Source organism: Sitodiplosis mosellana, unplaced genomic scaffold (assembly GCF_009176505.1).
Source record: "Sitodiplosis mosellana isolate CC-2019 unplaced genomic scaffold, AAFC_SMos_1.0 Smas_scaffold_11, whole genome shotgun sequence".
NCBI classification, from domain to species: domain Eukaryota; kingdom Metazoa; phylum Arthropoda; class Insecta; order Diptera; family Cecidomyiidae; genus Sitodiplosis; species Sitodiplosis mosellana.
Genome location: NW_022595253.1, coordinates 3,104,113 through 3,176,201, shown reverse-complemented (window position 1 = coordinate 3,176,201; position 72,089 = coordinate 3,104,113). Strand labels below are relative to the sequence as shown.

Sequence of the window (72,089 nt, the reverse complement as noted above, 5' to 3'; positions counted from 1 at the left end):
GTCCGAAGCGTCGGAACGATGATGTTATCTCGTCTGGAATGAACGAAATTGATAATAATTGTGATATAAATAACATTTGCATTGCATTTACCTTCATCGATATCAGGTGGCAAACCGCCGACGAAAACTTTCCGTGAGAAACGTTCATTCATGTCCGAGTTTTGTGATTGAGGCGAAGAACGTGCTGGCGATCCGATTGGCAGCGTCAAACCGTCATAGCCGCCGGATTCTTCGACAATATGATCCTCGATACGTGGATAGTATGGTTTTCCCTTGAAATCATGGTGCCCTCCGTCGTTGACACCCTTCATAATATCGTTCAAACAGTGTTCCAATGAGCGCATTTCATAGCCGTTTCCAAGTCGTTCCTACGGTAATTTAATCGATTCAATAATTTTTAATGCAAATGAAAATCTCTCCCTCTCCATCACAAGAATAAAATTCCAACTAAAAAAAAATAAAGGGTTACGCACTTGATATTGCATGAATTGATCACGAGGATCGTCCAATGCATTCATATCGATTGGGCCGCCGCCACCACCACCTTGCGAGAGATTGTTCGGTCCTTGTCCACTGATATCAACCACATTGGCGTGATGTGAATTTTGACCTTGTACTTTGCCAGGAAACGACGTGCTGCGTCTGTATTTCATCGGTGACGTAATGCCGCATTGTTGTGACGCTGCAAATGCGGACATCGACATGCCTGGATTCGGAGACGTTGGCTTTCGATTTGGTAGATTATTCGACATCGGATTCAAATTTGGAACCGAACGGCCGCGATTCCATGGCTGCTGATGTGTTTGTTGCTGCTGCAAGTAGAAGAAGGAGAAGAAAAAACAAACGCGTAGAAGAAAATGTGTAATGAGTAAGAAAAATCGAAATTGTCAAGGCCAACTTTGCCGCTGGCAAATGTGATTCATACCGGAATGGAGTTATTAATGGCGGCTTGTTGCTGTTGTGCTTGCCAAGGCATTGATGAAGAAGGATTCGACCATACGGGATAGTTTGAGTTGTACATGTTCGGTTTTTGTGGATGTCGATGTTGTTCGTGCATCGGATCGCGGTCGATTGTGTTGGGCGTTTGATGAAAGTTCAAATTTTGCTGATGTGGGTGCTGTTGCTGTTGTTGGTGCTGTTGCATAGCCAAATGATGAGATTGATGGTCTTGTGGGTTTGATTTATGCATATTGTGTGGGTGATGGTTTCCGTGCTGTTGAATCGAAGGAGGTGGCATCATGTTACGTGGTGCGCAGTTGTTTGTCGGAAGACCTGGCTGAAAACCTCCATGCGATGCAGTTATTGCCCGACGATTCTGGTGGTGCTGCTGTTGTTGTTGTTGTTGCTGTTGCTGCTGCTGCTGCATGTTCGACATATTCGTATTGTTCATTAACGTTGTGACCAGCGAATTGGAGTAGCTGGAGTTGCTTTTAAACCCATTCGAAACGGCATTATGATTGCTGCCATCGTCAATATTCGACCACATTGCAGCCACCGATGAATTTTCGTCCGTGATTTTCGTTGTAAAATCATATTGAGGCTGAGCGGCGCTCATTGACGGTGATACCGATGCAACACTGCTGCCGCCACCGGTTTGTGATGTGAGCACGGTCAACATATTCGTGCTGCCTTGCAATTCAACGCTTTCAACGTGTTTCTTCAGGTCTTTCGCATCGACCGTATTATTATTCACAATGGGATTTAACAGTGTACTCAATGATGATGATTCGTTTGATTCGTCCTTTAACGATTGGATGCTGGTGTGAATGATGCCCGACGATGCCGACGACGACGATGTCTCACCTGAACTGCTTACATTAAATGATAACGATGCCAATGACGGCAAAAGATCATCGGGTTGCTGTGTTATACTAGTTGCATGAACATTTGATGTTAACGCCGAATTCGTAGACGTATTTATTACATTAGTCATTGTTTACTTCGTTTTGTCGTCACAAAAGGATTTTCTTTCTCTCTTGTTTTTTTTCTGTATTTCTATCGTATGTGTGTTTGTGGATTTACTTTTTTTTACTTTACTTGTTGTTGTATTTTGTTTCCGTTGCGATTAATTTCAAATAAATACGAAGTTGGAAGAGAGATGTGAGATTTTTCTTTGTTTTTTTTATTAACTTTTTTTGTGTGTTCTCCTTCTATATTGCTGATATTGCACTAATATTCAAATCGAAACGATTTCACGTTGCTTAAATTAACTTGGTAACTTGGTTGTTTAGTTGACTTGAATTTGATTTAGATTTAGACTTAGCAGAAAAAAAATTATCATCATTCATATATAACACGATAAGAGAGAATAAATATATCGTCGTCGTCGTCGTCGTCGTTCTGCGCATAAGAGATTGATGTGTGAATATTTGTTTTTTTCTCGCCGTTGCTGCTTTTTTTGTTGTGTTGTTTATGCAGCCAAGCAAATGTAGCCAGTAATTTGCTTGATTTTCATAACGATTCTACGATTTGTTTTTCTTGTTATTTTCAATTGTGATTTGCATATATGTTATTATTGCACTAATTTTAATTGTGTTTCGGTTGTTTCGTTATGACATATTTTCACACATACAAGTCTTTGAATCGATCGGTTTCAGCTGTCTGTCGAGTCGCTAGGAACATCTAAGCTGAAAATGGAGAAGAGAAGAGAAAAAAATAAAATTTTTATTGTCGTTGATTTTGATCGAAACCACTTTTGGGTCATTGTCATACACCGGGTGATTAGCGAGGCTAGTTCAATTGAAAGAATCTTACAAAAGACGGCGCAGCGTTGTTTTTTTTTGTTGTGTACACTCAAAAATTAAAATCAATACTATATCTGCATTTCAACCGCACACGGTTCGTTTGTAATAAATCGGAAATTTGTGTGCGTTTTCCGCGTTTTGCTTTGCCAACGAGAATTAGAAATCATTCATCCAGTCAGTCAGTCAATACACACACACCAGTTAAGCGCGAAATAACCCGTTTGCTAACACACAATGCAAGTCAAAACCATAGATCAAGTTCCCTAATGAAGGTCGAACCTCTTTGAAAATAACACTCACGTTAAGGTTACGTTTTAACACAAACCCATCGAAATTGTACTGTTTTTCATCATCTCTCAATAAAGTTCACTTACTCAAGATAATAACTAGCAAGCAGAAAAAACACGAAGAAGAAAAAATAAATGAGTTCAAAAGTAACGTAAATTGCCTAATGCCGCCGACCCAAAATTTATAGTACACATCACTGTGTATATGTGTCATATGGCATATGATTCATGTCGAAAAATGTGTCAAAGGCAAAAAAAAAAAAAAAGAAATCGTCGCGAGAAATGAACTTGCATAATGTAAAGTGCGATACAGCAGCAACAAATCAGAGCTGTAATAGCCGACAGAATTAGCGAAAAAATTACATGAAAAAGAGATATGATAAATTCAAGAAATTCAAGTAAATACACCTGCTTCCATGTTATATGCTCACCGTTTTGAGAGGAGAGGCGCACAAAAAAATTACCAGTTAAAACAAAATAGATACATTTGAAACAAACGAAATATTCCGAATAACAACAGCAACAGTAGCAACAATGAAGAAAAAAATAACGTACAATTTCACAATGTGTGATTTCTAATACATGGCCGAGAGAGTCGTCCGTGTCTTGCGTGCGCTCTTTTATTATGGCATCTGATTAGTGTTTCAATTTGATATTATCTGCCGTTTATATTCTTTTTCTCTCTCTCTCTCGCCTCTCCTCATAACTTCTGACATCGTTTTTATCGCACATACAACTCGCAAAATATGCCCAACAACAAGACGTCGTCGAAGACAAGAGAAGAAGATTTTGTGTCCGTTTCGTGAGTTTTTCTCGATTTTTTGGTTTTTCAAAGGTGCTAATTTGCTGCTACCGTCGTCTTCGACCGAAACACGATTACTGCTCAATTTTTTCAGTTGTGCATTTCGAACGCTCGCACATATCGTATAATCATTTGTGATGTATCTATATGTATGTTCTCTTACACAATTATGTGGCGGTCCGTTTCGATGTGTTACTTATATTTATTCTACGTGTGTTTTTTCTCTCTCTTTCTCTGCAGATTTGCACACTAATCTTCATAATTTTTATCGTAATAATTTTTGCACACTCGTATAACCGCACCATACACACATTACCTCTTCACTGTTTTTTTTTTTTTGCATACGATAAAACCATTATCGGTATTGGTTGTCGTTTGGAATTCCAATGAGCGTTTCAATGTTTTTTTCGGGGGAATTTAGTGTGTTTTCAATATGTTCAACGACAATACGAACACACTCGCACTCACAAAAGGTAAATAAAAGCGGTAATTAATATTTATCGACAATTGGCAACGGCCACGACAAAATATAGCCTATATTCTTTTTGTTCGTTCGTTTTTTATCATCAAAACGACGCGCAAACTACAACAATCGAACGACTATTGTTTTCATTGTGCTTTTGATATTGTGTTTGTTGGCTTTTGGATTTCAACTATTATGCTGAATTATTTCGACGATTTTTTTTTTCTTGTTGCCATTTCTTCCTGTGCAAAAAAAAAAAAACGAAAAACCCAAAAATGTCTCCGGGGAAAAAAAGGGGGCAACGTGATTTAAATCGGAAAGAAACAAATAAAAAAAACATTGTACTTTACGCTCCGTACACAGTCGGCAGTTCATACGAATACTGCGCGAAACTATGAACCAAATGTATAAAGTGTATGCAAGTATGTGTATTGTTCGAACAATTGGTCATAACAAATGTGTGACACATATATGAAAACAAATGTGTGAAAAGCAAACGAATAAAGCGAAGAAAACCGCAACGACGAAAAATTGATGTTGTTTTTGTTGTAGTTACTGGTATGCGTACAACGGTGTCGAGTGAGAGCTAGAGAAAAAGAAATAGAGACACATACGGCATTACACGACCAAAAATATCATATTAAAATCACCACGTCAATCGGAATATGTACTGAATATTAGTCATTATAGAGAAAGAGACGTGGGCCATATCACATTTTGCCGAAAACAAATTTTCTTCAGAAGAACCGCTTTTCTGAGGTTTTAATGAATTCATCTTTTCTTACGAAAATCCCGTGTACACATGTACAAGGGGAAAACGGTCGACCAATGGCAAATAATAATGTAAACGAAAAATATGAAACGAGGAAATAAAAAATCACCAGCAGAGGACGAGAAAAAAACAGAACACACTGTGAACGAAAGAAGAGAGAAAAAAGTCGAGCGAGTGCATTGTATGCACAAGTTCACAATCTGGCACACATAATATATATAAATGTGTATGATTATGGATTTTATGTGCAGTGCAGTACAAACAATACGAAAACCAAACCGAACTGCGCTATCTCGATAGAACATAATTTGAAAATGGGCGTCCGTCCTATTTTTCGTTACCGTCGCCATACATTTTCGCCAATGCTTCGGCATTCTATCTCTTCTTCGGTTCATTTTTTTCCCTATAATTCTGTTCTGTTTGGTATAATCTCCACAATTTCGTGTGCTAGAACTAAATTCTCAGTGTGTCTCTCTCTCTGTGTGTGATGTTTCTAGTTCATTCTTCCCCATTTTTATGCCAGTTTTCCAAGCTTCGATATACCAGTATGCCGTTTTTTATGCCATAATTTGTGCACAATGCGCACGCTCTGATATAGAATATACATATGTGTATATTATATTATTGGTTTCTCTAGCGTATTCCTTTGACCAATCTATTTTGTTATTTTGTTGACAACAGCAGCATGTTACTACTAAACGTAATTCAAACGAAATGGTTCTGGTTTTTTTTTCTCTCTCTATCTCTTTGTCGTTGCGGAATCGATATCATATGATTAACACTCATCGAACAAATAAAGGTTTCTGGAATAATTGGAACGGCTCGGTGGAAATAAATAAAAACTCACTGGGATATCAACTCTCGCTTGCAAAATGCACATCACACTCATTGAAAAATGGAAAAACTATCACAGTAACATGGATGATTCGTTAAAAGTTGTGAATGAATTGTTCGACCTTTGTTTTGTTTGTTGAATGAAAAAATAAAGCACACAGATACACACTTCATTGTCGTCATACACCGAGAACTGTTTGCAGTCGAGCGAGATACAAAAATACAACAATGCACTCGCATCCGCACTTGAATGAAATAATGACCGAATGCAAATCAATTTTACCTTAAACCAAATAGAGACTGAAAAACTTAGCACTCATTAAAAGCGAAACGAACAAACGAAAAAAACATCAGTAATGATCAATCACTGTGCGAGTTGGATGTCGGTCGGTCGGTCGGTTGGTCGACGTAATCGTCGTTGTCGACGAAAAATCACATTTCAAATATGCACGAGGGCCAAATAGAGGCGTAAACATTCATATACACCGTGAACACGATAACTAGATATCAGAAAAGACTGAACAAAAATTATGAATATGAACACGAAATCAAAAAAAAACCAACGAACAACAACTAATATAATAAATGCAATTCGATGCGATTGAGAGATTTAGTTACTTCAGTTCAATTCACATGATCATGCAAGTAAATTTACTTTTAACATACTGCCAAATAAACCGAGAATGAAAATGAAATTTGACGGCGAGTGCGAGCGTGCGCGCACGCGTGAGCGGTGGCGAATGAAGACGAAACGACCGAAGAAGATTACGATAAAAACCTAACCGTGCAATATAGTAGCGCCGAACTAAAGTGTAGGCTCTTTCGCGCGATCTCTCTGGCTGTACACACCGACAAAGTGCGGCTAATAATGAGTTATGCAAATGTGCAAATGAGACAGAATGAAATCCAAATTCACTCGCAAAGAGCCACAGAATAAGGAATGAAATGAAAATAAATAAATAAACAAAACAGCACAAAATTTTTACGTTTATTCGTTGCGCTGTCTGTTTTTTTTTTTCTTTCTTTTTTCGGCAGAGTTGTATTTTTGTACGAAAAAATTGCGTGTAATTTTTCAAGGTTTGATCGGTCCGTTTGTCGTGTTGTATTTTTCCGTGTGTTTGAAATCTTCACATTGCCAACTAATAATAATGTTGGTTTGTGTGCATTGCGCACACTACTACTTCAGACAACATTCAACGCTATTGTTGTTCGGAAATTTGTGTAGTGAAAAAATAGAATTTATTATTTGTGTGATTGCTCGGTTTGGTTGTCGGTGTGTCCATATGGTTGTTCCATTTTTTCCTTCTCTCTCTCTCTCTCTCTCTCTCATTGCCTTGTTTACTCATTCTCTGTTACTTGCTGATTATTGCTTTTGGATCCGTGCCTATGTATCGAGTGATATCGTTATGGCGATATGCTGAGCCGATTCGATTGTCCATAGAGTGGCACATGGAGTCGTTAGAATGACTAAAATGCCAACCAACACATACACATACACGGGACCCGAACGTATGACAGAGACAATGAATGACCAAAAGACAGAGCAAAACACACAAATCAAACATACAAAATACTCTCTGTTCATGATATGATAACAACAAATTACTCGCTTCTTTTTTACAGTTTGTGATCTTCAATTGTTGTACATCATGACAACGATGATGACAATACATGCGCGCGCCCGCTCGTCAGCTCACTGAGTCGAGAAAACGAAACACACGTTTCGAGCGGCGGCGACTCTTTATTCACTCGGTGCGCTGGTTGTGTGTACTGAGTGTAATCGGATAGCATCGAAGCAACACACTAAATGCTTCTTTTTACACGCATTTCAAAGCTACTTGCATCACCAACGAACAGCATCCACACTGTGTGTCAGCACTGTCGTTCGTATCATAGAGAGGAAGATCTAATTGACAATTTTGTCGCCGAAATTAATTCGCTTATTTCACATTTCGACACGATCTATTTCGATTCGATTTGTTTTTTTTTTTTGCTGTTGAGCAAGCACATCAAACGCTTTTTTCGGTTTTGTGTTTTTGTTGATTGCAATTAAAACCGTGTACAGAGAAAAACAAAGTTAATGACAGTCGTTTCATACATAAATGATGCGACAAACAACTCTGCCGCTCTCAAAACGGCGCAACAAAGAACAGTAAACGGTTAAATTGGCGTTAGCATATTTGAGTAGATGAACGTGTCATGTGTACATTTATTGAAGCTAAAATTCAGTTTAATGCTGCTACTTTCTGTTCTCTCCTCTTCTAAATGCCATTAGAGTTTAGCATTGGATTTCAGTTATTATTTTTCCTCTGCTCCGGCTAGTGCTCGACTTTGTTTCTGGTGATCTGGTAAACCATTTCCTATCCGCCCCCTGATCAAGTCATTGTATTATTACACGTCAAAGCCACTTGGTTTTTTCTTTCTCGCATGTATTTGTCTAACTAATTGTGAGTTTTTCTCTTTCACCACGTTTCCAATTCGAAACGAATCGAAATTCTGACAATCAACAAGACTCTTCTCAAACTAAAACATTTATCGACGTAATTCTAGCGTAAAGCGTTCATTCGCAATACGCGCAAAAAATAGAAACAACAAAAACATCGCAGCAGCAGCAGTAGTAACACAATAACAACGGAATTCTCCGTCGCAATGTAATGTGGCACTAACATGTAAATGTAATTTTGTAACAAGTTTTTGTTTCTGCTTTAATGTCATGTTCAGAATTGAGTGTTGTCTTCTTCGTGGGGATTTTTATAGGCCATCACATAGAAATGAAAATGTTCTAATCTGCAGTGCACACAGTGTATTTCGTCATCACTAACGTCGTTGTCGTCGTCATCATCCGAACGGAACACAGTATCAATTGCTCATTGTTTTATAAACAGTTAATAATTGATAAATTGAAAAGTGCGCTCAGTTATAGCTCACGATTTGATTTACTCTCTTTCTCTCTCTCTCTCTCTCTCTCTCTCTCTCTCTCCCACTAATTCTGTGTCGACACTCATATTTTATTCATTTTGAAATGTTCTGATTGCGCTCTCGGCGTGTGTGTGTGTTTTGTCCACCGACAGGCTGCTGAGCGAATCGGCGAATCGAAAATGATCTGTTTTTATTTCGTTGTTGTTGTTTTGATTCTTTTTTGGCCCATTGTACATTGTTTACTATTCGGATTTTTCATCGTTCAATACGGTTTTCGTTCAAACAGCTATTTTACATTGTTGTTGTTGATGAAGCGAATAGAGCTCGACCTCTATTAACTTTGAATAGCGTAAAAATTCAGCAACAACAGTAGGAACGGCAGCAGTGGCAATAGAAATCTATAATACAAACAGAATGTTCTTTTTCTCTCGTCGCCAGTTGTTGTGTTTTTTTATAAATATCTAATTGATTGCTCTGATTGAAAGCATTACTATTCACCGTTAGGATTGAAAACGCGACCGTTTGTCGATTAAAACCGCAATCGATCGCACTGGAAAATAAAATTATTGGAAATTTCAATAACATCGCAACGAATAAAAAAAATCGTGTGGGTACTGTGAAAATTCCAAAAAAAAAACGAACATTTTGAAATTTTTGTTCAATGTATTTTGTGTATGTTTTTTTTTTTTGCTCTGGCGCGAGCCGATTTTTTACGGGCATCACCATTTACATGCAAATCGACAAATTGACGTGCATGCCACACGTCGCTGTGGAAATGCAGTATGGAAGCAATGGATTACTGCAAACAAACAACCGTATTTGAGAATATTTTATGTCGATCCGGAGCTATTTTCGTTACAAACGCGAGCGCTCAATACACGAAATGGAATCGCTTGATTGGATTTTCAATGCATAAGCTCCATGCAAATGGATAACGATGTTCAACTGATTTTGGTCGCTTTTTTCGCTCTCTCTCTCTCTCTATTCTTTTTTTTCTTTCTTTCTCTCTCTGGCTTCCTTGCATACGAATGGAACGTATAATACGGTTTAAGGAGCGAAATGTTTCAGAGATGGAATCATGTCATTGATGCGATTATATACGACCATTGTCTTTCTCTCTCTTTCTTTTCTTCTCTCTCTCTTTTTTTGCGGATCATATTTGTACGCCATGCACTACATACTCCACACGATGTGCGCCTTTACGCCTTGCCGTAATCGCACTATTGATTTTCTGTTTGTGAAATTTTGTACATTTGGCCCTCATTTGCTTTTTTCTACTGGTGCTACTGCTACTGCTTCTGATACAATCGTTGTTGCTTTTCACATACTCCACATTTCGTTGATGCGGTCTGAACTATGTAATCGAGCGATTCATTTTTTTTTCTGTTAAGTTCACCTCGCTTGTGGTGGGCGGAATTTTAATGGCATCATGCTATTCAATGAATTTTTGTGTGCACCTTGTCCCTTCATCTATTTTTACTAAGCGCGATGTAACACAAAGAGAGACGATTGAAAATGATTATGTTTTTGTTCTAATTTTGATGGGTTACCTAAACAAATAGCACAAAAGTTATGTACAATCCCGTGCATATATCGGGTGGGTAATGGAATGTGAGTGTGTGTGTGCGTGTGAGAGAGAGAGAGAGAGAAAGAGGGAGAGTGGTTTATGCTTTTAGTCGAGAGATTTTCGTTCGTGAGCCGAAAAATAACACAGAGAGACGAAAATGAAAGAGAGTGAGAGACACTTAGTTATTATACGCATGCATACGCCATCGATGATATTCGGTGCATGATATATATATATATATATATATGTATGTATAATTGATGAAAAAGAAATTAGGCCAATAGCAAATTTGTGGCACAAACTCCGAGCGCACACAAACTCATTCCGAGGAAAATCGTCACAACCGACGAGTGTTGTGCGTCAGCGATGTGCCGTTTTTCGCTATACACACATATCCAAGTTTTCGTTTCGTTTATGTTATATTTTATGATAGGTATGTGCGTGTGGAAAATCTGTCTCCGTTGTGTGTGCTCTCTTTTTCACGCGCATTTGACTTTTCCTTCACTTTGCCTGCATAGGACACGAATCTGCTTCATGATACTACCATACTCGTCGATGTCGCTTACTCACACACATACAGTCACACGCTAGTCGTTGCCGTTGTGCCTCGCATTGGTAGATATATATATATATACTTCATAAACCATATTATTGCTGCTGGTGCTTTTGGTGCTGTGCACAAATGCGGGGCGCTTTGCCGTATTCGAATAACGACGAGTGACTTTTTTTGAGGAAAATGGACTTGTTCGAAAATTTTCACGCTCATACCGACCGACAGACTAAACATTGCACAGTGCACATACTGGTTCCTACACACAGAGAGACACAGTCATTCGTTCATAAAGTAACTCATACATATACACACACATACCAAGTGAAACAAGTGCACGTACACTAAGACATCCCCAAATGACACAATTAATCCATTGATTCCATTGATATTCTTCGTTTTCTTTTTGCCCTTTTATCCGTTCATTCCTTCAGCAGGCATTTTGGTTATCGTGTATATTTTGCATTTTCCTTCACGCAACTACTAATTGTTATCATCACACTCCAAATAAAACGATAGGAAACGAGGCGAGCTTTCGTGAACTCGAAGAGCCAGAGTTTTATATCGAATCGAGACGTTTGATAATACTTTTCCTCATTTTCAATAATTTAATATCAAATCGAACATTTCTCTCTTTGTATTCCTCAATTTGAATCGACTGACTTGTGCATGAATTTTTCAAAAATGTCCGATTAGTTTTCTTTCCTCTCCTCGGTTTTCGTTTCTTTTCCAATAATAATAATAATAATAATTTTCCCGTGATATTTGGGATTAATTCCAAGTCACTTCGCTATAATCTAACTACATAAAGCACAAAATTGGAAGAGTGGTTGGAATGGCGTTTTCCTCATACCATTTCCCGTATATATATATTTTTATATATATATATATACATGTGTGTGTGTCTATGTTCGAATCGATGCCATTTTTTTGTAGGTCAACCCAAAGTCCTCTTGAAATCACACCAAAATAACGTCAAACAAACAAAGAACAATCTCGCATGACTTTCAGCACACTCACTCACTCAGCACTTGAACGAACACAGTGCGTTTTTCCCGTTGCAATGTAACTGTATTTGTCGAATCTTTGATGATATTCTATCTATCTCGTCCTTATTCTTACGTTTTTCTTTCACCCACTGTGACTTTTATATCAACTTATTTATCCTTATGATTTTTTTTCTTTTTTTCAAAAACTCCGAAAAACTCTCTTGCATCAAACTATCGCCTCTAAAATATCGAAACTTGCACTAGAGTAAAAAAAAATAATTGTTCACAAATCGAAAATTACAATGAGAAAAAAAGTGAAGAAATTAATTTACACTTGATACATACACTGACGAGAATTACACAAGACCGCGCACGAAATAAACAGGAATTTTCTCTTTTTTTCGTTCGAATTAACGAAAAAAAAACGAAACCAAAAAAAAATTCTTTTGAAAATAAATGAACTACAAGATTTTCCACTACAATCGATTTTTTTTCTACTTCGCTTTGCCGACACCAATTTTACTCGGATAAAACGAAATGTACACTTTTTTCTACGAAGTTTTTTAGTTGGACTTAAGTGTCTGCTTGCGTTTCCCGATTCAAATCGACAGCAAATTTCTTTTAAAAAAACGTTCTTTTTATGGGTTTTGTATCACAGAAATTTTCGGGTACTGTAAGCTGTATTGCGATTATCGACAGCCATTTTTTAATTCAATATTTCCTTTTTCACTGTCTTTCTCATACTGTGGCAGCTTATACACAGACGATATCACATTCGCATACGATTCGGTTGCTCGCTGCTGCTGCTACGCGTGTATCGGATATATGGTAACGTTTGGAGATCCGCACAGCGCATACCGAAACTGTAGAACTACTTGGATAGCGATTTTTCGTCGTAACGAATGCGGCCCGTTAGCAGGCATACTGCATACACTGTTTGTGTCTCACTCTATCGTTGCCTGCCGACACAACGTTAGAATATCATATGTGCACGAGTCTGCGTCAAAAAATGGTATCTATTGAGCTGTCGGTTAGACTCTCGTAACTTTCATTCAAGTGTGCCGTTTGTGCTCTCGGTTTTGCTTATATTTTTGGGGGGACAGACACAGTTGCAGAGTTGTTGTTGTCTCGCTCGAAAATTCTAATTAGAACACCGTTCGGTTCATACGGCACGGTCGCAGTGTGTGTGTGTGGCGTGCTGAAAAACGACCGATAAAGAACGATCAAACCATACGAGCACACAACGAAAATGTGGAGGAACGATAACACAACAACAAAAAAGAGATTTTCACTTTATGACATGTAAGCGGGCAGAAGATACATTTAGGTCGCAACATAACTCGAATGCGTTTGCATGGCAATCGAGTCGGTTCAAAAGGGGAAATGTTGTGTTTCGAAGATGACACGCTTTGAGTGTGTGGTGGTGAGCTTAGTTACGCTAACGGGAAATGTGTGTATGTTGTCCGTTGTACTTTGAAATCAGTTGATGAAAAGCGCAGCCTATTTCAAAATTTATCGAATAATTTTCATCATTATTCATTAAATTTTCAGTGGAAAATACATTGCCTCATTTTTCATTCAGAACGGAATTGAATCGTTGTAATTATTCAACGGATTTTTTTAAAGTCGATTGCAGAAGCTTCGACACCATTTCATATACACATACGCACACATAAAGAGAGAGAAAAAGAGCTGGAACATTTTCGAAAATCACAGCTTTAGGCTCTCGGCTGATTCTTAAGAATTTCCCCTGAACACTGTGTGAGGCAAACAATTGATTTTTTTGTTGTTTCACCTGTGTGCAGTATGCGCACACTGGCACTGGTAGCCGTTGGCAGGAATCCATCATAACCACTCACTCTTCAAACATCATTATAATGTAGTGCGTTTTTCTTAGGATGTTCCCTTGTTGTATTTATTCAACTTCTATTTCGGTTTGGATCCTATCTTGGCCATGAATCGTGTACACACGAGATGGCATAATCAACATTAGCGCCTTTTCACCGATATACGATACAGATATTGCCTTTTGAATGATCCAAGTTCACAATTTCAGTTGCTCAACGACCACTTATGATATTTTTCAACCCTTAAAATTGATGTGCTCTATAAATAGATGCATGCAATTTATTATTTATGACAACGTCTTTTTCGGCCTAGCAACCGGTTTTTTGGTACTATGAAACCCATGCATCATTTACATGCGATTGCTTCTTCACGACTACAACAAAAAATGCTCCGCTTTACCAAGAGATAGTTTTACCTTTTTTTTTTTAAAGCTCTACACCATCAACCGCCCGAAGGTAGGCAGCAACATTTCCATAGGAAAATACTACACGCAAGCATCAAATGAAATGCATCATACATAAAAAAGTCAGAGATTTTTATTTGCATTTGTACCGTTGGGTTGGCTTTTTGGTACAATATATAAATGCTCATGACATATCATCTATTATTCATGAATTTTTGATACGGAAACGGGAATTTCATTCGTCTAGCGACGGTTTTTAAAATGCACGAAAACGCTAACAATAACCAAACACATCTGTGTCTCTCTCCCTTTCACATTTTTCACGGTGATTTGTTGAACAAACGCATTTCGATGGAAAAAAAAGTGCATACATTAGATGATGGTGATGACTATGATGCTGACGATGTCACGATAACGGCGACCCAAAGGCAGGATACTGCTGACATATCCCATGGCATATCCGCAATTTTCACGATAGACACATTTATGCTTCGGTAATTTTGAGACATTGTTACAAGATTATAAATTCAGTTCGAGCCGAGAGAACCGTTTGAAATGAGGAGATAAAAGACCATTTGATATGGGAATATTATTTCACAAATTGAAATATCTTTCAAAGAAGCCAACCGATCTGAATATTTGAGGAATATTTTTCAAGAGTTTTATAAAAAACAAACAAACGTCAAACTTATTATGCAAAGGGCAACACATCACCAAAGTTTAGAATACGGTTTCACTTATTCAAATTCTTTGCGCCATAAAAGTGAGAGCAAATTTCCATTTTCACTCGGAAGATTGACTATCTATCTCCGCATTCAAAAGCATCGGTTGCAATCAACTCAGAATTATATTATTAATCATTGCAATGAAAACAATTGAGCGAACGTGAAAAAAATCGTTATAAAAAATGATCTGAGAAGCCGTGTATCGGAAAGATATATGAATGAATTGAAGGTTTTTCGATGCAAATCGGTGTGAAAAGTTTGCTATGCAAAACTTTGGGAAATGTCGATCTAATTGGCTGATTTGATGGTAAACAACAGTTTTGTTTTGTTTTCAAAAACAATGATTCGGCTCGAATTTACGCATTTTCTGATGGAAATATCGAGATCAAGCGAACGCAATGTATAATAATAAAGTGGTAAGAAATAGTAAACACGAAAGAAAATGTGTATTTTTTAATCGAATTGAACAATCAGCCGGTTCCGTTGAAAACTTTCCCTCGATTCATTTTATCGTCTTCGTCGTCGACGTCGTCATTTTTTATAAAATGGAAATGATTAATAATTACGTCTACATGTTTATTGTTACAATTATTTTCATTTATCCGTTTGGCGCTAAAAGTGAGCACAAGCATTCAGCCCGCAGTAGTTTCATTCCAACGCACGATAGATTTTTTTGTTGTTGCGCGCAAATCAAAATTTCTAAAATATCTAATTTTTTCCGATTTGTTTCTGTTCCTCTTCAAGTTTTTGATCACTTCCACCGGCGATTCCAGACGCATTAGCATTCGCCTGGCTATTCGCTGGTGCTCAACTACTGTAAAATAGTTTTTTTTCGTACAAAAATGTAATAGACATGCTTCGGGTAGACGATAAACGTGATTGATAATCAATTCAATGTCGTAATATTAGCAACAGCGCTGCTTTGATTGAATGGCTGGTCACTGGACCAAATATATTCGTGAGCCACTTGTGAACCAATGATGCGTTAACGGCAAATAAAATTTCTCCGCACGTCACCAGGTTAAAAGCCTTATTACATTAGCCAATGATATCATCGAAAGTGCCGTTGATTTTTCACTTTGTCTCGTAGTTGTTGCGTTTTTTTTTTGCTTCCAATTTGTCTACCTTCGGCAATTAAGATTTAAGAGCCGTGACAATGGCAATTTGAACGTAATTGAAGGGAAGACGGCTCGAACTGCCGATGAACTTTCCAGCATATTCGATTGGATAATCAGTTCAAAAGCCGATGAATGAAACTGATAGCTGTAAACCATTTCGTATGAGTTAAAATTTCAAAATACCCAAAAAATTACGATTCAATCATTAAATAACGAATCTCATTTTTTGGCAACCGAAAGTGCAATTAAAATAATCAACAGTTCCGTCATAGGGGTATGGCAACGACCATAAAATATATGTATTTCATTAAGTTTATTAAGCTCTTTCCAAGTTTATGCATAGTGTCGAACTTGTGTTCAAGCTCTACCATCTAAATGTACAGTAAAATAATTTACGGGCACGACGTAAGATGGCGTTTTTTCTGGTCAAAAAAGTTGCAATATCCCTTTGAGTTCCGTGAATTTAACTCGCTGCTAATTGATTTTGGTGACATTTTTAGATGTTATACGGGCAAACTCAATGTATTTGTCCCACATGTCACGGGCCAAGCTCTTTAAAAAAAAACTCATATTGAAATGGAACATGCGACAGTGTCAAAACACCGTAAAACTCACTGTAATGGAATGTGCAGAGGATAATCGTCGCAAACAAAAAAAAACTGAACTTCAAAACATTAAACAATGTACCGGTTTCAAAATACGTTTATCATGCACGCACAAATACATTACAGCAGATAAAAGTTCTGGTTTGCAAATGACACCAACAAATACTGTAACCGAATCATTGATGCATAATCAATTTGTTCGCTAGCCCTATCTATTCGCATACAGTGGAATCTTCATTCGGATGACGCCGACTATGACGACAATAACAACGATGCCAGTGCATAGCGAACCGAGAGATTCCACACAAAGTGACTATGATCGCATTAGTTGTATAGAGCCGAGACGTTCGTTGGTATGCACCACTGTTCAACAGCATGTTGGTATCAAACCATTCACAAACTCTCTCTGACACACTCTCTCTTACTTACCGCTGATTTTCAACGAAGAAAAAAAAGCACAACAAGCATATATTGGCTGCTGCTGCTGTTACGTACAGCTAACACACGATTTTATATGTCTTTTTTTCGTTTTGACTCGATTCAGTTGAATTTTATCAGCTGGCCTGAACGGTCGCAAATATCACAACAACACACTTCCACTGTGTTCCATTACACATCATTTTTCCGTTAATTTCGTTTATAATTTTTTCCATCAAGTGAATTGGTTTGGTTGAAATTTTTACAATTTTTTCCGTTGCTTCGACTTCGATTGGATTCCTTTTTTCGGTTAAAAAAAACTATCTTTTTCGTTGTAATTTCGAAAAAACTAAAAAAATTAAAACTTCGAATTTTTGTCATTATTGGTGGACAGTTTTACCTTTGTTAAACTAATTTCCAATTGAATGTTGCAATTTCGTGTATAAAAAGTGGCATTTCTGCAGATTGTTATTGGTTGTTTTGAAACCATTCGTTTGTGGGACACAAATCTTAAAATAACACACCATCGATTTACAAATCTTTATGTATTTTTCCAAATTGAATTTATTAACATTTTGGTAAGTTTGATCGAGTGAATAAAAATAGACAACAATCATCAAGTCATAAATTTCAACTCCTTTCCAAAATTAAAAAGTTTGATGAAACGACAGATTAAGCGCGACAATTCGAAGAAATCTCCATTTGATCTACTTCTTAGACCATTTCTTCTTTTCTCTTTGTGTTTTTTTTTCTACGAAGAATTTAATCATCAGAAGTGTTTTTTTTCTGTATTTATTTTTTTATTTTTCTTCTGTCGCATAAATTAAGTGAGTTTTGAGTGTTGGAAAGTCGCAGATAACGAAATGTCAGAAGAGAATCTGTCGTCATTAAGACTAATTGATAGACAGCAAGCAGATAATTCAGAGATTTATTTCCAGCTTTTTTTTTAAATAAAAGATTATTTTTTTCTCTTAATTTGTGAAATCAAGAACTTTCCCCAAAAATTGGAATGGATTTTTTTCCATATATGAAAGAGCTATTTTGTGGAATTGCAATTAAACGTTGAAAACAATATTCAACGTTTTTTTTGTTTATAAAACTCTGCTGTGCTCTTGATAACATGTTCATGGTCACGGATAAATCATGTTTTCCGTTTGAATCCGTTTTTTTTATCAATGTTACGTGGCTGAAGATATATATGTCAATATATGCATATGTGAATGCAACAGCAGCAAAACAACGACAATGAGCAGCAGCAGCAGTGCGGCCACACATGGTACGGTGCATAGGCGATGATTCCAATGCACGAGTGAAAGAGATACATATTCTGCATTGAAATGTTGCATCCATGCCCATAAATGATGATGATGACGCGCGCGCGACTCCATATTCTATAAACATGAATACACACGAATACGAAATGAGCGCTTTGTGTTGTTGATTTTTTTTTTTCGTTCGTTCGTTCGTTCGTTTCTTTCGACAATAAGAATGCGGAACACGAGTAAATCATCTTCGTTTCACTTCACCATCGTCTCTTTTGTACGGTTGTTCTCAATCGTTTCTTCGTGCAGTTCAATAACAGCAGCAACAACAAAAATAGCTTCAACTGTGTAATGTGCCATCATTGAATCCAAGCAGCCACAACGTACGTATGGCACGCTGGCTGAGTCGCGCGCAAACCAGTCAATTCTCGGTGTATTCTTTTATAGCGCATTGTCGTAATGAAATCAAACGAGTTTCATGGCAGAAAAAAACAAACAGTACATATTAAAAATACCAGATATATTTGGGCCACTAGGTTAAGGGAGGCGGAATTTTTGTCAAACAGCCGTTTGATCGTCAATCTAATTTCATAGTTTAACTACTTACTGGCTCATATTCAGTCAATCTGATTTCAGTTTTTTTTCTTCACATTATTCTTTTACTCATCATTTCATTGAAGACAAGTCACAATTAAATCAATGTGTATTCGAGGGTCGAGCGTGTGTTTTTGTTGGATTGCTTGCGTGGCTTGTCAATTTCTGTGCTGGAATCTAATGAGACCATGTCTTTTAATCTCTTCGAAAATCTGGCACACGACAAAAAAACATACACACGTAACAAAAAGCCAAACACACACACACATACACCATACAAAGAAGAGTGAGACTTGACTTGTAAAGCTTGTGCTAATTTTTCTCTTCACATTCGATCAGTGACGGCGATACACACGTCGCAATTGTGGTAGTACCAAGTATTCATTACTCAGTGCTCACACAGTAAAATTAACACGTTTTTGTTACCACAATCACAGCCGTAAGAATATGATCATTCTGACGGAAAGAAAATACAATTAACATAATTTGCAAACGACCCAAACACACTCTCAAAATCAATCTCTGAGCCGGACCAATCATGCAGAATATCGTAAACATGATTACAAATGCAAAATGCACGCGCATCGTAATTTAATGGAGCAACTCACAATTTACCAGAGAAAAAGTTACTTCGTCTTAGTTCATTTACACGAGATACCTGAACTTGCTCTTCTTGGCAATTTAAGAATGCGTCGCAAAAAGAACTTGAATCGGGTTTTCACTGTAGGCTACATACAGTTTACATATATCTGATACAGTCTGTAGCAAAGTTGATGAACGTTTGTCATTTTCTGATTAAAATGTCAAATATAAATTGGGATTTCAGAGACGTACGACTACTCTGGGAATTCCAAATGTAAACCATTAAAGGAGATTTTTGCCATTAAATAAATTTTCACGATTGTATATCAATTGATCTGTAAATCTGGAGATCGTTTCACATGTTTTAACGAAATTGTCTCGTTTTTTACTTTGGCTCATTCGTTCGCTTGTGAACATTGCAGAGTCTTTGATGTTTGAATAACCGAATGTTTTGATGCAAAACAACAATGAAAACACTGACAATTAAATCGGTATCTGGGCCCTGACAAACCACGAGCTTTTTGCTGCTGTTTTTGCTGGTTTTTCCGTTACCATTTGTTAAATATATGTTACGCGAGTGACAAAAACAGAATAAGAGAAAGTATTTGTGTTTTGGTACGAGCAAACAGTCTAATTGAGTTGATTGTATTAAAATAACCGAAAAATCCGTTTGAAAAAATCAATTCATTGGAAAATGTTACAATCACAATGAGATAAATTGTTGCACAATTTACTCTTCTACTCGCAAAATCATTCGGTGGTTTGAACGTAAATGACTTTTTCACTGATTTTTTTAAATTTTGATTCACTCAATTCATAAAAATATAAAAATATTGACATAATGGATCATAGCTATTTGTTAACTGACCAAACACTCAACAAATTTTCTAGCGAATATAAGTTTAGAAGAAAAAAAAATAGAAAAATTACATAACATTTATCATAATATTATAAATTACATTAAGATTCTCAGCGGAAATCTCTATAATTAGCGAATTGTTTGACGATCGACTGACCTTTACATTTATTTCCATTGTTCTAGCAAATTTCTTTGTCCATTCAATGTGATATACCCATAATTTGTCGTTTCACTTTCAAAATAAAACAGAATAAATGGGAAAAAAATAAATAAATTCTGATGTATTTTTCTCGTGTGATTTCTTTTTATAGAACGATTAAAATTTGCGAGAGAAAAAATGGCATTTACGCAGTCATTTGGAACACTAGCTGCTGCAGTCACGCTATGTTTATTTGTGGTTAATCTGAATATTGAAACTTGTAGTTCACAGCAATTAAATCAACTTAATGATTATTCTGGTTCAAGACCGTACACACCTGATCCCGGTTTACTGGATTTTGTCTATCACAACCATGAAGACATGACACGCTTTTTGAGGTAAATGAACATTGAGTTGTTTATTGTTTTAAAATTTGAATTGAAACGAAAGTCACACGAGATAATCTTTCCGCAGAGCGACCAGCGCTCGTTATCCCAATCTAACTGCATTGTATTCAATCGGTAATTTTTTTCAATTTTTGACTATGATCCATTATTTTTATATTTTTATGAATTGAGTGAATCAAAATTTAAAAAAATTAGGTAAATCGGTGCAAGGACGTGATTTATGGGTAATGGTAGTTTCGGCCAGTCCATACGAGCACATGATCGGCAAACCTGATGTGAAATACATCGGAAATATTCATGGCAATGAACCGGTGGGCAAGGAAATGCTGTTGCATTTAATTCAATATTTGGTATCGAGTTACTCAACGGATCCATATATTCGCTGGTTACTTGACAACACCCGCGTTCACTTTTTACCGTCAATGAATCCAGATGGTTATGCCGTTTCGAAAGAAGGCACCTGCGATGGAGCTCAAGGAAGGTAAGCACGCCTATGAAAGTTCACTCTCATTTTTTACACAGAGTAGAAGAGTTCAGTCAAAAAAACATAAGTGTTTAATCAAGAAACATAGAGACAGCTGCAATGAATTAAAAAAAATCAATCATCTCTTCCAAATCTAGATACAATTCCCGTGGTTTCGATTTGAATCGCAATTTCCCCGACTACTTCAAGCCAAACACGAAGCGCGAGCAACCCGAAACCGATGCAGTCAAAGATTGGATATCAAAGATTCAATTCGTGTTGAGTGGTTCACTTCATGGTAACCATTTGTGTCCCCCAAATTCATTTCAAATTTTAAAATAGCTTGGTAACATTGACCCAATCTATTTTTTTCCATTTTTAAATGCAGGCGGTGCCTTGGTCGCTTCATACCCTTACGACAATACACCATCCTCTAGTAAGTATCTATTTCGTATCGAATCAATTTGTGTGGAAAAAATAAAATTCAAGGCCGAATTATTTGATTTTTCGTGAATTCCCATTTGGTTTGTTAACATTTCAATGTGCACGAGTCAGTTTACGAACGCGAGCGCGCGTCGCGAAATCGGAGCGGAGAAAGTGTACAATGTTATTTGTTCTAATTGATCGTTTTGTGTGTAATGGAAGTAGAAAAATGTGTTTTTTTTTCTTTCTCCACTTCGGAATCTCGTGTTGAATTCGAGATGGAAGTCTATAAATGGCAAATGATTTGAAATGGCAAAGAGTGTCAAGTTCAGGTTTAAGCGTAATTCTTTAGTTCCGCTTAATCGGAACACATTTTTTTCTCTTCGGCTGAAATGTTGTTGTTTTCGCCAACTCGACTCGTTCGATAGATATTCTCTCATTTTAACCAATTTTCGAAATCTTGTTATTCGTTTTACTCTTTTTTTTCGCTCCATCCGTTGATGCACATAATAATGACCGAAGTAAATCGATCTAAGTTTCGCAGAGAGAAAAAAAATCATATGTGTAACATGATATTTACAATTTACTCATTTTTCTGTTTCCATTGAACATGTCTGAACTACGTAAGGAATTTGTAGGTCGTCAGTTTTATGCAAAAGTAAGTGTATAGCTGAATCAATTTCTGTCAATTTGATCTTGGTTGGCAATATCCATAGGTTTTGACGCAGTGACGACGATACATCGCAATGATGATGCTGATAATTATTGGTTTTGGAAAATTCGTATACAAAATGCAATAACTTTTTCTATTTTCTCATTACATATTCCCTACTTGGTGCAGTGTTTCAAAACTATGCATCGCAGCCGTCGTTAACACCAGACGATGATGTATTCAAGCATCTATCGCTCACATATGCCAATAACCACGCAAAAATGTCGCGTGGCGTTGCATGCAAATCGGCTACACCTCAATTTGAGCAAGGCATCACAAACGGTGCTGCATGGTATCCACTCACAGGCGGTATGCAGGTTGGTTCACCAATAAATTTTTATTCGTTTTTACTTCTTTTACACTCGATCAACGTGTTTTTTGTTGGCAGGATTACAACTACGTCTGGCACGGTTGCATGGAAGTAACATTGGAGGTGTCATGCTGTAAATTCCCACCGGCACATGAGCTGCGCAAGTATTGGGACGACAATCAGCTATCGATGATCAAGTTCTTGGCCGAAGCTCATCGCGGTGTGCAAGGTTTTGTTACCGATGGAAACGGTTTACCAATCGAACGTGCTTCGTTGAAGATCAAGGGCCGTGATGTTGGCTTCCAAACAACACGGTACGGTGAATTCTGGAGAATTCTTTTGCCTGGTATTTACAAACTTGAAGTGTATGCTGACGGTTTTGCACCGCGAGAAATCGACTTTATGGTCGTCGAACAACATCCAACTCTATTGAATGTCACATTGCAGGGATCTAAGGTAAGCAATAAATTCAATGGAACCAATCACTTATGAATGTCTTTGTAAATAAACTGAATTCAATCCAATTTTGTAGCAAGAATATCCCAAACCCAAACAACAATACCAGCATCATACTCATAGAGTCAACAGCAAAAAAAATAAACACCAAAATGACGACGATCGTATTATTTTCCCATCTTAAATTTATTTTCTACCTCCCCAAAAAAAACCACTCCACAAGAAAACCAACTCTACACACCAAATCCACAATAAATAAATTACTTTGATATTCCTTAAGTAGAAGAAAAGCACATCCAATTTTTTTGGTTAACATAAAATTAATAATCAACTCTAGAAATTCAGTTTATTATTTCACAATATTATCTCAAAGGAAAATGGAAAACTAAAACCGCGATTGGGTATCAAAAAAGCATATCAATTGGCTAAACTCAATCCCGTCGATACTAGAATATTTGTAAGTTAAAAAACCGTGAATCCCAAATACTCAATCACTCTATCGCTCTTGCTCGCTCTCTCTCTCCCGCATGCTTTTTGTACATATAAATTGCTACTGCACGATTCACTGTCTACTGTGTTTATTTCATTGATCTAAAACGCACTTGAGTGGCGTGCAACAATTTCATTGTTTTATATTTCTGTGTGTTTATCAGTCAGTCCTTACCATTCCATTTTTGTATTCGCATGTGTATATAGCCACTGTTTTTCACTGGTCGAATTCAATTAACATATCATTCAATGTTTGTTGCCGTTTAAATTGCTTCTAATTATTTTGTATAGAATGCTCATTGGTTTGGCGATTTTGTGCGCAGTCTGCCAGCACAAAATTGCTGTTCAGTGTTTATTTCTCTTTCTTTCATCTCATTCGTGACTTTGTTTGCAGTTTCTCTTCTTCCATCTCTGTTGCTTGTTATATGTTTTTTTTTATTACTTTCAATTGATTTATGTGAATGTCAATAAAATGCTGTCTAATTGTTATTTTGCAGCGAAATGACGGTCCATACTATCGACCAATTCACGCATCGCAAAACCAAATGTACCGGCCACCACCGCAACATTTAGCCAACGATCAATCGTTCATGGGCAGCATCCAGACTGGATTTAGTACTCTTCTCAATAATTTGTTCGGCTAAGCTGATTCCATCAACATCATCATCAATAACAACAACATTCCCGATCATACGGTTCACATGCTGCTGTTTTCCATTCCAGTGTTAGAAACCGCGAGCTCCACCGCCACATCTCACATTGTTCTGTTTTTAAGTGACATTAAGTTTTTACTACGAAGACACAATTCTTTGCTTTTTTTTTGTTTTAAAATAGATTTTTTTTTTGTACATTGAAACTCACACACACACAAACTCACACTATCTTTATAATATTTAATGTTGAATAAGGCACAAGAATGTTCGATTAATTTTTTTGTGAAATTCTTTTGTTATTGTTGTCAATTTAATCAATTGTATGCGTCTTCATTAACAATTCATGGTCTGTTATGACAACATATTTTATTATTAGCTGCTGAAATGAGAGTTTAAACCTTCCGAAAAAATCAACAATAACAACCACAAGAGGAACAAAAGTTATCATTTTAGCCGAACGTGTGTTGATTGAGCATGCAGAACGAGTAGTAAAGAGTGAGGAAGACGGAAGAAGAGACAGACAACCATACGAACCAAAGTAACATTCTTCCGAAAAAAAAATACGCTCACATACACACATCAACACATAGAGAGTCAAGGAGGAAGCATTATTAACGATTCAAAGTGTATTTAGAGTATATTGTGTTTAGGCAAGCATCTTTAATCTATTGAAGAAAAAAAGAAGAAAAAGTAGCAGCAGCAAAAAGCATCCGCTCCATTTCATTCCATTCCATTCTGTAAATCGCGTGCGCGCCCGTAATTTAGAAGTATTCCTTTTGTCAAAAGAAAATCAAGAAAAATCACATTCGATTGTTTTTTGTATCACATCATCTTAGCTTATTTATTTTAGTTTATCATCAAAAAAAGAATAGAATATAAATGAATATGATTTAATCTTAATAGTGCAAACGCTGCAAACAAAAAGAAAACGTATGCGTAACGAATGAAAAACACTTCAAGTGAAATAAACGATTCCATGGAAAATAAAAACTCCAACCTCTTTTCGATTGTTTTCCTCTCTCTTTCCCTCTCTCTCTCTCTCTCTCTCTCTCTCTCTCTCTCTCTCTCTCTCGTCTTTTTTCATTGCTTTCTTTGATTTGTTTGTTTTATTGTGTGTCTATGTTTGGCGAAGATGTAGTTTCGATGTCATGCATATTTAACGGTAGTTTCATAAATATGCCCGCGTCTTTGTGATGAATTCAAAGCCAAACACCCAATGGTTCGAAATGAAATTGCATTTACTCACTCTCTCTGTGTCTGCCTGACTCATGCCACATACCTACATCATTTATGCCGGTTAATATAGCGAGGCGATAATTGGTTAAGAAAGTATCGGAGTCAAGTTGCAACGACTTTTTTCTTTCATGTTTTGAAAAACCAAATTTGACGAAGTTGAATTGAATATATGTGTGAGCGCTCGCGTCACCCTAGCCATATAACATACATCTGAGCAACGGCCGCCGTGCCGTTCGAAATCAAAACGACGTGAATCGTACGACAGTTCTATTGTAGTCACCAGTGAGTGAAGATATATTCAAGACTCTATCGATTTATTACCATTGTGTTCCACACTCTTAGCCAGTTCAGTCAGTTCAATTCGGTTCCTCACGCTTATTTTGTATGTGCCCGTGTGTATGTGTAACATAATCAGCAGTCGGTTGAATTTGATGTGCAGTTGTGAACATGCGGTGAAAAAATAAAATAACACACAGGGCCGAGATACGGAAAGAATAATAAATGTTGGATTCGGCGCAGTGTAAAATATAAATAGACCGACCGACCGTCGTTCGGTACCACGATAAAACTTCACCATAGAGCCAGTCATACAGTTAGGCTGAATGAATGGTGTTTTTGCCAGAGTAACAACAACACACACCGTGCGCGCCCGTTTCATTTTACGATAACAATGAGTGGAGTGAGCGAGACAACAAACGGATTCGCTACACACACATGCTGAACCCGAGTGTATGTTGTGCATACACACACACACATACGATAAACGTGTATCTGGCTGTTCAGTCGGAGGGGTGTGATGTGTTTTTCAGCAGCGCGAACTAACATTTTGCGATTGAAACCATTAGAAGTGAATTATATAGTTGCCGTAGATGGAAGTGAAAGAGAGTCGAGATTTGTCGTCGTTGTCCGGACTTTGTATTTGTGCATTTTCTATTAATCAATGAATCAAGAGAGAGAAAAAAAACCGAAGATACATTGAATTAATGGGAATTTTATATAAAACAGTGATAAGTATTGCAGTTATTATAAATTGATAAATGTGCGAAAAGAAAGTGAATTAAAAAATCGACTCTCATACAGCGAAGAGTAAGAGCAGTGACACAGTGAACGAGTTTGTTGTTGATTGACGAAAAACAGGGTGCGTTTTATATTCACCAAAAAAATCATTGCCAAACCATCGACATAAAAATATGGCTGGTGAGTGAAGGAATTAGATTTTCTTTCCTTTCGAATTCATTGCCGTTTTGCGTGAAACTCTTTTCTCCAGAGAGACAAATCGTTTGGCGTATTTATTTTTCATGTGTTGTGTGTGTACTTTACTGTTGTAGGCATGCGGAATAGCTACGATCGAGATTACATTGGGTTTGCCACTTTGCCCGAGCAAGTACATCGCAAATCAGTAAGAAATGTTACTTTTTATTGAGAAGAGAAACTAATTCAATCTGTGACAACAACATAATTTATTAATTCTTTTGTATTCTAGGTGAAACGTGGTTTTGATTTTACGTTGATGGTCATCGGAGAGGTTTAATTACACAACAACCACAACACAAATCTCTCAATTTCTAAATATGTGAATTTCGGTTTCAATTTCAGACTGGGCTCGGCAAATCCACGTTAATCAATTCATTGTTTTTGGGCGATTTGTACAAGAATCGTGTGGTACCATCGGTGACCGAACGCCTCGAACGCACAACGCAAATCGAAAAGAAACAAATGGAAATCGAAGAGCGAGGCGTTAAATTACGTTTAACGATTGTTGATACACCTGGCTTCGGTGACAGCATTAATTGCGAAGAAAGTTGGCGGACGGTCGTGCAATACATCGACGATCAGGTAATAAAATATAACACAAGCTTCATTGGAAATCACGATTCCGAACCCGCTCTCGATTCGATTTATTCATCATTTTTTTTCTCTCGATTATTTATTGATTTCTATTTCAGTATCGCCAATTTTTCACCGACGAAAGCGGATTGAATCGCAGAAACATTCAAGATAATCGAGTCCATTGTTGTTTGTACTTCATTCCGCCGTATGGCCACGGTCTTCGCCAAATGGATATCGATTTTCTGCGACGATTGCACAAAAAAGTCAACGTTGTACTTGTCATTGCAAAGGCAGACGCATTGACTACGAACGAACTGAAACGATTGAAGGCAAACGTGTTGGCCGATTTGGAAACACATAAGATTGACCTCTACCAATTTCCGGACTGTGATTCCGACGAAGATGAGGAGTTCAAGCAACAAGATCGAGAGCTGAAAGAAAGCATTCCATTCGCTATCGTCGCCAGTTCCAATTTGGTCGAAGTTGGCGGTCGAAAGGTAAGAATGGTGATATTGAGTTTGCAATTAAACGTGGCATCGGCTTCAATTAACTTTGATTATGGCATTAATAATGCAGTTAACCACAGTTGTCAGATTGATTAACAAATCATTTCCCAATCATCATTGATTCATAGGTCTGACTAATTTATTTGACCAATGTATTGGTTTACAGAACCGAAAAGTTCCTTAACTATTATATATATATATGACATATGAGTGGCCTAGAATATATACGATAAATATGTTTTTTAACGTAAAAAAAGTAGAACTGGGGATGAATGATGATGTCACAGCTGATTTTACAGTGATATTCAACTGTTCAAAGAAATTGAGTCCATGGCGATAGGGACAATGATTCAGGCATATTGTAGCATACGAATAAACAAAGAAAGATTAATACATCAGCTGATTGTGATTGTGTGGTTTATCAATTTTGGACCAATTTTCATGACTCGTCTCAATATCGAACGAATGGGCTGACATATTCGAAAACAGACAATTGATTTGAATTCTACAATTTATCTACAATTTTTTGGAACCATTCTTCATTCGAAAAAAAAATCGATTTGTGGAAAATACGTTTTTTGACCAAGATTTGAGTTGTTCCATTTTATAGCAGTTTTTCGATAGCCGATTACTCAAAAAAATTGTTCCTACATAAAATCTACAATTGAACTCGCCCTACCCGAAGTCATTTCGGCAAATTTTCTAAGATTTGAATATTCATCTATTTATTCGCAAAGCTATTGTTGCTATTGAAGTGCTTAATCCATCAAAATGAAACACTACTTTGTTATCAGATAAAAACAAAACCGTACTGTTTCATTCACGATAAATTTTTTTAAACATTGATTGAATCATTAAAAACGCAGTGTTTATGAAAAAGTCACGACTCAGATGCAAAAATCTTTCTTGAGTCATATGAACGATGTAATGTTTTGCTATTTTCAAACAATTTGATTTTGCTTCGATTATTTGAATGGCCTTTCGACAAGAACTGAGCATGTTGGAATCGAATTTATCTCACTGCATTCAAGTATTGAAAGAGAATTGGTCCAAGTGATTGGATGGTTAATGTCAAACTACTCTCAATTGATTAGCTTCAATACAAAATTCATTAATTGTACGTAACCTTTGGCCCCTTAATTTACACACAACAATAATTATATTTAATCTGATACTCAATCATTCTAGGTGAGATGTCGTACATATTCATGGGGATGTGTCGAAGGTAAATTGCAATTTATATCTAAACAATTTCGTCTGTCCATTTTAAATTAAACGTCTCTTGTTTTGACGTTACAGTTGAGAATCCGCAGCATTCTGATTTCATAAAATTGCGTCGGATGTTGATTTCAACGCACATGCAAGATTTAAAAGACACCACACAAGATGTTCATTACGAAAACTATCGTGCTCAGTGCATTTCACAGATATCGCAACATGCAATGCGCGATCGAAGCAAATCCAAACGCGAATCAGTATCATCGAATGATACAGTCAGTGAAACCGATCGTTTGCTACTTCAAAAAGACGAAGAGGTTTGTTTTGATTTTCTATTTCCGATATATTGCGCGGTTCGATTACACAACAACCACAAACACAAATCTCTCAATTTCTAAAAATGTGAATTACTGTTTCAATTTCAGATTCGTCGAATGCAAGATAAACTTGTACAGATGCAAGAAAAGCTAAAAACGAACACAATTTTGGAGATGAACAAGAAAAACGATAGCGTTATTGATGTTTAGTTTGTTCGTTGTTGTTTCGAGTGGAAGTGAAAAGAAATCTGCATTTCAAATTAAATACATCCCACGGTGTAATGCAATACACATGTGCGCTACACGCGAATACAATGTTTTGATTTTGTTCCATCACTCACACACTACGTGCTCGCGTACATTCTTTTTCCAGAGACACACAGACACACACACATTCAACTGCAATGAAACTGTAATTTTAATTTCGACAGAACAACCTGATTTATTATTTGTTGACTCTTTTTATAGTTAGCGTGCGTGTCACCAGTTTATTTTCGTCTAAGCATTATTTTACCAATCAGTCTAGAAGACATACATATACACACACCTACAGAACAAAAACAAAAGATCCAAACGCACAATTTGTTTGGTTGAAATGCGTATTTTTTAAATAGCAACTCACATTTAGAGAGATAGACACACAGTCTGGATGACTTTATCATTCAACACATTGCATTATTCGGGTACGAATTCGTCTCTTTTTTGTCACATACCACATATAGCATCGGTGCATCACATTACAAACATAGAGTATGCATCGTCATCGCCACGCAAAGCATCTACATCGAACAAACATCACTTGAGAAAATAAAAGCTGATTTCTTCACAAAATATTATGACAAACGAAACCATAGATCTGAATGAACCTTTTGAGCAAACACATAGGAGAATCAAAATAATGCCCTTGTCTTTCAATGAGCTACTAAAAATTACATTTATAATTTCCAAAATGAAACATTTTTATTTATTTATTTAAAATTGCTAGAGTATTTCATTCCGAGATGTTTTTTTTATTTTGTTTCGGGAGAAAGTTCATCTTGTGCAAAAATGAAAACAAAACAAAATTGAACTCGTAAAAAAATGAAAGAAAAGATATTTGAATTGACGAAATTTGACGTAGGCTGTTGTTGTAGGAGAATTTCTGTCTGAACTCTTTCAGCATATGAATAATCAGAATTGCTTCCAAACTCTTTTTTCTATGTAGTCGAATCAAAAAAAAAATTCTGTTTTAGTCAATCATTTTATTTGAATGTCAAAATCAAAAGCGAAATTACTTTTTCGTTCCACCAAAAATCAAATCTAAGTTTCAACAAGAACGAGAGAAGAGAGATTTTTTTCTATTTATTTTTCTATTTACAAAAAAATGTTTTTTTCTTTTTCGAATTTTAAAGGACAGAAGAAAATTATGCACAAAATTCAGTTGCAATAGAAAATAGACAGCAACGAATGCCAATTTAAAGCACAAATTATTATTATATTGGAAATCATTCCCGATTTTATTGAGACGATTTAAACAAAATAAATGAAGAAACACCCTTTTTAGGTATAATATTTACTCATTGTAATCGTTTGTATTTCTGTCAATAAATATATGTTATCGAAACCATATTTGGGGAATACATATGATAAAAACTACAAACTTTTAATTTAATATGTATAAAAACCATAAACGAGTACTTAAATAAAGAAATCAGAACCAATTAATTATGCAATAACTAAGGTATCTTCTTTGAAATGCTTGATTCTCACTTATTCGTAATAAATTCTATGCTTCTAAGCTAATTTATAGATAGAATTCAATCTTAAGCCAATTTATCGATAGTGCTTATCACAGCCGACGAAGAACTTAAGCCAATTTCACTTTTTGGTTAACATGTGCGATTTCTGAACTACTCGCAATTATCAAAATTCTTTTCATTTGGTTAACTGTTTTGAACTGCTGTCGCCGCAAATGGGTGTTACCTCAGCGTGGAACAGGCATTTAAATGCGGAAACAAGTGACAATGCAACGACCAAATTCGTGTTGGATCAATTCTTTCGCTGAATCCGTCGATTTTGACGACATTCCATGAATTATTCTCGGATGCATAGCTGTAGGAAATCTGTTGAATCAACGTAAAAACGAAAGACATTTAATTTGAAATTGTCTTTAATTGTTTGCAAACAGCAGAGAGAGTGATAGAGAGAGAGAGAGATAGAGAGAAATTGATGACAACATACTTGCTTGCGGAACGTCTGCAATGGAATTTGGTCGAGTTGCTCCAAATGTGAATGAAACTCGTCGATTACTGTCAACGGCACTTTCAGCAAATACTCTGGATTACAAAATACGAAAGTGATTACATAAATTGATAAAATGTTTGTTTCACTGTTATTGTCATACCAATTATGAAGCCAATGGATACGTCGTCCGGAAATCCAATGCGATCACTAATTGTCATTAGTTTTTCGTTTCGAATGACTGGAGCCATTTTCAGTGCAAGCGGCCGACTGATACAAAATCCAGCACCGCCAGTAGCAAACCAAAACTGAGCCTGATGACCAGCAGTCTGAAAAAAAGCAAGGAAAAAAGTTTAAAAGAATTAATAAGAATTTCATCAATTTTGATTTTCTCATTTCGTTTTCATAACTTCGTTTCGGAAGTTGCCGATTTTGAAGAATTGAAATTCTTGATTTCAGTTTGAAATTGTCTTCAATTTCCTTTCGAATGGTCTTCGTTTGAACTGAACTCACCTCGCTTAGTTTAATTTCCAATGGTGATGCCACACTCGGTTTGCCCAGATACCACAGTGACGATGAATCGTATTCGCTGAGCAACAGCTGAAGCTGTGCCACATTCACGTAATTGTCGTCGTCAAAATGACAAAACCATCTAAAACAAATAATCATTAAATGCTTCATTAGATTCAATCGTTTTTAATCGTCAATGGTTCGCCTCACTTGCTACCATATCTCCTTGGTAACGAATGGTAGAATAATTATTCAGACATGCTATGTCAATCAAATCATTATTTTAATCATAAGTCATCTATTGTCGTAATCGTTCGTCTCATTGTCGTAATCGTCGAATGGATTAAGTCATTTACCCCACTGAAATCGACGAAATTAAAAGTTTCGAATTGATTTTGTTTTTACGAAACATAAAAATTATTACATGATAATTATTCAACTTTTAGAAACAACTTTCAAACAAACTTCACGGAAAGATTGCTCAGAAACATCAAACATTTACCATGGTTTCTGAAACTTCCTTGCTGCTAGTAACATTACTACACGACAAACAACTGTTTTGATAACAATTTATAAATTACGCGACTAACTGAAATATGTTACCCGATTAAGTAAGTGTACGTGTTGTTGTGTGTGTGTTCGTTGATGCAATTAGAAGTGAAGCGTAAAAACGAAAGTATTTTGATTTGAAATTGCGGCCGGATGCGTCAATTGTTTTGATTTGTATCCGTGATGTGATACTTTCTGAAAGGCAGAAAAGTGGTTTCAATTTGGCCACGCACCATCGCAATGTACGGTGGTCATGCACGAGCACGGAATTAAACTCATATAACGAAATAAAAAAAAGTCGAATCACGTCGGTCGGTGGTTTGATACACGCAGCAGCTGGATATAATAAGAATATCAAGCCAAAAAAAAGTAATCATGATGGATGATTGAGAAGATTGAGAAGAATACGGATAAATCGAAAATCTAATTTAATTATTTTTCAGACGTAAACACTGATGTACAGAGTAAAACGCGTTTAAGGCGTGCCTCTAGCACAAACAACTCTGTGCAGTATGAAACTTTGTTTCGTAGACGTCGGAGATATGGGCTGCAAATGGCGTTAATATAATTCAAAAAGCCGAACTCTATGGCACATTATCTGATCTTGAATAATAGAAGCGCGATGTTTTGAAGCAATCGTGTTTTTTTTCCACTGCACTTTCTTTAAGATCGTACGAGGCATACGAACGATTTGACCCGTATATGTGCTAATGCTGCGGCTAATGAAAAATATTATCGGAACGCCACGATCAATTAGCATTTTTTACCGTTTTCAAAAATGAGTTTTGTTCAAATCGTTTTGCCATAATCTACAGTGGAGTTTCCATTTACGCTGTGTGTGCGCTGGCAAAATCGATTTGTACACAATGTTAAAGTGCTTTGAAATCCGTGAGCTATAGCAACGATCATAAATTAAATAGAATTTTTTTTCCGTTAATTAATCATTGCCGAGCGTCGACACTTCTTTAAACTCGCAAGAGTTTTTCGATAATTCCATCCTTCGGTTTGAAAACGAAAAAAAAAGAAAGCGTTTGTCTTGTTTTCTTCTCTTATCGTTGTTGCTTCGGTGAAACAATGGTAATTTATGGTTTCGTGAAATAGACTGAATTTATGCCTAACAGCTGCGTGTGCACTGAGCTGTGCCGAGAAGTGCACGTCGACTTCGTCGGTGGGGTGATGTTCAGAACATTTTTTCCAGTGTTACTTTTTTCGATGTGGTTTTTTTCCTTCGTTTTTTTTTCTGTTGGTGACTTACTTTTTTCGATGTTCGAGGAATGTAATAAGCTCTGCGGCCATTTTGCAGCATAATGCACGCCTTGAATGGCCTTTTGGGCATTTTGTGTTGATCAAATGTTTGTTCAATCGCTTATTGTAGAAATCGTCGTTGGTATCCGTGAAAAACCATGTCTGTAAAAGGACAATGAATGACGAGTTAAAAAAAAACGTTTAAAAATGTTCAATTTATTCCAGAGTTTTTTCTTCGGTTGTTTCTGGTCAACCAAAAGTAGAGAGAAAAAAAGATGTGTAAATTTATTGCAAATAATTTCGTTCTTGGTAACATTTTGTACTCAATCGAAAAAGGAGACAGAGAGCTGTAATTACAGCAACGACTATAATTTTAATTTCAGAACATTTTGCTGTCGGAATGTTTGTCACGCAACAAACGACCATACAGAAAATGTGATGGCAATGTTGGGCCGCCGTAATTTATTTCTCTCTCCTTAAATGCTGATATTTTCAGTTGGCCCGCTTCAATTTCGTCGTGTTTTTTTCCTTTTGTTTTAACATCGCTCGATGCGACGTACGAACGTAATGATACCCACTTGCATACTCAAATGAGTTCTGCAGGCGATTTGTTTGAGATTAAAATCAAATTGAGCAAAGGAAATGTGGTTAGCACGCTGCATGCCCTTTTTCGTCGATATTGATTGAAAATTTGTCTTCGACGATGCACACTGTTTCGGTTTCGTTTCGATATATCATCAATATTCGGTTTTGTAGAAGATGATGCGCCAAACGGTTGAGTATGTGCGCGTAATCAAATAATTAAATCAAGCGATTGCAATGACCAACCGCCGCGTGCACTGATGAGGAGGCGAAGGAGGAGGAGGAGGACGGCCATCGAAAGAGAGCGAGAAAATAAGGAACGGACAACTGATGATGCTATAACAGATTGTTTTCTTGCATTCACTTCAAAAATGAAACACTTTAAATTTGGTGTTCAGTATTTTCACTTGCGGGCATTTGTTCAATGGTTAATGGCACTCTCAATCCCAACACTAAAATCAGAATGCGAACGAAAAGTAACGTATAAATGCATTTGTGGCTAGCAAGAACACATGAACGAGAAAAAAAAAATAAAAATCAGCAACGATCTTACAGAAAATACGGGTTAATTGCAGCAATTATGTAAATTTTCGGCTTTTTTCCTCACTATTCTCTTGTTGTTCTGGATATTGCCCATGATTGGTGGGCATTTTTGAGAGATGCAAGTGCATTGCATCGTCCAAATGCACATTTTCGGGTTGTGCAAGTGATTGCACTTGATGATTTCTGGTTAAAACAAGTTTTATGCATTTCTCGATCTCCTTTGATCTCTTTCTCCGTGGTGCACCAAACGATATTCCAGTTTATAGCCCACAGATTTTTTTTCGACTGGCAAAAAAGGCGAACAAGTGGCAATTGAACTCATAAATCGGTGAATTTATTTGTTTTTCTTCTACTCTCCATGTTCGCCATTCGACAGTTAAAAAGAAGAATGATCATTTCATCATAATAGGTTTGTTCGCCACAAAACGACTCATTTTACTGTTTTGATTGATGCTTTTCGTAGCCAAGCATCTGTTTTGTTTATGCGTGCGGCACTCAAGAGTCCATTTTGTCCGTTTCAAGTTGTTTCATTTTTTCTCACTCTCGCGTCATTCCAGCGTCAAATTGATGGACAAGAGCTAAAACAAATGACATTGTTCTTTTTTTCTCTCTTGCATTCATTTAAATTCAATTAATGGTTAAACGGGGAGAAAATAACGAAGTGATTTCCTAGAAATTGGCTGTTTGCCTTATCTGCATTTTATCTCCTCCAACTGCAGCGAATACATTCCAAACCAACGATGACGACGACGAGATTTGTGCGTCTCTCTTTCACATTCAAATCTTCGAATTGAAATTTAAACAAGTTTATTTATCGTTTAAATATTTATGACTTTGTTTTCTTGTCTCTATCGACCGTTGTTGATGTTGTTTTTTTTCATCTGAGGTGTCTGTACACACATCATCCTATGTTTGGATGAGAGTAAATAGAGCGATAATGCAGCCACGAACACCCATCACATGAAACATTGCAGCTGAGATTAAGAAAAGAAAAACCAAATATGTGAAAACAAACGCGTTTAAACAAATCTCGAAACAAAAGGACCGCGCCGGCTGCCTACAAAGTACCTATCGTCAATCAATGCAACTGCCACTTGCATTGCTTACGCATGGCATAAATTAATACTGACGGCCAAACTGACTTTTATGGAATTTCAATTAAAATTTTAAATGGCTATTTCTTCGACCATTTTCTATCTCTTGTTGATCATTTTTTCTTGTTCACCCTTGGTTAAACAAACACATTGATGTGGTTGTGTTTTGTTGAACGTGAGGATCATTTAACACTGAATACATTTACTTAAGTTGAAATGGTTCGAAGTTCGAACTTCGAACGAACAAAGATTGAGATAAACAATCCATTTGCTTAGGCCGAAAAAAAGGAGCGAATCAACCGATGATTGAGTATAGGTCCTAAATAAACAGAAATCGTTTTTGCAGCAAAATTGCGTGCAGTAGTTCGAGGCTCAAGTATCGAGTCTGATCTTCCATAACAAATGGTTATTTACTCGGTGAAGGAGGGAGTAGGCACAGTAAAAACTAATCAAAACAAATACCAAAGAACCGTTTCGTCAGGCCTGTTTCTGCCTCACCATCAACGGACACTTGTCTTCACTTCAATTTTTTCAGATAGTCTCTTCGGGATCTTTTTTTTTGTTTTTCAAAAAGTTATGCAGCATAATAAAACATTTAATGGATTTCGAGTTCTGAAAATCCACACTCGAATTTCATGGTTGCATTTTGATTAAAACAGTTTCAAGTTCCCCCTACGCACACGGAATCAACAAACAACATAATTATTCATTTTTTTCTCTGTGTGTGTGAGTCGTTTCATTTCATGTCATTGCTTTGCAACTGATCGAGTTATGACAAACTTAGTGTTTACCAAGAATTTGAATGCGACAACAGAATAATGAAATGTTCGTTGAATGAAGAGTGTGACTGCCGCAGAAGCAAACATACATGCGTTGAATACATTGCGGTTAAAAGTTCATGCACACCGAACAGATGATAAAAACGACGAATTGAAAACATGTTTCGTATAAACCAAGTGGCTTGTGTAGCGACCCACTGGCTCGTAACTTTGTTCCTTTTTCCCTCTTCCACATGCAATCTTTATTTTCAACTTTTTTTTCCACTCTTTTTTTCGCTTCTCTATATGTCTCTGTGAAACGAGAACCAAGTGAGTTATGTTTAATTTGCGTCAATTGTAAAATGTCATATTCGAACCCCATTTTTTCTCTCCATTACGCTCTAGTTGTTGAAAATAAGTGTGTGTGGGAACTAAATTATAACTCTTCTTCCACACAAATGGAAGCGACAACATAAAAAATTGTGTTTCATTATTAATTGCCGCTTAATTCCTGTATTCCACTTTGACACCCAGCATTATTTCTGGTTTCAGTGTGCTGTTGCTTTTTATCTTACCACCAAGAGCATTGAAACCGGTTGTTGAGCTCCAATTTTCTCAATTCACTGGTGTTAAGTTAGATCAATTTACACATAGTTCGAAGCCACTTATTCAAATGCGGATGAAGAGAAACACGGAATGGCTTAAGTAAGTGCTTCTCGGATTTTAGTGGCGCAAAAATCCTAGTGTTATAAACACCTAGATGATAACGCATCATTATCATTTCTACGGTTCATAAATTACATATCAAATTATCGGCAACTTTTGTATGCGGTCACAATGTTTTCGTGAATGGAGATGGCAATTAGTGCGAAAGAGGATCTCGCACTCACATCTCGAAAGAGATAGAGGGAACTTGAGAGAAAGAGCGAAATGATGAGTATTGTTAAGTAAGTTAACTTTCAGCTGCCGATCGCGAAGCTGCTGGTTTTTGAACGGCTCTTTAATTCTCTATACAATTTTTTTCTTTCCTCTGGTTTCAGATTGTGGGAAAAATGATCGCGCTGAATCGTTTAGCGCGCAACATCCAATTGCGTGCAATGACATTTTTATCACAATGTTGTGGCTGTTATTTTGTTGTCACAGACGCGTTTTTCTTCTCTCTTCAGAGATTAGAATTGCTGTTATAAAAGAGAGAGAGAGAGAGAGAGAGAGAGAGGGAGAAGAAAAAACCGCGCCAACCCAAATGGTTATGTTATTCGTATGCGGCAAATGTCGACAATTACTTCGAATAAAGTCATAACAATATTGTGCATACAAAACACATACACACAGAGGCCCGTTCTCATGGCAGCGACGAAATCGTCGTTGACAACTCAGATGAAGAAACAAAACGAGAAAAAGAGAAAAAAACAAACGAAAAATACACACGAAATCGTTTCGAAGAAAAGTCAGTAGAGTGACGAATGGAAAATGCTTTCTACTGTGTGTACAAATGCTGTCATTAACGTTCATTCCGTTGACATTAAACTGTTTTTTTGTGACAAGCACATATTCTCATCTCTGTAGATCATGTTCCATGTTTGCCAAGTCAGTTTATGGTTTGAATTATACGACGAATGAAAGAAAGAAAAAAACCGAAACCATTTGGAATAAAACATGTGTATCAAAAAGCGGTTAGTTTGCTGCCGATTGTAATTGAATTATAATAAAAAACGAGACCAAACACACGATTTGGAAATGGATTTTATATCTTTGTTTTTTTTTTTGCCTTGCCGATCGGCAGCGCATAACGGTGTGTGCCAATGCATTGATGTGTGTTCGTTCGTTGGGTCGTTCTGAGATTGATGTGGATGCAAATGCAAAATGTGTTGCTTTTATTTCATCTTCTCAGTTTTTTGCTTCACTTCGAATATACAATTAGATAAATGCCAGTGATGATGGCCTTAGATACGACTTCGGCAAAATGAATGTGTTCACTGTTACACTGTGTGCCTTCAGAGTTGATGTGCATAAAATTGCTTTACGCTAATAAATTGTAGTGTGCTCTGTGTACCACCACACATCTTTCTTGCGAGAAGCGAAAAGCAGAGAAAAGAAGACAGAAAATTGCATGTCCCATTCATCGCATTTGTTCATGCTAAACGGTCCGTTTTCATCGTCTTATAAATAATCCTTCCGGTTTATTTGCCAGCCATTTAGAATACATTACGGCTGTTATTTGTGTGTGACGTTGACGATGACGACGATGACGACGAATGGTGGATAAAGAAAGAGAGAGAGAGAGAGAGACCCAACAAAATGCATTAAAATAATCAAGATGAAGTGGATTGCAACCGTGAGGCGCACTAGCAAATAGCGTAATGTAGCAACATTGTGATTTTCTGTGCGCTCTCTCGATCGTTCGTTCGTTGCGATGCGTAGCATCTGGATCAAGCCGATTTTTAATGAAACATTTCATTGAGATGAGGCAAAAAATGTATGAGTAAAAAACCGAAGCACTGACAACTAATTTATGTGCAATGCACTCTTTTGTTTTCGTTTTATTTTCTGCCCGGCAGATTGGTTTCAAGTGCAATGCTAAGCCAAAGCCGAAGCCGAAGCGCTTCGAGTGCGACTGCAGGGAAACCGGGAAAGAGAAAGAGAAAAAAAGCGCAAGCGGCACAGAAAGGAAATAATATGTTATGTTATGGCTTTCGGAGTAGTAGCAGAAATATAGTATGTAATGTACGGTGATCCGTTTGATTAGATGTGAACGGGAGAGTTGAGTGCAAGAAAATCCATGTTTGAAGCCACAGAAAAGCAACCGAGCTTCTCAAGCAAAACGACCGTTCAAATGTTAATTGTTGGGTTAAATTGTCGGCAAATGAATAACAACCCAAAAAATGAGATCAGTTTTTCTTGAGCGACTGTCGTCGGAAGAGAGAAAGAGAGAGAGAGACAGAGAGAAAGAGAGAGGAAAAATAAAATGGAGAACGAAAAAGAAATAAGAGCGAGAGAGAGAGGCAGAAATCTAACCAGAATTACCTGTTCACGGGCCATTTGAAACCATGTTTTTGCTATAATATTCAAACGTTTCGCATGATTCATTTGTGTTGTTTTCACTGCCAAAAAGACATCGTCCAATTGAATGGTTGTCGGTTTTGGTGTAACTGTACCCGCATCAATTGTCATTCGACTGCTATCGAATAGTTTAGTTGTGACTTCATTTAACCATGGCAATTGTGTCGGTGTCAAATTTCGATGAAATCCAAGCAAATCGCCGTCGCCAGAATGTTGTGATTTGGGTGCATCAAGAACCTACAAAAATGGGTGAGAGAACAAAAGAATACTTTGGTTACATGTTTTGTATTGACAGTGGAATCGGGCTTTTTGTTGTTGGTTACATATAGTATTGTTTCGGTTTTGTTCGATGTCAATTGAATAAGTTATGGGATTGTTGACGACGATCACATCCGCTTTAGACAAATTCGATCACTCAAATGCCGAATTATGATCATTATTTGATACACAAATTCGTTTCTATTTTATTAATGACAAGCAGGTAAGCAACACAGCAATTTTGCGTCGTCAGTTATGTGTATTAAGTGGTACCATCAATGGTCCCGCATGTCGTGTTATTCTTGTTTTTTCAAGATTTGTTCATTAATTAAGTTTTGTGCAAAATTCCGTATTGTCTTCTTGAAGGCGCATTCATTCTGATCAAAGAATTCGCTTTCCAGACGAGTACGCAATTTGTATCGAGTTCCATACGGCGCACACACCAATCGTTCGCTAAAGTACACACTTTTTTATGATCGCAACGACAATAGCATCGACTGAAGGAGATGAAAAAAATTCATGTCAACGAGCGAACGGCAGGAATATTAAACAGTTTGAATGAGGAACATGATACATGCCGCCATCACCACCGTCGTCGTCGTCGTCATCGCCGTTGCTGCTCCTATTATAAGAGTTGAATTGAATCAAAAATTATCACCACTCCTTTCACCATATTCGTCGCTTTTGAGATGTGTTTGTTTTCACATTCAATTTTGTGATGAGCAGAGAAAAAAAACTTAGTTTAGACAAACAAGATTAAATTACTGAACCTTACGTGCAGTTCTTTTTGTTTTGTGCTGATGTCATTGCAGCGTGCACTGTCCACTATCTACCCAAATGCCAATTGTTTCTTCAAAATCGCAAGAAAAAACCAACGACGCGCTAAACAATAAAGTAAAGACAATTGTGATCCGACTGGAAACGTTGCGAATGGAAACACGAAACAGATATAGTTAAAATCCAGAAGCCTTTTTGCTATGAACGATACACATTTGAACAATGATGTTTTGCTGTACGTGCATCAATGTGCGTGCCCTTATGATCGCCAGTCATACAATTTCAATTCGAAATAAAGCGAATCTTTTCTTAGAACGAGCGCAAAAACACACACACACACACACACACACACACACACACACACAGTTTCTTGCATTTAACCTATAAAAGGATCGTGGAATTGTGTCGCTTGCGGAACTGGAGAAAAAAAACGTACAACGCAGAAGAAAACCTGAAAAAACAGTCTCAAAAACCATAAATACAAACGCTAGGTTTCGGGTTGTGTTGCGATGATTTTTTTCCAATTCTTTTGTTTCAACACTTTTGTCGCTCGTGTTGATGGCTTCATGTTCATGACAACATATTTTATTGCATCTTTTAAGACCGATTTTGACAAATGTTTCAAAAAGATAAGAGACGACGAGCTTCGCGATGCATTCTTAAAAGAACAATACATTTTTGTTGCCCATTTACAATCATCCATCGCTCACGAGCCGAAATAAAAGGAAAAAGAGGCACTAATTCTATATACCTATTCGTAAAACGTGCGAAGCGATGAAAAATTGTCGTAAATTTCAGTTGACGCCAACACAAAGAATGCGATCAAGAATCGAGGCAACGAATGGTTTGCTCTAAACCGGCCCCGAATAAGAGATGCATCAGTTCAGAAAAATAACACTTCCTAAAACATTTTAATCTCATTAAAGTGAACGGTGGCCGCATTAAATATTCAACCGATATACGACACACGCTACACATTATCTCAGTTATTCGAACATCGTACACGATGTTTTTGTTGTTCTTTTTTATTTCTTTTATGTCGTTTTGCTGCGTCGTGGTTTTTCTGTTTCAGGAATAAATCGAACGAGATATTTTTTCAACAAAATTAAGATGTTAATCATTTAACATGTAAAAATGCACGAGAGAAATGTGCTCCGTTTAACGGCTCGCGCGATCGCGAGCGCCGATGGAAAGTAGTTGTAATACTTTACACTTTTGGAGATGTCGACAATGCGAGCGACGGTGAGTGTCTGTGCGCTGACTGTTGATTGGCATCGCGCACGTTGTAACCCGAAGTATGATAAACTAATCACGTTTTACGCCATTAAACACACGAGTCGCATTACATTCGCTGCGGTGTAAAAATGCTGTTGTCGCTTACATTGCATCGGTCATTTTGGGTAATGTGATCATTCATTAAAGTGAACGTTGCTGTTGCTTTTTTGCTTTTGTTTCTTCGAATCCTTATTCCTATCTTATTCCGATGGACGATTATATATTTATTTCGTCTGCTGGAATAAATTTGAATAAATTTTATTGTATTTCCTTATAAAAAATCTTTCGTTGTCCTTTTGCTCGTTGCCATTTCGAATGTGGTTTAATTTACTTAATTGAAAAGGTTTGGATTTTTCGTTAAGTCATTTTGAATGATTTAAATGCAGAATCGATTAACGAAACCAGAAATTCACGTTTTCTTTGCACGTGCATTTTGCGTTCGATCATTTTTTTTTCCCTTTCGTTGTTGCTTGAGCGCGACTTAACTGTTCATCAATATCATCAAAACGATAATAATATCAGCGGCAGATGCGAATAGCAATTACTGAAACGACTTTGCTTCATTTTCTGCAACATCCTGCGCTTAAGTCGCAAATGCGAATACACACATTTTCCGTGTAACTTGTAGCCGATCGATCTCTTGTGAAATAAACGGTGAGAGCGTGACTATGTTAATAGATTTTGTTCATGATAGTTCCAGGATTATTATCATCGCTAGAAAGGATGAGAAACAACATCAACATAAAGTTTAACCTTATTATAATTTGGGTATCCATATGAGATCCGACATAAAATCGCTGCTACGTAGATGATTATCCCGATGATTGCCATAATTTTCGTCGTCCGGTGTACGCGAAAAAAAAGGAGATCAGACACAAATCTTTGACTATCGTCACCAAATAACATAGATCACCGCTTCATATTTCATTGTTCGCTGAGTCTCTTCAGAGGCATTTCATCGGCCGTTTTTCCCACCAATATTCGGAGTTTTTTTTTTGCACGATAATCGATGTTCGTTTTCATAACAAAATTTTCCAAATTTGAAAACAAAGAATAAAAAACTGCACAAATTATTTCCCAAACAAATTCTTCCTTATTATCCGACCGTTTCGCCGTATGTCATTAAAAACCGATCCGTATTATTATTTTTTATGTAAGTTTTTATTGTGAGCGTAAACAATTTTGATCAAACATTCACTTTAGAAACCCCACCAAAATGCACTGCTTTATTGAAAACAAAAAACACATTAAGGATCTTCTGAACTGTGTTGAGTAGTGAATGTAAACAAATAACGTACGTGAAGCGCGCACACACGTACGAAGTAAAAAAAAGAGAGGCACAGCGGTTAGTAACACACTCCTGCGTTGTTCCGTGGTTTATCAACGACTGACTGCACAAACACTCGCAACCATCACATCAAAGTGCTCGTTTTGTTTTGATACCTTTGGTCATGTCATATGTTGTCATATCGCTTTCAACTTGAGCATCACCCTGTACTAGGCAAGTTTCAAAGTCCCAAAGCTCTGTAAAGCACGAAATGGAAAAATGGATAGAAAATTTTCCCTTGCCGTCTCCATCGAAAAAATTCCACTCGTTTCGAAGAATTTTTCGACCGTTTACGGTTTAAAATTGTGTTGAACTTTGAAAACAAAAAAAGTTCTTGTTGGTCTTTTCAACGACATCTGCATGAGGAATGTGGAAATGCAGACGGAATGTGCTCACATTTTTGTGTTTCATTCATTCTTTTTGCTCCGTTCGAGCGTCAGCTTGCAGTACTGTGCTGAAATCACAGCAGTGATTTCACTTTCAAAGCTGCAGTGGACTTTTTCACATGTATGCAAAGCTATTGCCAATTGCCATGAATTGAGCCTTAAAACCATATTAACACAGTGACTCGTCGATCCTGATCATGGCTCACCTACTACTCATCTACTCGGTTTCTAACCACAGCGAGTCAAAAGCCATAAAATCCCAGCACGTCACACTATTTATGAATTTACTTAGAATTTCAGCGGAAACATTGTTTCGTATCGCTCGTTTATGATGTCAATTGAATTGATAATATAATAATTGCTTATGACTCAAAACTGGCTCTCCCTAATCCAATAATTGATTTTATGAACATGGAAATGATCCTTTAACTATTTTCATTGATATTATTTGTTTCATTTTGTGTTTGTTGTTCTTCAGAAATGGGTGCATGTTTTCACTTGAACGAAAATAAAGTCGAGACACCAAAACGATGCGATATTTATGTTCTTGCGCCTGTTTCTGTGTGTATATTACTCATATCGTGCCTTGGAATTTTTGCGTACTGTGCGCTTAATGTTTTTATGGTCAATTCTGGTTTTATTTCTTTTTTTCTGTTTCGTTCATTTGTCCATCGCCGATTGGTGCGCGGTGTTTGCGAAAAGAAATACGTTGTATGAGAAGGTTGTGAGATGAATCAAAACAGAAATTGAATTGGAATCGAGTTTGCTGTTTTTATTATCAATGTTATTTAAAAATCTACTAACGAACAAGCATCGGGGAAGGTGTTTCTTCACAGTGGTGGCGACAACGGCAGCAGCAGCAGCGACGACAGCAGAAATGATTCAATGGACGCGGCCCTAACGCATATATATGTGCCATGTTCATATACATATGAGCACGCATATACGAAATATATTTTCAGCTCGGGTTCACGATTAATAATAATCGCAATATCTTGATTAACATCAAAATGTTCAACGGGCAATGAAGCAATATTGTATGGTATGGTTCCAAGTGAATTCAGTTCGTACTATTGTCTCGCGAGCAGATTGAAGGATCGAAAATTGTGTGTAATTGCCGGAAAAGGCATTGTGTTTTATTTTCATCTTCGTTTCAGCAGCAGCAGCATAGTGTCGATCGTTCCCAAAAAAAATAACTAGCCTCAAAATTTTACATCCGACCGAAAGGCGTTACAAACGAAGAAGATGAGGAGAAAAAAGAATCCTGCATGCAGAAATTTTCGACAATAAACAAGAATTTATATTAGGTGACAGCAAATATGAAGTTTTATTAATGCGAATGCCACGCATGAATGAATGAAAAAATTACAACGATCAACATGATTCTTTTCAAGGGAATCGTCGCCGCCACCGTCGTTGTCACTAGTTGTGCGTCGTTAAGGAATTTCATAGTTTTGTGCGTACAAAAAACCGCACATTTCATACCATATATATTTTGCATGTTTCACACAGACATTTGCTTGATTTATTCCAAACACACACAATTTTTGTGGCAAAGACAAAACTGAGCACAGTGTTCAACAATTCGAATGCGGTGGTTTTATGCCATTTATTTTGGGACTGATCTATATGAATGCAGTGAGCATTCGGTGTTTATACTGTTTTGCAGATGTTTTGATCATTTTGTGTTTACAAATTTTTCGTTTCGTATCAATCTCTCGGTCGTTGCAATTGTAATATTGTGGTCTAACAAATTTTCGAAGCCGCCTTGAATACGTCAAACTACAGCTTGAGTGAATTCTGTGGAAAGCTGGAGCTGAAACGAACACACAGATACACACACACAGAGAGAGAGAGAGAGAGAGAGCGATCTGGTATGTGCTGCGAATCAAACCAAAGAAAACCAATACCGTCGCTATAATTTTTGCCCATTATTTTTGGGCTTCATCTCACGTATCTTGTTGTCATTCATTATCATCCGTTTGCGGCAAAAATTCTTTAGCTGGAAAAGCAAGTTCGCGCGCGCGCCTTCGAGCGCGCTCACATCGTTGAACGATAACACAAAACAAAGGAACTGGATGATTGAGCTGCGATCGAAATAAATTAGTGTAAATAATTTATTAAATATTTGTTGATGTTTCTTATAGCCATTTTCTCTTTCTTTCTCCCTGCGTTCGTTCGCATCTTCTTTATTTCTCTTTCATTACTTCTCCCTTCAAATTTGCCGATTTAGTCTCTGTGTTTTGCGCTGCATACTACTTACTATCGGGACTGAAACAGAGAGTGTGTGTGTGTGTGTGTTTGTGTGAGAGAGAGAGAGAGCGAACGAAAGGAAAATATAATTTAATCGATCGATGCCGTGTCGTAAGACGTTATCATCAAAGCACACTCGCGAGATTGAATTATTGACAACATTGGCCGAAATATTTGAAAAATTGCCATTCGAAGCGAAAATCTGAAATACGAGAAACGAAGAAAAAGCCGAAAAATCACTTTTCCCCGAACTATAAATTCGCCCAAAGGTGTCTAATTACACGAAAATGTTAATACGTCCGCAAATTTTCAGTTTCATTGTTGGTTCGAGACTTCTTTCAAACGAAGAATCTTGTTGTTCCTTTGTCTTCTGCTTCTTCTTTTGCGCATCGCAACTCGACGACCCCCAAAATTGACGGCGCACTGAGCCGTTTAGGTGACACAATATTAACATAACTTTTCCGCCAATTACTTCAGAGCCGCGATTTTTCATATTTTATAAGCATTTTTTCTTGAATTATTCGCAAAGAACGTGGAGCTGTTAAGTGCTTTTGAGCGCAATTAAGTCGACAAATTATGTTTGAATTTTGATAAGAAGCCACCGAAACTGCTGCGATTTTCAACATTGATTGGATTTTCCCCGGTTGCCCATTGATTATTATGATCTGATTATTATCTGATTACTTTTCTGTTGGGTTCTTGGTTTTTGGCAATGAGAAACAGCGGTGAAAATTAATTGAAATATGCTCCGGTCCAGCTACATGTGTTCGATCATATGTAAAGAAGAGAAAAAAAAAATTCGCTTGTCGTGGAAATGACAAAAGACAATGCACATATTTCAGCATCATTATCATGGGTTGAGAAAGCGTTTGATGCATTTCAAATGTGCACTCGCGAATATGATGCACACGCGCAGCCAGCCAGCCAGTCATTGGAATGCCAAACTCCAAACCGAAACCGGTATGCAGTTCGATGAGCGGCTTAAATTGCATTTTACGCGCCAAAATGTGAAATTCCTTTGGCCAACTACATGCATACTGGTTTCGGTGCATCGTGCGCACACAACAATTGCAGTGATGCTGATGCTGCTGCTGGCTGCTGTTGCAAGGATATATTCAAACGCGCTCGCTTCGTTTCGCTTTCATCATTATTCCTCGAAATACCACAGACACTGACGATTCGTGTGTGCAAAGTCCAATGCAAGAATCTTTATTATTCTTTAATCTGATATTTAATCATACCGCTGAGTGGTTGTGAAGTCAATATGGATTTTGAGCCGCATTTTAATTTTTCCAATTAAACTGCGACGATTAAATCTGTAATTTTTATCACTTTCGATTTGCCGGTGCAACAAAAAAGCGAAATGAGCCTGTGGAATGACTTGACCAACCGGATGACCATGCATTCTGGGAGTTCGGAACGCCACTTGCATCGTTTGCACCGGCAAAAAATCACACTTTTGTATTCCCTTTTTAAATAGAGATTGAACGATGATAAAAATTGTTGTTGTTCTTATTCTGGTACACGGGTAACACCACATGATTCAAAAGTATATTTGATTTAATCGCCAAATGAGAATATTTTTCGGCTTCGTTTTACATCATTTTTCCACTCTCTAATTCTCAATTAAATTAATAATCCAATTTCTCTTGTCGGGCAACCACAAAAAAAAAACACTTGGAGTTGTTTCAGTTCTTGTGCCAAAAATTGAATACACTGCATTTGGCGAATGCAAGTTGAAAGTCCGTGGTTTGACGAAGCTAAAAGAAGCGCGAAAGTGATGATTGAAGTTATTTCAAAATAATAATAATAATGATGGGGTACTTAATAAGGTAGATCGACTCATAATTACGTGATGCAATAAGAGGTTTTCCGAATCGTAAATTGTGCTCGGTTAATGTAATCACTGAGCAATATACTCGACGAAATTGAGAAACATGCAGTGGAGGATTTGGCGCTTTTTTCGAATGAATTTCATGAAATTACGTTGAGTCTTTTTTTTTGTTTTAGAATATAATTTTATGACGGCGCTTGAGTTTTGTTATAGAATGAAAAAAATGATATGATGTTATAAAAAATACAATTCAAATATATACACAAAGTTAGTCGAATCGATACAAATTTGACGAACTGGGCCATCCTTTAATATTTTTTGCATGTTTTTCCCAGAACAAACTCTACTAAGAGAAAACACACATATTTCATTGATTAATCCGAGTCTATTGTTGAGGTTAAATCAATATATATAAAAATCATTGTGTGTGTGTGTGCGTTTGTCCTATTTTTTTTTATTTTCATGATTTTTTAATTCTTGGTTTTAATGGTGAATATGTCGTTAGAATTCTCGCTGCTTAAATAGAAGATTCACATATCAGTTTTGATTTTCGAATTAAATTTTCAAAAGTTTGAAGAAACAATTTTTTTAATTGTTTTTCGATACAACGTACATTAATGTGGATTGATGGCAATGAAATATTGGTTTTGGAACAGAGATGAACATGGACACCATCTCGGTCCATCATGGTCATCTTAACACGACTTAACAGCAATTCACGTATGAAAAAAATGCGTGTAAAATCAACTCCAGAAAAAGGAGCAACTTTCCCAGAAAATCGTCTTTGCTTTGAAAAAACAAGTATGGAACATACGAAATGATACAGACTAACGTTCATAACTGAGTTTTGCTTTTTACGTCAAATTGTATCGTCATCTCACTGAAATGCTTAGTTTTCTTATTCATCTTTCTTGATTAAAAAAAAAAACTAACTGAACGGAAGAGAAACCGAACTAGCGCCCAAGCCGAGCGAAGCGAGGCGAGGAAGCTATTGACAATAATTTCATATTATGTTTAAATTGTCGACCATTTTTTCTTTGAATGTTCAATTTTGCCTAGCTCAAACTAGATCATATTGGGCCTAAGTTAAACATTCCAAAAACAATTTACCGACCTAAACTCATTTTTGTTTGTGACTTCGAAACAGATAGCACCTATGAAGAGCGGCTATTGTGAGGAACTCTAGCTTGAAAATAAATGTATTTTCAATGGTGAAACAAATACAATTTCTAGGGTGAATCAATTTCAATATTTCTTTTGTGGAATTATTTTCATGCTCATTTTCATCAATATTTCCATCTCTTATTCAAGGTGACCTTTAATCGATGCCAAAATTAAATTACAAACAGATGAATTGATATCCATTTCCATAATCCATATTACAAGCTTAGTCAAATTTTCGCTGTATTCCTGAATATCCATTATTTCTGATACACTGATTGTTTGCGGTTAAATACCATCCGTTTCAAAGCTGGTAGTCCTTTGATTAATTTAACGATCGTGCTAGCAGATATAATATGCTTGTAATCTACTCTATACTTCAAATATTTGTGATGCTGTAATCCAAACAATCCCAGCACCGTTTCTTCAAAATCGTGATCAAACCATCAAGATGTAGCGCCTCAATTCTGGGTACATTTGCAACAAGCAAACCGATTAAAATTTTCGCTGGATATGAGTGGTGAACACTTATTTCAAGATCTCTCAATTCTTGTAATTGGCTCAAATCTATCACCAATTCAGTGTACTCTGACATGGTCATGGGGTTTTCGTAGGCAACAGATTATTTTGTAAGATTTGATAAGCGATTGCTGATTCCAATTTAAGGTAAATGTGTCACATTTTCGCAACTTGTTCGCTTAGATTATAAATTTTATAGAATTTTCTTTATTTATGCTATTTTCAATTTTAGGAATTTCTTCGTGATGCACTGAAAATCTTTTTGACATTTCTACTTTTTCATTTCTATTATCTGTTGCTTGCAATTCAATTATATTTTTCTTCAATGTATTTTTTAAAATGATTATTTATATTGCGAAAAAATCCTAATTCAACACATTTTACCATCAGACTTTTTCGATTGAAAGGTGAGAAGAAGAAACAAGAAACGACTTGAAGGAACGTGAGAATTCGTTTGACATAAAAAAAATCTATTGTTTGATCCAGATCTAGATACAGTAGAACCTCGATTATCCGTCCTCCCATTATCCGTCACCTCCGTTAACCGTCACACCTTTTCAAGGTGGAAAAGTTTTTTTTTAAGTTCATTTTTCAGTTTATTTCACTTGAACATACGAATAAAGTTGCCAACTAACTTTCATAATTAAAACCAATTATGTGCCGCTTGTACATTCGCACAAAAAGATTTGAAATCAGAGGCTTTGCGTTTTCTGTACACTTCTCGTATATACAAGATTGTCCAATATATTGGACAATGCACCAAATCTGTTCTCATATCTATCATATATTTTCTACATCACCCTGTTTTTTATCATAAACTAATTAGAAAGTATGGAAATTTTGATTACTTTGCCTTTTTTATGAGAATCTCGATTATCCGTCTTTTTCGATTATCCGTCAAGGCGCTGGTCCGGTGCCTGACGGATAATCGAGGTTCTACTGTATAGACACATTTAAATAAGAAATATACATTAAACGCATTCAAAGAAATTGCCTCGTTTGTTTGTTACTGAAAACAGAAAGTGATTGCATTTGGTTGGGAAAGATCTTTGAAAAATTATAATATTTTAATTTTTATTTTTTACATATTCATTGATCATGTATGTTCTCTTTCTCACATTCCGCCTTTAGTTCTATATATTTCCTAGAACAAGCTTCTTTTTCAACAGAACTAATTAGGTACAAAGTATTTGGAAAAAAAAAAAAAAGAATTAACTGATCAGAAATCGGCTAAAACAAAGTATGACCTGATGCATTTGAGTCGTTTTGAACTTCTACTACTGCACCGAAATTATTTCTTTTGATGGATAAAAAACAAAATTGAGCTGCTTAAACAACGATCAATCAAAATCAAAATATCATTTTAAATTCAAAACAAACACACAAAAGAAATTAGCTGGTGTTGAAATTCGTTCATAAAAATATCTAAACCATTTCAAAAATCCTCGTTGAAACCTTCTTATCAATTGCATCGCAGCATGGCACACTAATCTGGGCACAACACAGTACCAACTTCATTGGAGAGTGCACTCAAGTTGTCAAGTGCAGTGTATCAAAGTAGCGTCATTTGCTGTTGCTATCATACAAAGAAAAACATCTATGTTGGTCAAGTTCAAAGTTCAATAACAACAAAGAAATATTCAAACAAAGGACGAATATCCTTTAAAAATGGAGAACGTTTACAAGACTTTTGTTTTGGATCAGGAGGATGATTCCGATAATTTTTGCGTTTTAATTAAAACTAAGGGACTATCGAATTTCGATAGTTTCAAGGAGGCGCTCTTCAATCGTATTCCGATGCTGAAAAATATGCCACTGTACATGTTTTACAAAGGTAAGTAATATAAATTTTTGTCCATTTTTTTTCAAATTAATTTACAAAATTTTTGATATTTTTTGAACTTTTTTTCAACATTGTCGATTTTTTAATCCAATAGATCCGTTTGGTAATAGAGTGATAATCAATACTCCATCAGACTTTGAATTTTTTCAAAGAGAATCCATCAATTGTGTGTTATTTGTAGTGAAGAATCCACAAAACAAGTTTTTGTCCAATATTTTTTGGGATGATGCTAGTGTGCCGTCGCCAAATTTGAATATTCCTGCTTTTGGATTCGTCCAATCAAGTGAAAACAAACCATACCGAACGTATACACGCGAAGATAAGAACAAAGCCATCGAAGCGATAAAGAATGGAATGACTGTATCGCAAGCGTCACGTAAGTATAGAATATCATGGCAATATTTGTACGACACTTGGAAGAAAATGCAAATAGCTGACTCTCAACTAAACGAGAAAGATGATGAGGACGATACTGATGCTCTACTGAGCGATGAGGAACGTTTTCATGCACTATATAAGAAAATGGTTTTAGAAATATTGAAGAAGGATGAGAATGCCTCAAAAAAGCATGTTCAATTCCTAATAAAAGAGGTCGAAGCATTGAAAGTAGAAGACACATCAAAGATGCTAATTGAAGGCAAAATAATTCAACAATTATTGAAATTGAATGTTCCATCAAAGGTGAATACCTCATCAGAAACTGCTAACCAAACAGCTGACTGTAACAATGAAGAAAAGGACACCTCAAATTTGGAAGCATCGCCATCAAAAAACGGTTCGTGTAAATTTTTCAATTCCACTATTACATCAATAAATGTTCCTCTTTCTATAGGTTCGCCGGGTAATGAATGGATTCTGATTGAAAACAATGAGTTTACAAAAGACAATGCATCAATCGGTAGCAATGGCAGCACTATAGCCGTTCTAGAAGAATCAACTCCATCTGAAAATATGGACGATGAGGAGATGATTGGTTTTTCAGAATCATGGCGCAATTATCAAGAAGCAAGACAAAATATGGAAGCAGATGATAATAGTGAGAGCGGAAATGAAACTGTTACAATGGATGACACCGTTGGTGAACCCAAGTGTCAAGAACCAGTTTCAATGCATTCAGGTTTTGCTATATTTGCTCAAATTTCTCTCCAATTCACTTTTCAACAATACATTAAAATTTAATTATTTTTGTAGATCCTCGTGTAAATGAAGCATTGAGTATCTTAACTGCTATGGGATTCAAAAACGACGACGGTTCGTTGACAGAGCTTTTGGAAATGGTCGATGGAAATATCTCCAAAGTTCTTCAACTTTTGGAAACACCGAAATAAACGATGATTCAAATTGAAATTTCTACTTCTATTATTTTCTTTTCACTTTTATTTTTCATTATTTTTTATTACTTTTCGATGTATTTTTGTATCCAATATTCACTTTGACCAATGAATCAACATTAAATCATATTATGGCATCCCTTAAATCTGTTTGTATTTGTTTTAATATTGACAAGTCCATTTTCTTTAGTCTTCAATACAAATCGTTCCTACTAGTGAGAAAAATGGCAAAAGTCGCTTATTCCAATGCAACGGATTGGGGTGATGACTCTGTCACACTCGTGAAAATATCACGAGTCGAGCAGTTATTCATAGTGAAGAATGCACTAAAGTGTTTCACATGATTGCTGATAATCAGCAATTGCAACAATGTCATATTTTTATGTATTCTGCATCTAAAAAAGCGTGTCATTGCGAAATGATAAGACTGGGAATACTTCTGATTTGGAAACAATTGATAATCATGGCAGTGAGTCTGAAAACGGTTTGTCAAAAAAAAACCAAGTCATTTGATTGAAATTGATGGAGCAATTATAGAAGGCAATGCATCAGCTTGAATAAATCATGAGAAATGAAATTGAATTGATTGCTTTTCTACTTTCAATATATCCCTCATACAATTTGATTACTTTTTTGTGTATTTCTTATATTACAATATCCATTAAATTTGTGTGAATATTCAATTGTTTTCAGTCATTATTCAAATCAGTATGTATTTTTTCTCCATAAAATAAACATCATTTGCAGCGAAACTAATTTAGCAAAAAAATATTAGCAAATTTGCAAAAAGTTGTTTTTGACCTGTTTCAACTCAAACAAATGTGACCTGATGCAATTTGGATTTTCTATCTCTAGTACTGCATTCAACTAAGTTGTTTTCTTGAACAATGATATTTTCAATGGATATTTTTTGAATGTAACTTCCTTATTTTAATTCAAATCGAAAGCAAAATAAAGTTTGGCCTGAATTTGAAATCGATTCTTTCTTTTTGTGATCAAATATTTGACATTCAGAGTAAAAAAAACCTCGTTGATCCTAACTGATCTAGTGTGGTAGTTGATTCTATCCTACTAGAATGATTCTAGTGTGCACTTTACATTAGTACTAAACATACCACAACCAACTTCGTTGGTGATTAAGCTGAAGCTATCAAGTGCGACATGCACATAAATAAGCCAATATACTGCAAAACAGCATTATTTGCAGTTGCATTCTGTAGAGATAAACATCGACTTTTTTCAACTCTCAAACTTCTGAAAACAAAGAAAGAACTTATTTTCAAAATGGAAGTAGTGTATAAGATTTGTGTTTTGAAAAATGAGGACGAAAAGGCGAAACATTTCGTTTCAATTTCAACGTATCATCCAGACTTGAAAAGTTTCATGGGAGTCATTTATGAGCGCTTTCCATACCTTAAGGCTCAGCAGTTCTACATGTTTTATCGAGGTAAGTTTCGTGTTTTTTCAAACGTTTTTATTGATTATTTAACTCCAAGTTAATGCGAAATTTATTGGTAAAATGAAAACGATTTATGATTTTGAAGCCTTTTTACCTTGACTTCTACAGACTCGATTGTGTGTAACAAAAATGTGATAGCAAAAATTGTAGAACACTGCCAATATAACAACTTTACCGAAAAAAATTGCTGCTATCTCATTTCAGTTATTTGCAATCCACATCTGTAAAAGGGCTGAAAAAAAATATAAATAGCTTTACGACTCACTAATAGCGAATGTTTTCCTATTTTATTAAATTTTGCTTTCTTTTTCCTCAAATTGAACATTTTTTACTCAACAGATTTGTCTGGTGATAAAGTGATCATTTGCACTACATCAGATTATGATATATTTAATATGTATTGGCATAAGAGGAACAAAGTATACATAGTTAATGGTCCATCTAAAACTGCAAATTTCAACATTTTGCTCGAAAATTTACAAACACCGTCACATAGTTCTGACACTTCTTCTGCAATTACTGCAACACTTGACAAATTTATGGTAAATTTGACGGAAGAAAATGAGAAATTCAAGTCAAGTTTATTGGAAGAAGTGAAAAAAATATTGAATGGAAACGAAGAAATTGATTCCAAAAGTACCACTGATTGTGATAACACACAATCTCAACAACTTTATCAAGAGACACTAGCGTCGAATGCACCTGAATCACCTGAATATTCTATGATTTCTTCATGTACCGAGAAAAGTTTTACAATCGATGATGCAGAATTATCAGAATCAACAAATACTTTTATTGTATTGAATGATTCGAAAAATGAAGAGAATGTTAAAGCTGCAGAAGAGGATCAAATTGATATTTCCCATGTTTCCTCTGTTGAAACACAACTAACTAATGTAAATGAAGATAAAGTTGAGGATATTATCTCAGCAGTACTGGAAGTAGTATCAACTGAAGCCAACCAGCGTGATGAAGTACCAGCGGTATCACCATTAGAATCGATGAATGAAGTCACGGTTGATGACGATTCAGCAGTGTTTGAAGAAGAAAATGGTATGCATCAATTGTTGTAATTTTGAAGTTCGTTTCAAATTTAATAATTTTATAAACTGTGCATTTTCATAGCTTCTACAAGCCAAGAATGGACATTCATTGGAACAAATGACAATGCTGAAGAGGTTGCGTCAGGCTGCAGCGCTGCGGCCATTCCAGAGGAATCAGCAACGTCCGTTCATACGCAAACTGAAAACGTTGCAAAGCCCAACACCGTTGAAGAACACAAGGATCAAGAACCAAAACCAACACCAGCACCAACACCATTTCATTCAGGTTCCTTTCATTTTGCAAAATAATTAATTCAATCGTGTATTAATTCATGTGGCAACCTTTTATTAAAACATTTGATATTCTTTGCAGATCCTCTTGTTAACAAAGCAATAGTCACTTTAACTGAATTGGGATTCAAGATTGAACCATCATTGGTAGAACTATTGGAAATCGTTAATGGAGACATCGAAAGTATTCTTCAAGTATTAGGTTACTGAAAACCACACGAATGAAGAGATGAATCAAATTAACACGAATATTTATCTACTTCTATTATTTTCATTTTTCATTATATTTTCATGTATTTTTCCATATTGATAATTCAATTTTTCTAATAAATATGTACTTTCAACTGTATTTCATGAAATTTCAAATCTTTTCGTCCTGAAACAAGTCTTTTTTTCAATAGAACACAATATTCATCGATATATTTCAACAAAATAATAGAATCCGTAGTATGAGCGATGCATTTTAATTTTTTGAATCTTTACTCTAATCAATATAAACATCATTTGCCTAAAAAAAACAACCTCGATCAATGTCAATGAATTTAAAATGAACATAAGAATAAATTTGGTTTGAAAAATATCTGAGCTATGCTTAAAATACCGATAAATCCTTATTTATCAATAAAATCTCAGCGCTAAATCATATTTCCAAGTATATCACATACCCAAGCTGTCAAGTTCCTTGTGTGTAGAAGAGTAGATCAATTTGCGAACAGTATCGTAACCATTGTTGTGTGGTGTAAGCAGAAACATCTCCGTTTGGCAAAGTTCAAAGTTCACTGAATAATAACAAAGAAATATTTAAACAAAGGACGAAAATATTTCCAAAATGGTGCCCGTGTTCCATCGAATGATGGCGAAAATTTAAATCAGCAAATTAGGCGAATTTGGTATATCCTTAATGTATTCATATACATAATGAAGCGCTTACATTGCATCTAATCATTCGATGGCAAGACTTATGGAAACAGCTATGAAAACCAAAACGCAAACCAGAAACATAAGAAACCAATCATAATAATGGGGTTATTCCGTACTTTTATTGTTTCCTCCATGGAATTTCGAAGTTTTCTTCTTAGAAATTTTAGTAAGTTATTGTCTAATAAATTAACATTCAATCGTATTTGGCGATAATTTCACAAAGTGCAAAAAGGAGGTGGCGATCAGTGTATCCTTATACACATTAGTTTTCACCTCTAGTACTGCATCCATTCATGTGTTTTGATGGAAGAAATGTTTTTTTTTAATCTAACACACTTGTTTCCATTTAAAACAATGAAAAAAAGGAAGTTTACGTGTCAAAAATGAATTTAAAAACTTTTTTTGTTTCTCCATGCACAATAATGTTTCGATTTAGCGAGAAAAAAACCTCGTTGATCAGATACATTCTGGTGTACTTTATTCTAAACATATCACAACTAACTTCATTGATGATCAATCTCAGGATGTCAAGTGCAACATGCATGTTAGTGAGTGCATAGCAGTTACGATAGTCAAATTTTGTTGAAAAAATTTCCCTTCAACTCTGAAACCTCTAATCAACAAACGAAACTATTGTCAAAATGTCCGCAGTGATTTGTGTGTTGAAATTGCAAGGAAAACCAGAATGGTTCGTTTCGTTTCCAAGGGATTATACGGACTTTGGTGGTTTCAAGTGGGCGATTTTCGAACGATTCCCATATCTAAAGTCACGGCAGATTTTCATGTTTTATCGTGGTAAGCTATATAACGTTTTTTTTTCTAACTTGGTTAAATGTTTCGAAAGATTTGATTTTAATTTTCTGCTTGCATTTTTTCTACCATGAATAATTTTTTCCTCAACAGATTTGACTGGTGATAAAGTAGCCATTAGTAGACAATTAGATTACTGTCGATTCCGTGAGCAGAGGACGAACAAGATATTGATGGTGACTGATTCAATAAAAAGTGCATGTTTCGACATTTTTCCGGGATATTTTGAAAGGCCGTTAGGTTTAGACATCAGCTCTGCGTATACTGCAACACATGAAAAGCTTGAGGAGAATTCAATGAAAGAAAATAATAAAATTAAGAAGAATTTATTGGAGGAAATCAAGAAAATGCTCGATAGAAACCAAGAAACCGATGCGAGAAAATTCACAAATGGTATCCTACATGCACTTTTGAACATTTCGTCGAATTCACCGTGTTACTTAGAACGGGTGGAGAAGGAAATCAAGGTGGAGATAGACAAAAGAGCTAACAAACTAATTACGTCGATTAACACTTTATTGATGGAAACATGTTCTGAAGATGAACTCAAATCGAATTTGGAAGTAATGAAAAGACGGATTAATCGAAACCGGGAAATCATTTTGAAAAACTGTATCAATGATATCAGACAGGAACATCGAGAAAATCCAGAGAAGAAATGTGACTATTATGTGGACATGAGCATTGTAACTGATATAGAGACAAGAGTCAAGAAACTAACTGCAACTACGGAGTCACTAATAATAGCTCAGGATAAAAATAATCCAAATTTAACCAAGATGAGCCATTTGCGTAATGAAAAAAAAGCCACGGAAACTACCACTGATGATTTAAAAAAAGTTCGGACTCAATTATTGGAACTAATAGACATAGTTGATTTAAATAGTAAAGCACTGCAAGTTAATCTCAAGCAAGTTAATAATTTAGTAACAAAATCCAGTCTTATAAAGCCTTCGTCCACATTGAAAGCAGTGAAAACAACATCTCAAGATGAAAATGAGTCGAATTTAAGTAAATGGCGTAATAAAAAGATACCAAAAACCCGGAAAATTTCCACCAAACAATGTTTAGCAGAAGTTCAAGTAAAATTAGTTAAATTTATAGAGGAAAAGGATGATTTAACGAATCAATTGAGATTATCCACTGAGGTGAATAATTCAGTGACGAATGGTGATGACATTGACGGCCATATCTTAGAATCATCAATATTGGACGCATCAATAGAGGCAATCGAAAGTCGTGAACCATACGTCAATAGAAAGAGTTTTCAAGGTGATGAGGGAATCTGTGATTTTGTGTGTGAAAAGAATTTGGAAGTACCAGAAATATCACTTGAATCAAAGAAGGAACGTATTGCACCTTTTACGTCTGCTAACGATTCAGAAGATGATTTATTGATTGCAGGGCAAGATAAAACTGAAGAAGGTTTGCGACAATTTCTGTAATTCAAAAAATTATTCAAATTACGTTGATTAAATCAAATTGATATTTTAATAAACTTCATTTTTATAGATTCCAAAAGCCAAGAGGAGACATTCATTGAAACGAAGAAAGATGTTCAAAATGTGGCGTCAGGTGCCGTACCCATTGCGGAGAAATCACCATTAGCCAAGGATTGTCAGGAATACAACGAGATTGATGATGAATTATGCGAATTGTCATGTGCGATAGACGTTTATGTTGAGTCTAAAAAGTCATCCGTTCAAATTCAAACTGAAACTGCTGCAAATAAAGATGGCGATAAGGACTCCAAGTGCAAAGCATCAGTTCCAGTGCATTCAGGTTTTTTTTTATAATTTTCTGTAATTGTTCAAGTTTGTCATGACATTACCAATTTTTTTCATTTCGATATTCTTTTTAGATTCTCGTGTGAATAAAGCATTAAGATAATTGACAATTAGTTATGGGATTTAAGAATAAACCATGATTGGTTTTGGAGCTTTTAGAAATGGTTGCAGGAAGGGGAACGGACATTCTTCAACTTGTATGAAACCACAAATTATAGACCATTCTAAATTCACATGATTGTGTGCATACTTCTAATAGCATAGTACTCTCATTTTTCTAACTTGTTTATTCAGTTAGTAGTTTCAGTTTATCTGATAATTTTATTTTGTTTTTCGTGATGAATTCATAAATCATGATATTTTGTTTATTACAAAAGAATGCCGCCTATCAAATAGTGTTTTAATGAAGTATGTATATAATAAATAATAATAATTCATATTACATTAAAAAGAAGCTCCCCCTAAAAGCCACATCAGAAATGTCACAACCAATCACTACGAATATGAATAGTCGAAAACTAATTGTAAGTGATCGATCTAATCATGAATATAGCGCTGTCATTCGAATAGCTGGAACATAAAGTAGATGCGTGTGCTACGTTTGCCATCAGTGAAAATGGCATTTGTTTGCATTTTCTATCGAGATACTTTATTTGTACAGATTGAAAAAATAAAAAAATAAACTTCATAATGTCAATTATGAAAATAAAGACATTTGATTTCTCGTAACTTGCATTTTGTTCTGAATGATCAACTAAATTGTTCGATTTAAATACGAAATTGATGGCAAGTATGTTGCTTTCAATGGACAAAAAAGCGAAACGGTATTTAGATTGTAGAAAGAATTTAATTTTTATGAACTGTTTATATGATATAATTAATTGATAAATTTCGGATTATCGGTGCTTTTGATTGTGCATTCCAGGCGGTTTCAATAAGTGTTTGGTCCTTTTTTTTTTGGTTCGAAGTCACAGACAAAAAAATTAAATTTTCTGTGGCAAAAAGTAATAAAAAGTAAATGCATGAGACGATGACGACAATGGGAACGATACGGTCGGAATGAAGTGGAGAAAAAAAAGAGTCAAAATCGAAGGAAAACGACATGAGAAAAAAATGTGTTCTCAATGTTGTGCACAAAGAATAAACGATCAAAAGAGAAAATAATCAAATAAAAAGCGTTGAAGAGCCGAAAAGTGTTGTGTGTGCGTTGCAGCCACAGCATGGCTCAACAGTCGAGCCGCAGAAAAAAAAACCAAACTAGTCCTGTATGTATCCGATGCAAATTTCAATTTCATTCATAATTTCCCACCAATTCCACTGAACTGGTGTGTTCGCCCCGGTTCGCATTGTATTGGCACTTCGTTTTTTCCTCTTCGGCCTCTCATGCATTGGAAATGCAAAACGACAAACCGAGAAGGAGGCAAATGAGCGAGCGAAAAAGAATGGGAAAAGAGAGAAGAAGGAATAAGAATGAACTTTTGCACATCATCGAACGAGCACCAAATAAATAAATAACGAAATCATATGCGCGCTGCAAGTATTTCGCGAGACACAGAGAGAAAATCTGCGCACAGTGTATGGCTAGCATCTGATGTACACATGTATTGATTGTAGCTGCTGCTGCTGTGGCTGTGGCCGCGGAGACGAGTTGAGGAGGGGAAAATCGCTGCCAATAAGAGATCAGCGACACATGACGAAGCAAACGGAATGGGGAATTTCGATCTGCCAAGTTCGCACGCATAATTCAGGATCATATGAAACAATAAACATGCAACTAACCAAGCAACATCAACTGATTCACGCGCGCGCAAGCAAAAAAAGTGCTCGCGCACAACGAACAAGAATGTATACCAGCAGCATTTAAACATTCGAAATCGAATGTGTGCCGGTTTAAAGACTTTTCTTTCTTTCATGTTCGTCGACGATGTTGCTCATGCACTTTTCGGGGAGCAACAATTCGAGACACTAATTCAATTGTTAGTGCAATTTTTTCCGTGGCCGTCGCCGCTTCGCGTTGAGCTAAAGTTTTCAACGCAGTTTAACTGGTTCAACGCAACTATTTAATTGCACAAGCAAACACACACACCAATCTGATAAATGCAATTTATTTCCCATTCGGCAAATGCTCATTCGATGAATTTCAAATCAAAAGCACTTTACAATTATTATTATCAAATAAAAATAAATCCATACAATTTCGCTTTTGTTGACTGTGAGCCGCTTCTATGTTGAGCTCGCCTGCTCTTGACACAAGCAACTTTGATAAAGGCCTATCACATTCTTTATATGTTAAGCGAGTGATCTTTGTATTTCTTATAAATTCGTTTCGTTTGAAACAAAAACAAAAATAAGACCACACACATACACCATCGCAAACAGAGCACACACACACAATCCTTCGCTCATTTCTCTCTTGATAACTCTTATGATGCGTCATTTCGCCGTGATTATGCACTTGTTGTTGGCGGTTAACTAACCTGAAAACAGCTTTCAGATTCATTTAGATTTGATCAGTCAAATGACAATTTATGCATCGTTTGTTGCATTAAGACATCAAATTCACAAGCAAATATGATCAAAAAACACGATCTTCTAGTCTTATCCAGTAGGAAGTTGACTATCACACACATACTGTGGTTTAGCTCACCCGGTAACGCCACTGGTGAATGTAGACGAATCGAAATGACCTATCTCTATTTGTTTTTATTTTTTCTACGCGGAAGAGAAACAAGCAGGGCACTAAATTTTGATTTTACCTCGCCATAGCATTGCAAACTGAAATAGAAGCAGGGCTAAATTGATAGAAAACTGGAAATAAAAATAAGGAAATTAAAAATCGACAAATCAATCGACTACTGATTTATTCATTTTAGTTTTTCAAATAAAGTTGTCACAAACCATTGACCATTCAAATAATTACTTGTGGATTTTTTCAAATTGAAGGATTATCTGTGTGGATTTTCTTCGGACAATATATGATATGGTATGCTACGTAATTCGCAAATTCAACATTCAAAGCAGTTCCCGGATCAGTCAGCTTTTGTTCGACCGTCCATTTCACACTTCGTTCAGCCTTTTGAATCTGCCTCGTTCGGTCGTTACAATATTATTTACACATCTAGCACATCCTCACACAAACATCAATTTGTCGTATCGGTCATCTCGATTCATCATCAGATCAATGGCTATTTTAAGCTGTAGTTGTTGTCTTTTTTTGCAGTTGTGATTTCAAAAATGCAGTTATGAATTTCAGAAAATGCACCAAAAATTTATATTTTCCATGTTGTTCTATTGAAACGACGATTCATTTTTTTTCAACATTAAATATCATGTTGCGCTTCAGATCAAACACTTCTGTATTCCCATTTTTGTTCCAACCGACACATATGCACTAGATAGAATAGATTATGGAACATTTTTGACCCCTCAAAAAAGAAACATTTCAACATTTTTAAAAACTGCAGTTATGATTTTTTATTAAAATAGCCATTGCATCAGATCATTCACATTAACCTTCAACTGCATAAGCCCGCCTTTTGGCGGGCATCATTTAAACACCTGTATAATGTGAACTGTACTTCGGATGACATTGCTTCAAGGAGAATTTTCATTTGTCAATGTTTTTTCTTTATAATTGTCTTTGGCGCTATTTGTCTATGTAGTACGATTGGTGAGTTATAAACAAAAATGTGTACGAAAACGAAAATTTGACAAAATAAATTATTCGGTTTCCAAATTAGACACATTTTTGACACTTTTAAACAATGGATTTCATTGTTCTCTGACTTATGTCTATCGCATTCCCTGACTAAACCATGGGAAATCTAGGATTATGAATATTTTTTTCGTTATCTATGGCCAAAAATCAACCAAATTTCAGTACTCCCAGTCCTGGAAAAAATTCATGCAGTTGAGGGTTAAGATAGCTTATTGCGAATGCTTCTGCTTCTAATACTCTTTGTCCAATTTCGAGTGGTTCTTCGGCTGTGATTCCACGATTGTGAGTGACTCTTGATATTCTCAATCTCTTTTTGAAACTCGGGGTTTTCTTTGACCGACGTTGTCTTATTCTTCTTTGTCGTTGTCTTATTCTTGTATTAAAAGTTTGAATTTTCTCGGTCAGTCGATCCAATTTAGTTTGATCATAATTGAGTACTACTTCAAAATCTCCTTGTCGATTTTGTTGTATTAACAACCTATTGTATATTTTCATGGTCGTGAATTACGTTGAATTTTTTTTCAAGAAAAAATGTGTATATTTTGGTATATTTCCCTTCTTCTTCGTTTCCGCCTGGTAAAAATTTAGAAAACCGAATCGAAATTAGCAGGACCATCATCTCAGAATTCGATTCAAAATTTCTTCACTGTGGTTAGTGTTCCAATTCGCAATAAATTCATGCATACAATGTCGATCAAAACTCTAATATTGATTCAAAAATAAGTCTTGCAAAGGGATTTGTCTCTCATAAACACCATGAATCTATTGGCATGTTCATGTTAAACTGCATTAACTTGGTGTTCTTATCGTTCTTTTTGCATTTGAGCAATCCATTTCCGCAAGCATCATATGGCATTTCAACTTCTGTTATACATATTTCATTCTTGGTCATAAAGTTGACTTGACACTTTCCTTCCGGCTTGATTGTGATTAACCCTTGGAAGGATAGATTTGAACACAGACAAGTTTTGAGCCAACAACTTTGAAATCATTCAACATAACACAGATTTTTTTGTGAATCTTCTTTCCTCTCGCTTTCGATTTGTTGATTGAACTTCGTACATTTTATAGGAGATAACCCGTGTCATCTATTCAATGCTATCGCAAAAATTCCACAATCAAAACCCAAGCAGAAGAGTTAACTTGTCAAAAATATGTCGATAGAGGCAATAACGGGAGTTCGTAGTGTCACTTTTTTGCCCGATATTTCAGATAAAGGCCACGAATTTGTAAAAAAAAAAAGCTAAAGTATGAATGAAAAGATCCTCGGCTTGAATGACGTGCGTCTGTCGACGCATTCCGTACGTTGACTATTTTAAGAAATTATGAATCTTACCCGAAATTAATTCATGAGCCGAAACAAGTTTATAATTATTCGAAGCGAAATGCATTCATTGTTCGGTGTCGTGAAACGGCGTCTGTAGCTTACTCTTTCTCTTCCCATTTGGTTTTTTTTTTTCTTTTTCTTGAATGGCGAGCCACTGGTAATTAGTTGAAATGAGAACTGAATTTTCTCCGGCGGTTTGGTTGAATTTTTGCACACATGAATGAACGGGCAAGCGAGCGATTGAGACAGATTGAAAGAGATTGGAAGAGAGTGAGAGAGATAGCGAGGCACAAAGGCAGAGAGTGTTTGACGGCTAAGTGTTTGCCGTCGTAGTGGTGATGGTGTTTATCTTGTTCTGTTTATTCAGTGGTCGCTCGTGTCATTTCAATGAAATCGTGTACATTTTTATGTTTGTTTTTACATCTTGCTGCAGATTTCTTTTATTTTAAACATTCCGTTTTCTCCTTCATATTTTTAATGCGTTTTGAAATTGACAAATAAGCATATGAGCATTTCCAATTTGTACATTGGGCGAATGGAGAGTGGCGGCAATCGTTCTCTTTTTTTTCGTGTTTCGTCATTCCTATATGCATGCGTGTGTGTCATTTGAAGTCTATGTACCAAGCGGAACCCGTAAAAGATATGTCTTCATAAAAATTCGGTTCCTTTTTGAGTTGATGATTTCGATTGGTTGTGCTCTCGCTGTTCATTGCGTGAACATGGATGTTTCGTCCGTTCATAACCCCAAACATCCGCTCGGTTTTGAGATGCTGAGTCCAATCAATTTACGAAAATTCACTGAACCCAACTGAAATGAACAGGGAAACGAATTAACCATAAAAGGACGCTGCTATTTCGTTTCACCCGAAATTCAGCGCTGCGCCAATTGCTTTGTTATTTATTTACTTGTTGTTGTACACTTCTCTGTGTGCCTGGTGAAGCTTGAGTGCGCTAAACTTCGTGTGTGCAAAATAAAAAAAATGAGAAGAACGTGCATTGTCGCAATGGCAATTACGTGTACATGTTAAGCCGAAATCATTTGTTCAAACTCCATGGCCGCAATAAACACATCACGTGTAAACAACTTATCGCGAATATGAGTCGTTTGTTCGTTCTGGCGACACTCTGGAAACACAAATCAAATATATATATATACTACATTGCGCCGACTTGGGCAAATAAAAACAGTTGATTTTACTTGGTTTTTTACTATCTGAATTGATATCATTTTTTATTTTTCGTTGAATTTTTATTGTTTCTTTTACAATTTGGATAATTTGTAGAGCTTAAATGTGGGCTGCGCGGTTGCACTTTATCGCAATTATCGCACCTTAATCTATAAACATATCGGTTAAAAATCTAAAATACAATAAAGTCTTACGTACAAAAATATACAAAATAATGTAAGAATATTGGCGAAATGGTGCGCTGCTGAGTTCCATTCACGCGAATACATAGAGTTTGGTTGAGTTGATACTTTTTAAGCGATCAAGCTCAAAAATCACTCACGTAACGATGAAACATCATTTGTGCAGCTGTTTGCCGGAATCAAAGCGTACCATTTCATTCACTGTTTCTGGTTTGTCACTGATATCACCAAACAAATGGCGAATGGGCTATTTCTCAATGGAAACTTTTTTCTCTTGATTTTCGTTATTTTCTGTTTTTTCTTCTATGTTAACCTATGACAAATCTAACGGCTTACATCCTATTCGGTTGTTTAACGGATTCTCTCTGGTTTCTATTTTACTGTCAGACTATTTTCTTTGTATATTTGTTTCGTACGGTTGCTATTGTATTATATGGCTGTGTTTTTGGTTTGCATTAAGAATGAATGCATATTTGATATGTCATTTTTTTTTACGTGTATGTGTGTCGGTGTCACGGAAAAACCATGAAAATTTCGCTTTTAATTTAGTTTTAGATTTTAAATGGCAGTTATTTGTTTGGTTGTATCATTAATCGATTCGTTTGTGTGTGTGTGCTCATGTGTTTTGCTTACATTATTCTGTACGCTAGCGTATTTCAGTGTGTACTGTGATTCTCTCCTATTTTACTTACACAATCAATTGTGCTCATAAGTAAAAGTGTTTTCAACTACATGCTATGGATTCTTATTGATGATGTAAAAAAAAGAACTGAAACGTACGTGTTAAAAATACGAAACTGAATCAAATGCCTTAAGAAGAAAAAAAAATAGAAATGGTTCAATCCAATTCTGAATTCTGTCTTACGACTAAGCTGCTTACTTGTAATAACATCATAAAATCTTAGGTCTACGGAAAAAAATGCGTTATAATATATGAAACAATTAACTCAATGTTTTAAAAATATTCTCCAATATCGTAAATATATTTAGGTATAAAAAAAAAAGTTTAATGCATTTTTGAATTCGTTTTCTTGTGTTCGCATTGGGTTCAAAGTGAACATTTTTCCAAAAAAATAAAACGGACTTTTCGCTATTTAAAAAAAAAATTACTCTTTTTTAGTAAAAACTCTTTCTCTTTCTTTAGCGTTAACAATTTTCGGCGTTGTGCGCTTCATTTTTTTCTTTAGGAAAAAATCTCTCTTAAAAAATATAAATAGATTCATTTGATAAACGGAGTTGTTTTTTTTCTCGATAATTATTCGTTAAAAAGAAAGAAAGAAAGAAAAAAAAGCAAAAATTTTCATTTTGAAACATGTGTTACAAAAGAAAATAAACTCAAAATTGCAATAAAATAAGCGTAATCTTTTGTTGTTGTTGTTTTTTTTTCATATATTTTAATGTTATATTGTTTAAAATACGGGAAGTTAACTTGTTGTTGTGGCGGGCTGGGTTTGTAAAAGTCATATACAAAAAAATGTGCAGTGTTATATGGTTTTCGATTTATTGTAAATTTGTTTTGCAGTCTGTTATTGATTGTTTTTGCTTGGTATGATGTGTCTATGGTTGGTTTGTTTTGCTATTGTCATGTTTGTTGTTGGTAGTTCGAATGTAAACGGTTTTGGATATTTTAGAACAAAAATAAGATTAAAATTATGAAAAACGTCCTCTTAAACTGATTTATGCCTAATGGCAGCCAAAATCAGAATTAGTAAAGTGTTGTTTTTTTTTTCAAACACTTTTTTCTCTGTTTTCTCTCATCTAAACTTAAAAATATAGAATTTCAATATAAATATTAAATTTTACTGCTCATAGAGCATTTCCAGTGCTAAATTATGTTCTTTTCTTAACATACATGTAGTTGTGTGTCCATTCCGTTGTGTTTCAAATACATAAACAGTTCATTGTGTGTGTATATATATAACATGTATGGTCTAACGGAAAAGAGTCATATATATATGAATAAACTTCACTTAAAACCAATGAATATGTTTCCTTTTTTCTTTCTGCACTAAAGCTACTGAAAGTTAAGCGTTTTTTGGTTTAATCATCAATCATTTTTAATATTGATTCGAAAAAAATCGTTTTTTTTTTTGTTAAATTTTCTGTGTTTTCCTTCATTTTTTCTAAAACATAAAATAATTCAACTCATTTCTTTAAAGTTTTTTTTGCTACGTATTTCGTTTCAACTTCATTAGAAAATAAAACACACCGCGAAATAAAACAAAAAAAATTTAGTCAAGAAAAAACCAAAAAAAAAATAATAATAATAAATAAAGTATGCCAAAAATTAACACCAAAAACACTACCGAAAAAAGGAGAAAAAAATTGAACTAAAAAATTGCTTTAGAATTTTCGTGTTCGAAAAAAAATTGACTACGTTTGTTTTGTTGTTGATAATTTTGAATTTAGAATGTCATTTGCAAAAAAAAAAAATTGTCGATTACAAGGCTTTTGTGTGTGTATGTCCAAAACGTGACGAATAAAGTCTTTAAAGAAAGAGCCAAATGTCCATATATGAATGTACGCAATCTCTTCAAATATCCTTCTCAAATTTTTCTTCTTCTTTTTTACATAATAACACTGATAAAATACTTTAATTGCTTTTCCCCTCAAAAGTTTGTCTGTGCCACATTCAATCGGTTTATTTTTTATCATCAAAACCATGAATGGTGACTGAAAACTTTTTGAACAAGAATCATTCGATTCGTGTTATTTAAAATTGTTAATGTTAAAGTGCCGTACGTGTGTTTTTCCCCTATTTTTCTTTCATATTTTCATTGAATTAATATACATTTAAACTAGGAAAAGAAAGAGTATATGATAGAAAAGGGAAAAATCGGATAGTTTGAATATTGGAAAATAAATGAAAAAAATGCCTTGATGAAGTATCATCAAAAGTGAAGAAAAAAAAACCGTCGAGGAAAAAGAGAAAATGTGAAAATAATCGCGCAGCGAGCGCACTTCTGTCAGCAGTTGCTCTTCACTTTCAATGCATGAATGAATGAATAATATGACCAATGGAATTGGTTAGACCTATTGACAGGCGTATGTACAATGTTTTGGTAAATTGATGTCTAACCCATTAATTAAATGAATAAATGTGCTTTTTATTAAAATGGGAAACAATACAACGTTCGCCTCACTTGACTCACATCATCAACAAAATAAAAACCATCGGGATTTAACTGATCGTAAGAATGGTCGTTAGCTTAATTCATATGCGTTGTATGAACTGTTGTACGATCTAGTATCTCTCCCTCTCAGTCTCGTTATGTTGAATGAATTGTCGGTTGAGCGTGTAATTTATGCAACGATCGTGTGCTATCTCGTGTGGCATTTTAATGTTGCTTACTTGTGCTCTTTTGTTTTTTTGCTGTTTTGTTATAATTTTTTTTCTTCATTTTTATTTTCACTGGTTCTTGTTTGCATTCGCTTGAAATGATTTATACAAAATTGCATGTAATCGTTTATTCTCATTCAAATTGGAATTCATTTTGGGCGCATGGACACCAGCCAAACATTTTTGTTTTTTTCGGATGAATTGGTTTAAATTAATCATTAATTTGACTAAAACGCGGTAATTGTAAAAAAAAAACAATCGGGCGAATTCACGACTCCAGAGCCGAGGTCGCAACCGTGTGTATAACAATGTACATTACTTTAGCGTACATTTAATGTGGGTTTTTTTTTTTGGCAATTGCCCATTCTTTTTCTAATATCATTTCTATGAAACTTGCAAATTATTTACAATGTTCGGTTTATTTTCTTCGACGAAAAGAAAAAAAAATGAATGTGTGTGAGAGGGAAAGAAAATGAAATTACTTATATTTAAAAGGATTTAAGCTAGGGATTATTTATGGGGGATTCTTCGGTGTTTGGAGTGACTAAAACGTGACATCTTGAACATCCGTTGGGGTACCTGACTGTGATTTCGAGGCAATCTCGATATTTGGTTGTTTGGTCGGTGTCATTTCCAGACTATTCGTATTGCTGGCGCTATTCTCTGTGGCATTGCAATTGATTGTGCTGGTGGTTGTTGTTGTGCTATTGGTTGTGGCCGTTATACTGACATTTCCTGGACTATAATTGTTGTTGTTGTTGATGGTGCTATTGTTATTATTTTGTGGCATATTCTGAGCGGTGATATTCACTGAATAGAACAATCGCTGGTGTTGCTCGAACAAATTTTCCAATTTATTCATACACGTTTCTAGGTACTCCTAATCAAATGAGAAAAAAAGGGAAAAAAGACAACCGTTTTATAGAATGAAATAAAAAAAAAAAGAACTGAAAAGAAATGCAAACTACACAATCTAAATCCGCCCCATATGACTTTCGCGATATATGAAATGCGCAAAATGCAATTGCACTGCATGCATTGCATTATGACTGTTGCTTGATTTGATAGCATTTGGATGTTATCCGATCTACATGTTATCTTTTAACGCGAAAAACTCACACAATGTGTCTGTTTCTGTGGAAAAATATGTGTTCATTGAAGTGAGACTGGCTTTTTTGCTCTTCTTTTTCTTCACTGTCTATAAAAAAATCATGTCATCAGCAGCACCAGAGTCGAGCGGACGAATGACATCGTAAAATATATATATACACATACACACACACGCACACACATATATAATTCGCTTGATATCACCCGAAGTAAACAAAAAAGGAAACACATTTTTCGTTATGTCTACATTCCAAAATCCGCACCGAAAAATTGTTGGAATAAAAACAGTGAATTTCATGCGAAACATTCATATGGATGGAATGAAACATGTGATTTTGCTGTTCGGAATACGAGATGATCGTTGAAATTGGTTGTTGTTTTTTTTTTATCGCGCAAAGCGCCATTCAGTCAGACAAACGGATTGAGTGAATGACAGGAATTTGTTTTCTTTCTCTCGCTCCGTGTGTGCGTGTGAGTGTGTGCGGATCTCATTGCAAATGCGCCAAACAAGTGGCAACAGGATAATCCGATCGAGTTCCATCACAATGTGAACAAGGGAATTAATTTCGAACACGTTATGATTATGTGTGCATTACATTGCCAATCTTGAGTGTGTGTGTGTGTGTGTGTTTTTTTCTGCTGTGCGAAACATCCGCCCTTTCGATTCTGTTGATTTCAAAATCCATTCACGTTTTATAATTCTTTGATGTTCTTTGTTTGTGCAGATTTTTTTTTCGTATCGTTCGTTTTCCTCTTGGAAGAATCACTGATATGCGCGAAATAAAAACTATAATTTTATAGCCAAAAATAAACGTCGTGGTCTGTTTCCATTTGGCGCAAATATCTAATCGAAATTCACATGAGGGATTTGGCGAGCGTTCGCCAATTCAAAGAACGCACCGTGTAACAATCGGAATTTCATTGCAAGAAAAAAAAGAAATTATAAAACCGCGTATTGGCTCCTTTTGTATGGGAGATCGTAAAAAATGTGTCATTGCCGTCGAAGGCGATCGACAAAAACACAAATTCCCTCAAGCACTTTTAATAAAAAATTCAATCCACAGAAAAATCATAAAAACCAAATGACTTATAATTTTTGGCATCTGGTTATTTTTACTAGCAAGAAAAAAACAGTGAAAACACTTCACTTTAATCAACGCAACATTATTTTCGGTTCATATAACGTCACACACACACACACACACACACACAAAAACACACTTCCTTGCGAACAGTCTACGGTGGGCGGATTCACTCTTACTTATATTGATAAAAGAATGGCATTTTCTCTCCTTAGTAATGGACCTTTTTGTTTGTTCATAAGCCATAATAATGTAATTAAATATTGTAAATTACCTTTTCTACTCCCGTCAGATCCTTGAGCAAATCAAGCAATGAACTGATCGAAATGCCGGATTTTATGTGCCAGTCCATGCCATACAGAGATGCTGCTATACTCGATGCTGCCGTCGTACTTGCTGAATATATCGAGAAATTGTGTTCTGAAAATCGAAAAGAAGAGAAATATTCATTAGATTTTAAATCGCATGAGATCAATGGGTGCAACGAATTGTCTATTGAACCAAAATCGAAATTGGAATTTAATCAATGAAACGAGTCATGAATGAATGTGTTTTTCTTCTGTCAGAGAAATTGATTTCTTTTCAATGAACGTAATTTCTCTGTAATTCGATGTCGTGCATAACATTTAAAGAGAAACGCGAACAATTCGTTCATTCACAATATTTTAAATGTGCCAACGGCAAGAATCGAAGCGAATCGCACTTTCCGGTTTTGTTGTGCTTCAAAAGTTAACTCGAATAGTTCATTCGTTCAATTGAAAGATCTAAAACAAGGCGATATAAGAACAAACCGATCCAAGATAAGACG

General features: G+C 35.8%; 6 protein-coding genes across 29 annotated transcripts in view; 3 read left to right on the top strand and 3 right to left on the bottom strand.

Annotated features, from left to right (window-relative positions):
• The window catches only part of LOC129567468 (cytoplasmic polyadenylation element-binding protein 2-like), a 17,314-nt gene extending 4,625 nt beyond the window's left edge, over positions 1-12,689 (bottom strand). The window contains exons 1-6 of one of the 12 annotated variants that reach the window (XM_055444376.1): positions 6,521-6,566; positions 6,186-6,419; positions 926-2,627; positions 474-812; positions 92-368; positions 1-33 (exon numbers count right to left, since the gene is read on the bottom strand). The exon at positions 1-33 is cut by the window's left edge and continues 80 nt beyond it. In XM_055444376.1, coding sequence (XP_055300351.1) covers positions 1-33; positions 92-368; positions 474-812; positions 926-1,933 — 1,657 coding nt within the window. In that variant the 5' untranslated portion in view covers positions 1,934-2,627; positions 6,186-6,419; positions 6,521-6,566. The other 11 variants (XM_055444379.1, XM_055444367.1, XM_055444370.1 and 8 more) reach the window with 11 other exon arrangements.
• A 4,477-nt stretch (positions 12,690-17,166) lies between these two features.
• LOC129567466 (carboxypeptidase D) lies at positions 17,167-25,388 on the top strand. 6 transcript variants are annotated; one of them, XM_055444361.1, is made up of 11 exons: positions 17,190-17,621; positions 20,652-20,877; positions 20,954-21,000; positions 21,082-21,367; positions 21,508-21,647; positions 21,738-21,785; positions 22,401-22,430; positions 22,614-22,801; positions 22,873-23,250; positions 23,624-23,707; positions 24,237-25,388. In XM_055444361.1, exons 2-11 carry the CDS (start codon positions 20,678-20,680, stop codon positions 24,381-24,383), a joined length of 1,548 nt encoding a protein of 515 aa, XP_055300336.1. In that variant the 5' UTR covers positions 17,190-17,621; positions 20,652-20,677; the 3' UTR covers positions 24,384-25,388. The 6 variants fall into 6 exon arrangements, with proteins under 6 accessions (XP_055300340.1, XP_055300339.1, XP_055300336.1 ...); XM_055444364.1 differs by lacking the exon at positions 23,624-23,707 and having other exon boundaries at positions 17,168-17,621; XM_055444363.1 differs by lacking the exon at positions 22,401-22,430.
• A 503-nt stretch (positions 25,389-25,891) lies between these two features.
• On the top strand, positions 25,892-31,131 carry LOC129567462 (septin-2). The gene is made up of 8 exons (XM_055444357.1): positions 25,892-26,825; positions 26,957-27,027; positions 27,112-27,153; positions 27,225-27,464; positions 27,575-27,955; positions 29,153-29,189; positions 29,264-29,499; positions 29,608-31,131. The coding sequence occupies exons 1-8, from the start codon at positions 26,819-26,821 to the stop codon at positions 29,707-29,709; spliced, it is 1,116 nt and encodes a 371-aa protein (XP_055300332.1). The 5' UTR covers positions 25,892-26,818; the 3' UTR covers positions 29,710-31,131.
• LOC129567463 (fringe glycosyltransferase-like) lies at positions 31,036-43,759 on the bottom strand. The gene is made up of 7 exons (XM_055444358.1): positions 43,124-43,759; positions 40,025-40,297; positions 34,034-34,185; positions 32,233-32,371; positions 31,883-32,048; positions 31,720-31,814; positions 31,036-31,601 (listed from the first exon to the last, which is right to left on the bottom strand). Exons 1-7 carry the CDS (start codon positions 43,274-43,276, stop codon positions 31,458-31,460), a joined length of 1,122 nt encoding a protein of 373 aa, XP_055300333.1. The 5' UTR covers positions 43,277-43,759; the 3' UTR covers positions 31,036-31,457.
• A 7,759-nt stretch (positions 43,760-51,518) lies between these two features.
• On the top strand, positions 51,519-53,021 carry LOC129567566 (uncharacterized). Its single transcript, XM_055444620.1, has 5 exons — positions 51,519-51,684; positions 51,788-51,796; positions 51,875-52,468; positions 52,526-52,810; positions 52,885-53,021. The coding sequence occupies exons 1-5, from the start codon at positions 51,519-51,521 to the stop codon at positions 53,019-53,021; spliced, it is 1,191 nt and encodes a 396-aa protein (XP_055300595.1).
• A 14,205-nt stretch (positions 53,022-67,226) lies between these two features.
• The window catches only part of LOC129567461 (G1/S-specific cyclin-D2), a 55,254-nt gene continuing 50,391 nt past the window's right edge, over positions 67,227-72,089 (bottom strand). For all 8 annotated transcript variants that reach the window (XM_055444356.1, XM_055444355.1, XM_055444348.1 and 5 more), the window contains 2 exons: positions 71,556-71,701; positions 67,227-69,969 (listed from right to left, as the gene is read on the bottom strand). In XM_055444356.1, the coding sequence (XP_055300331.1) occupies positions 69,634-69,969; positions 71,556-71,701 (482 nt within the window). In that variant the 3' untranslated portion in view covers positions 67,227-69,633. The remainder of the gene's footprint in view (positions 69,970-71,555; positions 71,702-72,089) is intronic.

Bases quoted from the DNA above. Each gene is read 5' to 3' on its own strand.
- LOC129567466 (XM_055444361.1), top strand. From the start codon at position 20,678: ATGGCATTTACGCAGTCATTTGGAACACTAGCTGCTGCAGTCACGCTA. The intron at 21,001-21,081 runs GTAATTTTTTTC...TAAAAAAATTAG, and splicing joins AACTGCATTGTATTCAATCG to GTAAATCGGTGCAAGGACGT. The intron at 21,786-22,400 runs GTAAGTATCTAT...GAACTACGTAAG, and splicing joins CGACAATACACCATCCTCTA to GAATTTGTAGGTCGTCAGTT.
- LOC129567462 (XM_055444357.1), top strand. The intron at 29,190-29,263 runs GTAAATTGCAAT...TTGACGTTACAG, and splicing joins TTCATGGGGATGTGTCGAAG to TTGAGAATCCGCAGCATTCT. The intron at 29,500-29,607 runs GTTTGTTTTGAT...TTTCAATTTCAG, and splicing joins TACTTCAAAAAGACGAAGAG to ATTCGTCGAATGCAAGATAA.
- LOC129567463 (XM_055444358.1), bottom strand. From the start codon at position 43,276: ATGTTATTTGGTGACGATAGTCAAAGATTTGTGTCTGATCTCCTTTTT. The intron at 34,186-40,024 runs GTAATTCTGGTT...GTCCTTTTACAG, and splicing joins TTCAAATGGCCCGTGAACAG to ACATGGTTTTTCACGGATAC. The intron at 31,602-31,719 runs GTATGTTGTCAT...TTGATTCAACAG, and splicing joins TGCAGACGTTCCGCAAGCAA to ATTTCCTACAGCTATGCATC.
- LOC129567566 (XM_055444620.1), top strand. From the start codon at position 51,519: ATGGAGAACGTTTACAAGACTTTTGTTTTGGATCAGGAGGATGATTCC. The intron at 52,469-52,525 runs GTTCGTGTAAAT...CTCTTTCTATAG, and splicing joins AGCATCGCCATCAAAAAACG to GTTCGCCGGGTAATGAATGG. The intron at 52,811-52,884 runs GTTTTGCTATAT...TTATTTTTGTAG, and splicing joins ACCAGTTTCAATGCATTCAG to ATCCTCGTGTAAATGAAGCA.